This window comes from Serinus canaria, chromosome 27 (assembly GCF_022539315.1).
Source record: "Serinus canaria isolate serCan28SL12 chromosome 27, serCan2020, whole genome shotgun sequence".
In the NCBI taxonomy this organism is placed as follows: domain Eukaryota; kingdom Metazoa; phylum Chordata; class Aves; order Passeriformes; family Fringillidae; genus Serinus; species Serinus canaria.
In genome coordinates, this window is record NC_066340.1 from 5,269,340 (window position 1) to 5,321,292 (window position 51,953).

The window sequence follows — 51,953 nt, forward strand, 5'->3', positions numbered from 1 at the left end:
GTGCATCTCTGTTCAAAGCTGCGTCCTGATGGAGTGTAGGAGTAAAAAGTTCTGAGATCACTGGGAAATTTATCCAGTAACTTCCTTCCTACTGTTATCTGACAAACTTTTCTAAAAATTCCTTATACCTACCTGTACTCTGCTGACAGCAAGTGGGATCCTTGAAGGCTGCTCTGAAATTCCTGCTTACAGCCAGAAATACAGTTACAACTCATTGATTCCTTCTCTCTCTGTGCCACAAAGGTACCAGCTGCCATGTCTGGTGTGAGGTGCAATTTTGGCAGCTTGGAAAGGAAATTGCAGCTGGAAGTGTTGCTCTGAGCTGCTTTTCAGAGGATGAAGGTGGAGAGGACCATAGTTCGGTGTGCAGCAGAGGAGTGTCAGGAAGGATATGACTACAGCGAGGATGAGCTTCTGGACATCCAGAAGCAGAGCTGAGCTAGCAGAGCACTTGGACTGCAAAACACAAGGGCTGCCTTTACAGAATGTGCTGAAGGGGATGTGCCCCAGACCTGAATTTGGGAGTGAGAAGAGAAACCCCAATTATTTCAGAGGAATGCTGGGCAGGAGAGGGGGAGTCGGAGGAGAAGGACAGTGCAACCACAGTTTATCTGTTCCTTATCTGATATCACCACCTTCTGTTCTAGCCTGACCTGGCAGAGCCCAGGGATGTTGCCATGGGTCCTCTAACAGGCCTGGAACTCAGTGGTGCATCAAGGGATGTCTAGGAAAACATTCCTGGCTGCAGTGGATTCTCCAGGAGGCTCTCCCTGGGAATTTGGTCCTGCTGGAGGGAAGGAAAAGAGGAGCATTGGTCTGCGATTTCAGTGAAAATGACAATGAGCAAATGACCATCAGGAAATGACAGAGGTTGTGGCTGCTCCATTCCTGAAAGTGGAAAAGGCCAGGTTGAATAGGGCTCAGAACAGCCTGGTCTGGTGGAAGATGTCCCTGCCCGTGGTAGAGGGTGGGACAGGATCTTTGGGGTCCTTTCCAACATAAACCATTTTGTGATTCTGTCACAGCAAAAGTTTTTTCTGGTAGCCAACATGGAAATACTGATGGCATTGTGATACCTGGCAATACAGTCCCTAGCAATGCATGGAGAAGGAGGAGGAAGTGCCCCATCAAGTGCTGTCAAAAAAGCACAGGAAAAATTAAACCAAAATGATCCCCTATAACCCCTAAAACACAAAGGTGGGGGATGGTACCATAGATTGGTTGCTACTGGTGTCCAATTCTGGCACTCTGAGGGGGTGAACTGCTCCCTTTGGATTTGGAGGTGTTTCTTAGGGCAGTGGTGTCCAGAAGAGCTGGGGGGTTCAGTAAGTCAGTCCCTTTATTAGGTGTAACAGCTCCCACAAGTCCTCCTCTCTCCACCCAAAGTCAAACTGAAATGCACTAATGAAATTTAAACCTCCTTGAACAATGTTCACTGCAAGTGGTCCTAATTAACGTTCCCTAAATGTCTGTAATTAGCTACCAGCTGACGGGATATTCACTCCAGGATTTTTTCTTTAAAAACACAACCCAACACAGACACAAACAACTATTTATTTAATTATTTATTTTACAAATTCCTGCCACTGATCGTGCTGAAAATGTGACTTACAGAGCAGGAGCTGAAACTGGAGTGGCTCTTGTACTGAAAAAAAAACAGATTAAAGCACAGGAAAAGCAGCTTGCACAAGCAGGCAGCACTTCCAGAGCCATTTGCTGCACCAACTTAACAAAGTATAATAAATTAGCAATTTTAAAGTAACACAATTTCCCCCATCACCTTGCAGGAGCAATTTTTCCACGATGCTCTGCCGGCTCCTCTCCACATCTCTTTTGCCAAACTAGTCGGCTTCCGTTTGGTCATAAATCGCTCGATGTCATGTAGTGAAGGGGAGGGGACAGAGCTCCCTCCGCGTTCCCAGCCCTGGCAAATCCTTTATCCAGCTTCAGGAACCTCCACTCCCATTGCTAATCCACGCCTGCCTCCCCTTGGACAGGCCTGGCCACTTCCTTTCCCAAAACTCCTCTCCTGCTTGTTTGCTTTTAGGAAAGCTGATTCAGCCTTGGAGCGAGCGGGTGCAACACCCGCAGCGCTTTGGGTCCTACCCCTGCTGTCTGCTATGAGCCGAATGAACTGCAGTGGAATTGGCTCCATTCCAGCTGGAACAAGCCCTATCTTTATGAATTTTGGGGGCTGTTTTCCCGATTGTGGTGGCAGTTTGGCCTTGGAAAGGCGAGAGTGTGTCTTGGGGGCTGCTGAGGCACCGGGTTGTGTCTCACAGATGATATACCTGTTGGATCAGCCCCGAACCAGGGGCCTGGCCCATTTCAGGTGTGTTTTCAGGGGGCAAGGATGGAGTGCGGATGAGTTGAGGGTGCTGAGGTGCTTTTGCACTCTTTACTCTGGGGAATAAGGGTGGTTTGGGAAGTGAGATTGCTCGTGGGTGTGTAAGATGGAGACTGGAGAGGAGGTGAAGAACTGGGGGGTGGGATGTCATCCCTGCACCCCCTCTCTGGAGCATCCTGGGACAGGGGGTAGGTCAACCTCTGCTCCCCTGGTGGTGGCATGTCCCTAGGCCTGCCCTGCCCCCAGGCCCTGGCTGGATCTGACACCCTCCTTGTGCCTGTCATGTCCCAGCACCCTCTGCCCCTTGACCCTTGCTGCCCCGCCACCTGTGATCACCCCCTACCCCCACCTTGCTGACCCTCAGCCCTGACCTCACCCCAAGGCTGGATCCAACGTCCGCGTTGTGCCTGCGCTCTCATCCCTCCATAACCCCATAGTCCATCTTGACATTCTGCTGCCCCTCAGCCCTGTCTGACCACCCTGCATACATCCTGTGCCCCCCAGACCTGCCCTGACCCCCCAGGCCCTTCTGACCCTGACTTGTGCCTACCACGCCAGTCCTCCTGACCTCACGGGACTCTGAACCTCTGCTTCCTCCCCACACGTGTATTACTCCCCAATGCCCCCCAGGCTGTCCTCATCCCAAAGCTAGATCTGAACTGCCCTTGAGCCTGCTGCCCCTTCAGCCCTCCTGAATCCCGTAACTCCATGGTCCATCCTGAGCCCTTGCTCCCCCAGACCTGTGTGACACCTGCCATGCCCCCTGCCCCCTCAGGCCTGTTCTGACCCGCAGGTCCAAATGACGGCCAAGCCCCACCCTGGATCCCGTAGAACTCTGATCCTCTGCTGCCCCCCTGCCCTGTGTGATCCCCCTCCCCCCACCATTCCCCCTCACCTGCCCTGACCCCAAGGTCCCACTGACCCCCCACCACCTGCCGCCTCCGCCCCTCCCTCCGCCCCCTCAGGCCCCACCCCATTCAAGCCACGCCCCCTCTGACCCCCCCCCCTCCCGCCGCGCAAGTCTCGCGAGACGCGGCGCGATTTCCCCAGCGCGTGTGCCCCCATCGGCCGGGCCGGGCCCAGCGCCGCGGGGCGGGAGGGACGAGGGGCCGCACCTGCCCCGGCCCCACCGCGCCCGTCGGCCCCGTGCACCCCCCGCCCCGCCCCGCCCCGCCCCGCCCCGCCCGCCCCACCTGGCCGCCGGGTCTTCCCGCGAGGCCTTTGTCCTGCCGTCGGCGGCCCGCGCGCACTCCGGCCCGGCCAGGCCCCTCACGCGAGGCCGGGGATCCGCGGCCTACCCCCAGCCCGGAGCCTTCCCTCTCCACCCCGCGCCACCCTTCCCCTCCGCCCTTCTCAGCCCCGGTGCCCGCGGTGGAAGCCGCGGAGCCGCCCCCGGCCTCCTCTTCCCGCCCGTGCCGCCGCCGCCGCCGCCGCAGCAGGTTCCCTCCCTCCTTCCTCCTGCTGCTGCTGCTGCTGCTCCTGCCCCCGGCGGTGGCGGGATCCGCGCGGTGCCCGGGGAACACTGGGCCGGGTGGCGGCGGCAGGAGTGGCAGCGCCAGGTGAGACCCCCAGGGGTGGCGGGGGCAGCGTGGGGACACCTCTCGCCTCGCGCCCGCCCGGCCCGAGAGTGGGTGGGGGCGGCCACGGGGAAGGCGGTGGCGGGGGCCGGTACCACGGGCCGGCCCGGGTCACGGTGAGAGGGCCGCGGCCTGAGACCTAGGGCGGAGGCAGCGCGGCCTGGGGCCCTCGCCGGGCAAGGAGCAGCGCAGGCCCTGCGGCCCGGCCCGGCCTGGCGGGCGGGGGTGAGAGCTGGGGGCAGCGCGGGGGCGGCGGAGGGGCCTGGCCTGCGAAGCCTCGGGATGAGGGTTGAGGCGGTGCTGGAGGGGAGGAGGAAGAAGCCGAGGCGGTGCAGCAGCTGGCAGCGGGGCAAGGTTGCTCGCTTGGCGGCTGGTGCCTCTGCGTCCCGAGTGGGTAGGAGAGGGGTGCTGGAAATCCCCTCCCAGGAGGACAGGAGGGAATGCCAGCCCTGCCTGGAGGGGTGCAACGGGTCCCGGAGCAGCCCCCGGCGGGGGCAACTTGTGTCAGCCCCTTCCCCAGAGCGGTGTCCCGCTGTGGGGATGCGATTCCCTGCGGATGGTCGCCCCATCCTGGATGAGAGCCCTGGGAGCGCTTGAACATCTTGGCGTTTGCGGCTTGTCTGTCATTTTCCTCGCTGCTCAGATTTCCTGTTTTGAAAACTGGGCTGAGAGCTTTGTTGGGCTTTTAGAGCCCGTGGCAGAAATATGGTTGTTTAATAACCACGTTTAGGATCCCATTAGTTTTTGAAGCCTGGGACTGATTTGGGAGAGCAGTTGAGAATGCCCCCGGATGGATTCACTTTGCCCCTGTGACTTGGAGCCGCAACGTTTGGAGGAAGCAGCAGGGACAAAATGGACAGTTCATAAAGGGAACAAATGTGCACTGCCTGTTCTAGAGGGCACTTGCTGCCCTTCAAGAACTTTCCTCATCGCATATGCTCTTTACACAGCAAATCTTTATCTTCTGTTTCTGGCCTTTTTATTTTTTTTTCTGCCTTAGTCTAGAAATTGAAACTGGAACAGACATTTCTGGAAATGAACTTGATTGGTGCAGTTGGGAAGATGCAATTCAGTTATAATGAACAGTGAATTTTGTCCCATTTTTTTCTCAGTTCAGGATTTGAATTATGTATTTTCTGATTTTTAACGTGTTTACACAGTTAGGCAGGGTAGATTTTTAACCGATCAGATAAGGCCATCCTTAGTGTTGGGTTGCCAAGAGGTACCCCAGGTACATCCAGGGTGTAAGAGCTGCTGTTATTTTAGAAGTATCTGATGCTTTACCTCGTAAATTAAAAGGTTTAACTGTGCATTATTTTCTTCTTATAATCCCATTCTGTGCTTGGAAGAAGCAAAGCTGTTATCAGTGAAATCTGGAGTTCATGGAGCTTGAGTATTTCCAGGATTGGCCAAAAATAAATTACAGGGTAAAGAATGTTGCTTTTTTTTCTTCTAGTCATGCAGCACAGATGAAAAGCTCTGAAGCTTTTAGTCATAACACTCTGGTCCCATGTTTTCATTTTAATAAAGCATCCAGTGGGAAAATGTGACATAATTTGTTTCTTGGATTTAGAGATCTTGAAATGGCTGGTACAACAGAGTAGAGGAAACTCCAGCAGGGTTATGGTTTAAATACTATAATATGGTGGCAAAACCATGTTGTTACTAACATGGTAATCTTGCATTTCTCTTGCAAGAAAATGCTCTCTATGTGGTTGTGCTGCAGAACGGGCACTTTTATGTCTTGTCAGTGGCATGGAATACTAAATGTCTCTCTCCTTTCCTTGCATTTCATAATCTGAGTATTATTCTTCCATAGCAGTAGAAATGATGGAAGAATTGCATAGCCTGGACCCACGCAGGCAGGAGCTCCTGGAGGCCAGGTTCACCGGGGTTGGGGTTGCCAAGGTGAGTGTGAGTACCTGTGGTGACAGGTATGACTGCTTAGCCATCCTGCCTTGGGTTTTGATTGGGTTTTTTGATTTCTACATGGATAATTTTTCTTTGCAAACAAATTCTGTGTTACTTGTTGTGTTTTGAACTCTAACATGTGAAGTATGTTAGAGAGGAGTGAAAATGGGATCTCTGAGCAGGTGTTTTGCTGTACAGAAGATTTTGGGCTCTAATTAAGTTCTTAGGAATTGTTCCATCTTAAGGCAGCTTATATGCCCGAAAAACTCCATGACAACTTTGTAGAAGTGAGGATCTCATGTGGCCCTTCCTTTCTCCAAGAATACCTTTGACAGCTGAATTTGGCTGCTGATGGGATACAGTTTCAAGTGTTGTGTATTGGATACAGCACATAACCAGACTGAAACATTGATTCCTATTCTTTGGGGTGCAGGACCTAAAATTTTCTACCCCATCAGATGGAACACACAAAAAAAAGTGTTTGCATGGCAGCTCTCCTGTGTCTGATCCACAACCTGCCAATAAAATCCCATCTTTATCCTCATGTACGGCTTCCACTTGGTCAGGCACTATCTAAAGCAAGGCACCTGAGTAACAGCCTTGTGTCGTTGCTTGGTGTCCTGGCATTAAGCTGTGAGTTCTCAAGGTGCTGGTAGTGTTCATGTCAGACTTTCTGAGCAATGAAATGGTGACAGAACTAATTTTAAACTAGGTCAGGGATAATGAGTTAATTTTTGAGGGAGATACTGAATTTTGAACATGAAGGTAAAGCAACACATTGTTAGATGATTTTCCAAAGCCACTTAAAATTATTTTGAGATAAAACCTTGTAAAAGCCGTGTTTCACAGAAAAACACAAAGTGATTCAAAACTTGAAAAGAGTTTTGTTTGAATTCTCACTTTTCTTTCTGCTCTGCCTCTCAGACAACGTTGAGTCTGGGAAGAGAGCAAAAGGAAGCCAGATTCTCAGCTGTAAGAAAGATTAACACTAGAAGTTAAGAGGTAACAATTTCAGTTGCTGAAGTAAGAGTGTGGGGATTTTTTATCTTTTCCCCTAATATTAAAACTTTTAACATACTAAGTTCTTTTTATTGCATGAAAATTGATGGCATTTACTGTACTGTGGTCTTGTTTCATACAATGTTACAACTTTTCATGTACTTTATCACCTGTTTCTTGCCTCTTTTCCCCAATTTTGTCACTTCAGAATCTTTAGCTGTACCAGTGCAGATAAACCCAAACATCTTACTAGAGCAGCTAAAAGCATAGACACTTGTATAGCTTTAAAGCAGTGCCAATGTACTTAGCTTTCACAAAGAATGTTAGGAACTCTTCCTTTTAAAGGAATAACCTTTGAGAGATACAGGAAAGCAAATCTTAATTATGTTTCCAATATGTTTAGAGCAGAAAGTACATGCCCTTTTCTGTAGGGGCGAATATTGAAAACTTGTTTTTAAAGCAGTCCAGGGAAAAAAGCCTCATTTGTTGGAGGCCTCACTTTGAGCAAAGCTGTTCTGTTACTGAGTTTTATTTTTACCTGTTGTTACATGGTTTTACATTGTCCTACCCAGTAAACTGTTAAAGTGCATTACGCTTACTGCAAACAGTATATTTATTTACTTGCATTCTTGCTAATTGCAGTAGATAGCCAACCATTGATATGAATTAGCATGACTCTACTATGTTGCAGCAAATCTTGGTTGCAATATTAATTTCAGCTACTACATTCCCTCCCAGGTTGGTGCTTCAAATTCCCTCCCTACCCCCCCAAGCCTCCGTCCGTCATGCTCCGCACTGGCATTGGTAGGTCACTGTCTTAAAGGGAATATATTGGGAAAGCTGTGATACAATTTTGTGTGATTCAGCTAAGATTTTTAGCTGGCTCCATTGAAATGTTTAATGAAAGAACTGTGGAGTAAGTGAGTGCCATCTAGTGGGACAGGGCATGGTCCATCCTCCTGGGATGGAAGGTATCTGGTGCTGTTTATTGCATAAAAGGAAGAAGTGTCATCTCAGATGTGATTGGATGAAGGCAGCAGGCAGTTGTACTGAGCTTCCTGCCTTTCTCCCACTGGGTGTATCTTGCTGTGCATGGTTTCTTTCTTTACTGTTTAGCAGCACAGTGTATATTTTGGACCTGTATAAAATGAAAGCATTCGTTTATACCTTAATACAACTTCAGCTTTAAGCCCACAGTTCCTCTGTGTTGTTAAAGAGCAGCTGTAAGTGTTTGGAGGTATGAATGAGAGCAAGCTGATCTAGAACAAGTTTTCAGGCTGGAAACTAGAAAAAAGCTTCTAGCCATCAGAGTCATGGGATTCTGGAAGAGCTTTCCAGTAACAGCAGTAGAGGACAGAAATCCTAAACTGTTTTGGAAACAGCTGTGTGCTTGTCACCTCCTGTGGTATCTGAAGGCGCATCCCAATGACCAAGGTCAATTGCAGCTCCAAAAGCCTCAAAATTCTGTTGCAAGTCTGTGATGAAGTTTCTTACTTAGTAGCTGAAGAATGTATCTCACTAGAAGCTTGGAGTTAATTAATTGAATCAAATTTATGAGCAAGGAATGTTTCTAGGCAACTGTTATACTCCTGTGCTTCACCCATGTCACTAGATAGCTTCATAAAGCTGGTGGTGCTTTAGATGTTTATTCTTGCCATACGGTGAAGTGCCATTCTTTCCTAAATTCCCAGAGCAAGTCCCTGAATTAACACATGTCGCTGACATTGACTGTTCCTGCTTATTTAGCTTCTGTTTATATTTACATACTGGGAAAACCTAAGTGTATATTCCTATGAGGCATTATGGTGACTAGACATCTTCCTTAGGTCAGGAGGCCCAGGAGACAAAATGTAAATTGTTTCTCTAGATAATATTGTTTAATTTAGTCTGTTCTCATCTTCTTCCTCCCTTCCTCCTATTTGGGTGCTGCCTTTAAGATATCAGGTGGGTTAACTTGAAGGAATTTGTGTCGTTTCCACAGACTTTTCCAGGGTAAGAATTTGAATCAGTACTTGTTATAGGTGAACCTGTATTTGCACACAGCCTGTCTCAGACTTAACCAGGGTGGATCCTCACAGCAGCACATGTATCTTCTACAGGTTTGGTTTTCAAAAGAAATCTGAACCAAGCTCTGTGTGCCACTTTTATAGTTAAACTAAAGTGGCTGAAGTAGTTCTAGGGAGCATAACTGGGCTGTAGGAATCTTGTAGATTTATCTGACTGACAGAATTTAAAAAGTCTTGGTCTTGGTAGCTAGTGCTCTCTTTCCTCCTGCTTTGAGGTAATGATGCAGGATGTATGCTTAAAAAAAAATGTTCATACATATTCTCTGTAACTTTTGAAGTCTTGATCACTTCAGCAACTCCAGTTCTGTGATGTACTCAGCAATAGTTTTAGCAGCAAGGTTACCATGTGAAGAATTCGTGTTTGAGGATAATCGTATCTTCCTTGGAGGGAAGTGGTGCTGCCCAGTGGTGGTCCCCAACAGGTGTCATAGGCCATGAGAAGAACCAGTTAATAAGAGTTGTAAAACTTAGAACTGAATTTTGTAGCTCCCGCAGAATATGCCAGGACTTTATGCCAGTTACTTAAAAATTGTCTGGATGCTTCTGTGTGCAACATTACTTCAAATGTGTTGTCTGGCTGCTAGAGCCCAGAAATAGTTGTCAGATCTCAGTCCTATTTCTGCTCCTGAGCTGAGGGTTAGGCTGAGTCGTGTGACCCTTCTGTCCAGTTTGCCATCAGTAAAGTAAAAATATGGTATTTCCAATCATAGAGAACTCTCAAAGCATAATGGAAGCCAAGCAAATCCTGCTGAAAATCTGCTTGCCCATCTGATAGAGTGGGGGTTACCTGTGAACATCCTAGAGTAGATTAACTTCTCGTGGCAAAAAGACCTCAGTGATTTGGGGATTTCATTATCAGCACTAATACTGAGCTTTTCTAAAAGTCCAGTGAAGAAGTAGGTTGTAATTCTCATACTTATGTGATGCTTGAAATAAGAATATGTTAATTAAACCTGACATAGTAGCACTACACCAGAGTAACTGTAGAACCATTTGACCATTTCACTTTGGCGTAAACCTGTGTGGAGTCAGCACTAACCTTTAGTGGAACAAAGGATTGACTCTTTGCATTTGAAATCCATTGATCTGCTACAGAATTCTGAGGAATTTGGGTTATCCTGGCTTGAGGTAATGAAGCATGTCTATCTCCATGTCTCCTTCATTTAGACAGCAAGAGAATTTTGCAGTGCATTTTGTAAGCCTGTATTGGAGACTCTGGCTAGGCAGCTGGAATTCCTAGCGCTCCCTTTCAGTATGAGGAATGGAGAGCACAAAATGGAGACTGCCCAGCTTGAGTTGTGGAGTGATGGATCATTTCTGGGAACTTGGGGAGGCTGTGGAAATGTACAAGTCATGGGAGGCAGAGATGGTACGGGGCGGGGGGGGGGGGGGGGGGTGCTGAGTCAGCTTGGTGTTGTTCTAGATGATCTGGTGGGAGCTGTTAGCAGGATAAGTTGCTTCTTTAGAAGTCTCAGCCATTGAAGCCTCACTGTGGGCTTTCCAGGGGCTCTGGCAAAGGGAGTAATGACTAACCAGCTCCTGTGAGTGGCCAGATTTTAGATTCTTGCCTCTTGAGTACGAGTCTTCAAAGTGCCTGCTGCTGTTGCATCCAGTTCTCAACATGGAGGCTTTATTCTGCATAGGTGGGTCACAGACTTTGAAGCAGCAGTTGATAGGTGAATCACCAGGGAAAAAAGCATTCCAGCTTATCTTGGAGAGAAATTCCTTGTGGAGGAGGAAGTGTGTGCTGTTCTTGTGCTTGTCATTTGGGTAAACACTATAGGAACTATAACTTGTTTCAGATGACCCACGTATTTTGAATTTTTGCTGAGCCCCATCACCAATTGCCCTGACCAGGCACAGCGGATGAGTGGGCTGGAAGTGAGAGCAGAGAAGTGCAGTATTATCCCAAAGTGGTTTATGCTAGAAAAATCAGATAACTTCTGGAATCAAATCAATAAGCCATATCTGTATAAACTATTGCATGTATATTATGCACTAATATGCACCCTGCTACTTCCCTGGCAATGTACTCGTGTTAATGTTCTTTGCTTACTTCAGGTTTTTTTTCCAAAATTCACGTTCATTCCTTTAATTCTTTTTGTGTCATGTCCACTTAAAAATGGTATACTAAATTAAGTACTGAACATTTATCCCAAGTCAGTTGCTGAGTTAAACAGTCAGGAATGATAAATTATAAATTCAAAGTATTTTTTATAGACACACTAACTGACTGTTAGCTGAAGGGACATACTTGGATATGTGGTTTCTCACATCCATGCCTAAACTTGTTGCTATAAGCAGCTGATACCTAATTTCACACATAATCCCACGTTATTTGGATAATCAGAAAAACTTGCTTTTCCTTTCTCTTGACATACTACATGAGAAGAGGTGCAGCTGAGCATGAGGTCATGTTCCTGAAACATCCTAGATATTGCATCTTTGTTGCTTTGAGTACAGCACATTTTAGTGAACAATTTGGCTTTCCATTGCCATAATACCTCAAAACAAGATTTTTTGCCAACTTTGCCAAGTTCAGCTCTTGTCTATAAAGGTCTTATCCTTTAGAGTAAGAAAAGTGTCAATGGAAGGTCCTGTTAAATGTAAGCAGGGGAAAGGGAAAGTGATGCATTTGCTCCATTGCATGGGTCAAAACATGTCTACAAAGAATTAATTTTGCATTTGTTCATGAATCAATACATGTGACAGTGAAATTGCTGGATACTTGTAGACAACGACAAGCTGTTCTGTTCCAGTTCCATGATGAAGAAGTTGGTTCCTCTTCACCCTTTCTACTACTGCACTGAGTTGAATTTTACCACATCATCAGTGTAGGTTCTAGAGGAAGATTTAAAAGAAAGGAAAAAAAAAAAAAAAAAGGGGGGGGGGTGTTTCTGGTCAAGAATCTGACCAGCATCAAACTTCTCTTTTCTTGATGTGAGACATGGTTTTGATTCCAGCTGGTAGAGTTAAAAATTTCCCATGCAGGGTAGTCAGTGCATGTACTCGTAGTACTGGAAGTAAGAAAAACGTTGTGGATTTTGTATTAGGCATTTTTCCAGCTGCTTGCATCTCAGAACTTTACATTCAGGTACAAACTGAGTGGATTTCTTGTACTGGACAAGATAAACTTGTATTTCTGCAAAAAGTGTTTGTATAATTTCTAGCTATAAGTGTCCCCATCAGTTTATTTTCCAGGTGATCCCAGAATACAGGGGCCTTGCAGAAGAATTGTCCTGTATATGCCACTGATGTTCCCCTTCAGTAATAATGCTCATGGAAAGTTCAAATGTGGTGGTTTTGAAACAGCTGCTCCTGTCATTTGCTATCCATCTGCAAAATGGAGGCAGTGAGATTTAAGCAAATGTGGAAACAACTTTCATCTTTATCATGTCAGAACCCCAGTGTGAGCCCAGCAAACACTCATTTGGAGAGATGCTCCTATATCTCACAAAGTTCTCAGCTGGCACAGAAGGTTGATTGGTGCCTCGTATGTGCTGTTGGGGTTGGAGTTCCTGAGAGGACAGATTTTGGAGGGCAGCATTTGTGCAGTTTATAAACAAGTTTTTTTTCATGGGTGAAAGGATTTAATTTCTGTTGCCACTTGCCATAAGATTTGACAATTTTTTTAGCAGTGAGACTTTTATGTGGATGTAGCTAAGCTTAGTGTTGGCACTTCTGTTAAGTCCTGTTGGCCCAGGAGTAAATTCCTGGAATAACTAAGAGTTGTACCTATAACATTTGTGAACCATCACATTGGGTGGTAAGGAGCTTGTTGCTTTGCTTAAAAGAAACTGTTGCTGAAGAGATTAAGTGAAACATTTTTTCTGGTCCTGAGCTATTTGTGTGATCCCTTGAAAGGATAATAGTATGGCTTAAAGAATGTAAACCTGCAATTTTTCCTTAAGGGAATCCTAAATGTTCAGCTTCTTGAGCTATTAAGGTGTTGGGTTTTCTTTTTTTTTTTTTAAGCAACTGAGCATGTTGTTTTTAGGAGAACTGAATTTGATATTTAACACTCGCAGTGAACACAGAAGGTAAACTTCTACTTTCGGCACGTGCCTGCTTGGGAATTTGGGTTAGTAATAGCTAGGTTATGTCACAATTTGATAGTGGTGGTTGTCCCTTAAGCAGGGGAGAGAGAACTGATCTATTCAAACATTATCTAATGTGGGGTTTCTCTGTGGTGTTAAGGCTTCTCCCCCACTCCAGCACTTGAGTCTTCTGCTCAAGAAGTGGCTTTGCTTTGAGGAAAGATTGATTGGTGGGAAGTGGTTACTGCAGAGTTAAAAATGCTAAAATAAAATGCATCTTGGGAAAAGATGCTTGCAAGTTATTAATGGAGAACTGGCTTTATCATGTAATTCTTCCTGTTAATGCATTCCATCATTAATTGTGAATCTTGTTTTTACATCTTTGTCAAATTTGTCTTAATTTCTTAAGTTAGATCTGTAGGAGGATACTTTTGTGTCAGGATAAAACATGGTGACAAGGCATGATTCACTTTTTCCTTTAAAAACCAGTTTTATTAGAGATCTTAAATAATTTTCAAACTACTTGGATATGTAAAAATGCAGATGTGTATCCAGCAGAGCCTGCAAAGATGCAACAGGCTCTTGAGGTACCTGGTTACAATTTTGGTAAATCTTTCCTTGTCTCTTGAGTTTCTGCTTTGGCCTGGTGGGAGCAGCTGCTCTGTGGGCAGGTCACACGTGGGTCCATAAAATAGCCAAGTGAGAGAGGTCGTATTATGGGTACCAGTTGTACTGCTCTTAACACAAGTTTCACTTGTTCACTTTCCTAGTGTTGAAAAAAGCAGAAAATGACACATTTAAATCAATGGTACGGCCAGCATCTGATAACAGTAATAGCTGGCTTGCCAGGTGAGGATGCATCTAAATGCTTAGCTCAAGGTCAAGCAGATGCTTGCCTGGAGAGCTGAGCTTGGAACTCCTGCTACTCAACAAATTAGGTTTTCTTCCTCAAGCCTTAGGCTTTTATAAATACTACCTTGGCTATTTTGTGGATGTGGGTAAATAGACCAGTTAGGAAATGAACTGATGCAGAAATACTCCAAAGGCTGGATTGTTGAACAATCCAGCTGTCCTGTTGCAAATGGCTTCTGAAGCCTCTTAGTGCCCCATCCCCTGTCTGGGAATTTGACCCATGGTGCTGCTATAACTGTAGTTAGCCCAGAGACTGAGTGTTTTTTAGGATGCGTCTGCCTTGTAGGGAAGTTGTTTCTAACAGTCTTTACTTGCTTTTCACTAGGGTCCGTTAAATAGTGAGTCTTCCAACCAGAGCTTGTGCAGCGTGGGCTCTCTGAGTGATAAAGAATTGGAGGTAAGCAGGCACAACTGCTCGGGGTAGTTGGGTTTAAGATGAACATGATCCATCTCAAAGCATGGCAGAAATGGTGAGAGTCAGTGACAGTTGTTTTAGTTAGGAGAGTGAAAGGGACCAGGGAAGTATTTAGCTTGACCCTGCAGGCTTTCAATTTCTCTGTGAAGCTCCTCCTCAAAGCTTCCCACCATTCTAGGAAGGTTTTACCTAATCCCAAACACAGCATTCATAAAAGCTCAGCTTGGGAAACTGTTTTCAGCTCATTGGGATACATTTTTGGATACACATAAAAAGCCAGAGAGCATTAATGGTAAAGTTTGCCATATCTATCAAAAAATGTGAGTTTCCTTACACCCGTCCAAGGCAAGGCATTTTGTGCATTACTCTGTGGAAGTGTGGGGTGGTGAAAATTGATGCTTTGTCCATGGTAAGTCTCACTTCTTTAGGATTAACTATTTCAAAATGCTCATCAAAACAGCAAAATGAATTTTATTTGGATTTTTATTCTAAAATCTAAATCTAATTTTATTGTAAAATTCTGTATTAGTAAACCAAAACCTCAAATTTATGTGCATTTTCTTATGCATTTCTTATGAACTTCCCCCATAGTTATCAGGTAAGTTTTGAGTCATATTTCCCTCTTATTATGTGGCAGTACTAGTATGAAGGGCTTTTGGGAATGCAGTATCTTAAACTCCATAAAGTAAGTGTAGCTAATAGTGAAAATCTGAGTATTCATTCATTCTTTTAATTGTTTTTCTTTTTAATGTACTTCTGTGGAGAGCTATAAATTGACCAAGCTGACGTATTCAGATCTCCCATTCCTTGCTTTTTCAGTCTGTAACAGATAATGTTGTGTGTCATTTTTATTATGTAAGTACTTGAATGGAAAAACAACTTAAACTGATTCTCGTTAATATGCTCACAGCTCCATGGAGGCTGTAATGGAGCCTGTGGTGTTACAGTCACGCCAACGCTGTTCAGGAGCTGCTCTTCACTACACACTGAGGAGGCAATGTCTCTGACTTTCACACATAGAGGGGCTGGAGCAGCAAGTCTCTAGGTAGTTTTGGAGTTTTCAGTCCCCTCATTCTGAAAAAGTACCTCGTAGACACAATAACCACCTTTGTCTTAACATCCCCTCCATCCTCTTACCAAAACAACACTCTGTGATTGCCCAGTTGCTAACTTGGGGCTGTAGATGTCCAGGGATGTCCCACCCGCTGGGAGCACACAGCCAGGTTTAGATTCAACTTTATCCTTTTTATCCTACGAAAGGAAGGAGATTAATTTCTGTGCTCAATATGAGTAAGTCTTTTGGTAGAGATCTTTAAAGAGGGTACTTGAGATTTGGGTTTCCAAAGAGCGTGAAACTTAGGTTTACCACAGACTTCTCTGGCCATGGCTTTCCCTCCTCCAGCACTGTGTTTTGCACAGTGTTTTTCTCCCGGCCCCCAGTTCAGTGGTGGCTGCAGTGATTGGAGAACATGCAGCTTGGGAATTATTTGGGGCAATTTAAAATGACAGTGGTAATGAGAATGACATCTCTTTCCAGCAACTTCAGTGAGCTGCTTCCAGCAGTGCTTCCCAATGTCTTCAGCAGGTTTGGCCACAGATGTGACCCTGGTGATGGGGAAAGCACCAGGGTCTCCTCCATTCTCATGTTTAGGCTTGCTAGCCTCATACAGACATATAGGCGTGACACTTCTGGAGCCCTCAGGCCTGTCAGCTGTGCTCTATGTTGTGCCTGTGCATAAATAAATTGATTGTGCATAAATCCACTGATCAGCTGCCCATGTGGTCTTTGGGTGCTCACAGAAATGGCACACGCAACTGACCCATGACTTTAATGAAAGCTGGTGAGGAGCAAATAGAAGTCTAGGTGAATTGCTGCATCTGTAACAGCTTTGTCTTGCCTGCTGTCCTGGAATAGTTCTTGCAGCCATCTGCAGTGGGCTTTGAGAAGAAGCATTACCTGCAGGCAAAGTGAATTGGCTTAAGAGACTGTGATTGGACTGCAGATTTGGATGTCAGTACTTAAACCTCTCATCATTATTCTCCTTGTACCAGTACTGTGATCACCTTGAAGGGGTTTACATACATTTTTATAAATGTTGGGCTTGCTCTGCTAACCCTGTAAGGTCACTGGCTTGCAGCAGCTAAAATAGAAAAAAATAAAATGCGCTCTCTCTCTCTCCTGCAGCACATCTATGAGAAGGAAGCAACTCTTTGAGAGCAGTTGTTTCTTGAAGTACCAGCAATATAAAGAAATTAACCAGAGAAATGAAATGGCCACTGGGGATAGGGAACAGATCATTGTGTTTGGACATTTTCTTTAAATCTTGGAATAACTGCAGTAACGTTAATTTTGAAGTATTGTTTAACAGACTCCCGAGAAAAAGCAGAATGACCAGCGAAATAGGAAGAGGAAAGCAGAAGCCTATGAGACCAGTCAAGGTAATCCATGCTCCAACCCTGCCATAGGATTGCCGCTTGCTTGGTTAACTTGGGCACAATGTGCACAGGCAGAGTCCTAGGAAACTAATGCCTCTTCTCAAGGGTGTGTCAGGCAGTTGAATATAAACTACTCCATGATGCTGTATTCTCTTCTGGGAGCCCTGTTACCCTTATTGGCAGGAAAATACTTGGTTTATTTGCACAAACTTTTGCATTTTTATGGAACAGGCTGCCCAGAGGTTTCGTATCCTGTTCTGAAATGCTGTTTTGGTCCTGTGTCACTATGTATACAGCAGCCAGACTTCAGAATACAGTCTGTATTGCTTTCCAAGACATGCCTGCGTTGTTGGAACAAGTTTTCACCATGACAAATCAGGAACAAGCTGTGCCCAAGCAGGCAGTGCTGTCCTGAGTGGAAAACCTGGTGTGTTCAATCCAAGTTCACATTTTCTAACAAATAGGCAGAGGGGCAGATTTTGGGTTCTTTCATTCCTCAACAAGAAAGTAATGAGAATTGTGTTGACAGGACTCCTTTGATAACATGATAGTAAGAAAAAAGGACTAGGTTTTAATGAGCTGATGTTAAGCCACTGCTAATTTTTTCTCAAACTCTTACAGGAATGCTTGTGAGAGGTCTAATATGCTGTAATTTACCTGAAGGCAGAGGAGTAAAAGTAGCCTTTGCTCTCTCCATATCTTGAAGGAAATTTTGGAGAACCTATGCAACAGTCAAGACCTTTAGTGTTTTCTAAGTACTTCAGCAAATGCAAATACTGTTTGATTAGGTCTGACATGTTTGGAATTGGGAGTTAATTAAATAGTCAACTGTAGAGCCTCCCAAAAACAGCACAACAGCTCTAACCCTGGGGTGGGCTTTTGTTGTGCAGAAGCTTTGTTGTGATAGGTGTTGCACTGAACAGGAAAAGGAGTGTCAAAATGTAGGAGGAGATTTTTAGGATGACATGGTAACTTCTCTTCTTTAAAGTACAACTCTTATTTTAGTCCTTTGCTTTCCTTTTTTAGGGAAAGGCACTCCTAGAGGACATAAAATTAGTGATTATTTTGAGGTAAGAATCTTTTCATTGACAAATCTGCCTTAATTCACATTTTGCAAAATCTGTGGATAGAAGTTTGTGATGTGACATGTTACTGATCTGTCACTGGGATCATGGATTGATAATGTCAACCTGATATCCTCTGCCTAATCATATCTAAGCATATGAAGAAATTTATTTTTAAATTAACAGTTAGTTGAACAGTTGTTAGAGCATTTTTTTCATTTAAGTGTAGGTTTGAGGTTGATTTCCATTGGAACCTGTATCTCAGTTAAGGATATCTCTAGGTTTGCAAGCAATTTTGATAAGGATCCAGTGTTGCAAAAGAGCCCACCTGCATGATCATGCTGATTGGAGTGGGAAGTTGTTTACAGGGTTCCCTCTTAAGAAAACCTTCCCATGGGAAGCTGGTGCCATAGGGGCCAAACCCCTCCCCAAAACAGTGATGGACATTGTAAAATCAGTATGCTTTTTGCACTGCATAATAGCTGAAGTTTTTCTAGGTCTGCACAATCCAGAGCTGTAGCTTTTCTCTTAAGTTTGTTCTTTTTTTTTTATGGAGTAACTTGGAGTCAGAAATAAAGTGCTTATAAGTGCTTACTTCTTTCCCAGGTAAATTTTTTTATGAGCAGTACACTGTAGGGGTTTCTGTACCAACTGGAGCAGTTCCCCATCTCCTTACCTGTCCTGCCTCTTAACAGTGACTGGCATGGGTGCTTCAGGGGTGATGAACATTACCTGCCACTCCTGTGGTGCACATCAGGCATGTCTCCTCACAGGGAATGGGCTTCCTAATTCCAGAGAGTAAATAACTGATCTATGGCCAAGCATGCAGGTTCATATCTTTTTGTGTTACAAAGGAAAATGTACTCAGTGAAAATACAAGTGTTTGTCTTAGGTACTTCCGTTATTTTGGAAACTCTGTGAACTGTTTAGGTTTTCCTCTTAATTTATCTTCAGTTTATATAAATTATTCCCTGAAGCCTATACAGCTTTTTTTTTTTTTAAGGTGAATGTGTTTCTTCTGTCTGTGTTTAATTTGGTTAAATGTAGTATCTCTGTGGAAATCCTGATGATCAAATCTGTTTGTGTGCCCAGTTTGCTGGGGGCAGTGGCCCAGGAACCAGTCCCGGTAGAAGCGTGCCGCCCGTCGCCAGATCCTCTCCACAGCATTCCCTGTCCAACCCCTTGCCGGTGAGTGTTCTTGGGGACACAGTTGGCATCAGTTACCTTGGTGGCCATGCTTCAGACAAGTAATACAAGGTTCTGTCTCTTGGTGAGTGATTTGGCTTGTTCTCCATTTTAAATCTGAAACTGGGTTCTGAGAGCGAAGCCATGTCTAGGACTCTGAGACAGCAGCTAGTCCAGCCGCAGCTGTCATGAATATCTGAGCTTAAATTGTACAGGATGAATGTTTCTAACGTGCTGACTGAGTGCAGAGGGATGCTGATCCTTAGTAAAGGTGGAACTGACCTGTTAATTACCCTTTATTCTATTGTAGCTCATGAACTCTATAGAGTCGGGAGTATGTTGTGTCTTTGTGCAGCACTATCAGGGCTATTCTGATTTTGATTGGACCCCTTGGGTATCTTGAACAATGTGCCCACCATAATTATTTTGGGAAGATCTTTTAACTTCTGTTTGTGTGCACATGACTTGCAAGGGGCATTAGCAAAAGTTTCCAGAGATGTGTGTACATGCCCAGCTGGTGCTGGTTTTTGGCATGTAATTCCACTTTACTTGCAGCATTTCTGTGAGGTTTGGATGTGAAGAAGTAACACTTGTTTTTAAACCATTTTAGGACAGAGCAGCTAAAAAAAATTTTTGCAACTAGCAAAGCTGTATTCAGAGGCTCTGTTGCCTGGGCTTTAGTATTGGCCATTGGCTGGGCCCCTGTTTAAAAATTTTCAGCATTTATTGAGTGTCACAGAAGACTAGGGACATTGTGGGAAAGGTTGGTATTCCCAAAGCCAAATGCAAAGTCTTTAGTAATTACATTTTTCTGCAGAGACGTTTGCTGAAGGTACTGTACTAAACCCCAACACTAAACACTGCTCAGAATTCCATGCGTTGATAGATTTCAGAAGCTTTGTAATGCTGCTTGAAGGTAGAGCTTCACATACGCTTCTAGATACTTTTTAATGTTTCTAAAAATTAAAATAGATCTTATTAATTGAATGGGCTTTCATGCTATCATGTATCATTCACTAATACATCTCTTTAAAGAGAAGTTAATGAAAAAATAGCATCTCTGAATGTTGCAGATGTGTTAGGGGTTAGGGTCAATTCTTTATTCCGGCAGATTAGATAACCCACAATGGAACAAGTGGATTCTTCCTTTGGTTTTCTTCTATGCTTGTATATGTTAAGTAGGTAAAAGTTGAACAGTGTTTCTGATGAATATTGATGTCGCAGTTAGTTTCAGCCAGGCCAGTTTGTCTCTCTCCTTACACAGGTGCTTATCTGCTGTTCTTTGCTCTTGCAGCTAAACCTGTGATGTTTGCTTATTCATAAAAAACTATTCTGGGCCTTTGCAGGATCTGTCCTCTTCTTACTGAATGTCAGTGCTTTGATCTAATCCCCCAAAAAATTGGGGGATGGTGTGAAATGGGAGGACACTGGATCTTACCCATCACAGGTGTTAGTAATGATCTTGGAAGGAAGCAGAGTGTTAAAATGTCTTTCACATGATACAAACCTCCTCCTGATCTGAATTTATCTGTACTGTACTGGAAAATTTCTGCAATCAGAACTTGCAGAGGAATTGTAACGGCCTCAGGATGTAACTACTTCTCTTCAAATCTCTCGACTGATTTGAATTGCCTGACTTCTCATTTGATTAGAATGATCTGCATGTCTTGAGACTCTTGTGAGGCCACTCTCAGGCACAAGCATTCTTTTGGGGAAGGAAGCACACTCTTGGAATTGGTAATATTAACCAGAAAACAGGTTGCAATTTAGGTTTTTAAGAAAAACTGAAGCCTGACTTGACTCTTTGCTTTCTCAGAGGCATTTGCCTGGCCTGGAGTTACAGCTTGGAAGGACTTGCATGATTATTACCCGGATTGCCAAGTTTTAGCAGTGATGGTGTGGCTTTGGAAGCCAGGGCATTGAGATGCTGTGTGCTGTGATCAGTGTAGCTCAAATGATTCTTCTTGTTAAACTCAGTTCCTCTACCACAGTTGGAAACCTAATCTACTACAGGACAAAGGAGCTGGCCTTTAAGAGATGTAATGGACCTTTAAAGGATTTTGGTAATGCAAGAGATTGGCCCCAGCTGTAATGACAGAAGTGGGCATACCCTGATGTCTGGGTCCTAGACATGGTTAGGTTGCTGCCATTTAGCACTTCTGACTCAGTTTACTTTGCCAGAATAGCAGCGTTTCATGAAATTGGCTGTTTGAAAATGAGTCCTTAAGAAACATAAAAAGTTATAATTGTGAATGCATTGGCCAAAATCCCAATGTCGATTTTTGGACCTTTAATCTGTTTTGCTCCACTGACTCTGAAGCACATGTATTTGCAAAGGAAGAGGATGTGTTAACTGACAAGGAAATCTGTCCTGTGTGTTCATTTGTTAGGGTTTTTTTCAATTGTTGACTTCATTTCCTTGTTGGTGTCTGCCGTTGGAACAATGACTGCAGGAGTCCTGTGTGAGTTATCAGATCCTCACCATGCTGCCTGCTCATTCCCGAGCTGCTGCTTCACTGACAACAGTTTTGGCAGAGTCAGAGAATCGCTTCTTTTAATAACAAAAAAAAAAAAAAAAAAAAAAAAAAAAGGAGTTCATTGTCTGTTTTTTGACTGTGTTGCAGCGGCGAGTGGAGCAGCCGCTGTATGGGGTAGACGGCAGCGCAGCCAAGGAGCCGCAGGAGGAACACTCTGCTCTGCCAACGCTGATGTCGGTGATGCTGGCGAAGCAGCGGCTAGAGAATGAGCAGCTGGCACAGAGGGGAGGTGGCCTGTGTTTTACTTTTGTCTCGGTGAGCAGCGCTTAAAAGATTTGACTCCTAAGGCATGTGTCTAGTTAAGGGATGGGGAATTTGAAGCTTTTCTGCCCATGTGCAGCCTCGTTTTTGCTGACCCAGTCTGTCACCTTCTGGTAAATTCATCTTCCTTGTGAAGAGTTCTAGGTCCCAGGCTTTGTTTATTTAATAAAATGGCATGAGTTTTAAGTTAACAGCTCAAAATCTTGCCTAGATCAAAGTGATGTCATCCAATGGGATGATGTGATAGATGCAGAAAAGCAAAAGATTGAAGTATAGTCTTGTTGCGAGAAGTATTTGGATTAGCCTTGCTTAATCTCAGCTGCTGTGAATTGTATCAGGCCTTTAAAAACTTTATCTTCAGCAGGTTGGACCAGGCTTCTTGGAAGAAACTGACTCTGCTTTTATTGAGCAGAGTATCTCTAAAGCATCCTTAAACCTGAGTATGAAAGTGTGGTGCAGGCCATACTGCAGCTCCAGTGTGGAGATTAATGTATCTGCACGGGCACTGGTGGTCATGCCGAGGGACATGTAACAATACACAATTTCTTTTACAGGCCCAGCAAGGCAGCCCATCTTCTACCGGATCAGGGAACACTGAGCATTCCTGCACCTCCCAAAAACAGATTTCCATCCAGCACAAACAGTCACAGGTATAGCTCACTAGACAACATAGCTCTTGGATGTGAGGTTGAAGCTTGATGCAGCTTGTCTTCTGTGCTAGAGGGTGCTGCTGGTAGTGGACATGATGTTTCCAGTGAGAAGAGGCAGTATTCCCAACTCCATCTGTAACTACTGAATGAAGCTAATTGCTCTGAGCTTTGTTCCTCATCCTGGAAAGAAGGTTTTCAGTTGCTGCTGCTGGAGTTTGTCCAATCTGCTACCGAGGCTTTTCTTTGTCAGTGCTGTGAGCCGTTTGTCCACTGTGTGTGATTGTGCTTGGGAGAGGAGCACCTCAGCTCTGTCTGTTTCTGCTTTGTTGTATCCTCAGTGTTCTTCCTCTCTCTCTGGAAGTGAAGGTGAGAAGGAAACCTGAGTGATAGTTGTGAATGTGTCTGTTCAGGCACTGGGTCATGGGTGCCTCACATTGCTTACAGTACAGATCGCCCCAGTCTTGCTGGCAGCTCTTTGACCTCTGCAGAGTCCACGCATGGAATAGTTGTCCTGTCAAGGTAGAACATGGTGTATTCCTGAAAGTGCTTCCCAACAACTTCACTGATGTGGAGTTCAGAAGAGGAGTAGCTCTTCTGACTGCACTGCTATCTTTTTGGTACCTTTTGAATTACTGAGATTCTTTTAGCTGTGTTGTCTTCTGTTGCTTACCAGGGTGCCCCGCTTTATCTGCAATGCACCTGGTTTATCTCTTCTCCAAGCCTGCTTTTAGTCTTCTTTGGATTTTCATCTCAGATCTCTCTGTGTCTTCCCTTGAGCAATTTTTAAACTATCATTTCCTCACACCAGTCTCTGTCAGATTATTTTGTTGCTGGGAAGGTCCGTTCTCCATTAACCTTGCAGGTGGTACAAGTTCTCTGTTCAAGGACTTGAACAAGCAATCTCCCTTCTGGGGGTACTCACTTGCTCAAGTCTGGACTCTTATTTTGCCACTAGGGTCACATTTGTTGTCTGTATTGTTAAAATGTTGGTTTGGGAAGATCCCTGTTTCCTGACAGTGTGTGAGAATGATGCCACAACTCAAGAACCTGCCGGAAATTATGTCAATCTTTGCTGTCCCAACACCCGTGTTTAAAACAGTGGTCCCACCTGGAGGAAAAAAAACCAAAATGTTTTTATGTTCTTCTGTGCTTAACGCACCCACAAGGTCTGTGTTCTTAGCAAGACATTATCTGAACAAGCTTTCTGCCAGTGTTCAGCTTAATGATATTCCCCAGAGGTCTAGGTGGGGCATATATGTGCAGGAAAGAATCTAGAAAGATGTTTGGTGGTGTGATGAGGTCCTGTACACGTTCTTGGTTTTTCCCTCCCAAGCGTGTTAGGAGTTGATAGAGTTAAAAAATAGATACACTTCAATGATTCCCAGCTTGAATTGCTTGTGGCAGTGCCAGAAACAAATCAGCGTGATTTCCTCAGTGTTTTCAGTTGGTGCTAGGGCCTGAGTGCTCTGCGGTGACTTGGGGTGAAGTCACATGTAAGGGTATGTATCCTGACTTCATCTGACACGGGGCAGGTATGTCTCTGCCCTTGACTAGATGAAATAACAGTCAGTTACTGAAGAAACTTTCTGCTGTTTGGCCACCAGCTGTACCAGGTTCTCCACAGACATCTTGCAAGGTGCCTCCCATGGCAAATTTTTCCTGCAGGCGAGGAAGCGTGCACCAAGTTGAGTCAGAGGTGAGGTGATCTGCCCAGGCCACCTCTTTGTCTCTTGGGATTTTAGACCCATCTTGCTTGATGTGCCAAGCTGGCAGGAGCTCTGTTTGAGCTTTTCCGTACTTGGGCATATGTTGGGAAGCAACAGTCAGCCAGGTTTGTCTCTTACTCCATGGTGTTGGCTTCCAGGTAAGCTTGAAATTTGGAGAATAGTTAGATAACAACTCCACAGGTAATCCTCTGCAATCTCTACTCAGAAATGGAATAGGTGCCTTCCAACCACGACTGTGAAATCTATGTGTACAATCTTGGAGAATTTCCTCTGTGTTGACTTGGCTGTTTTAGATTGTGTTCAGGTACATACTGACTCCTTCCCCTTTGCTACCCTTTAATTAGAGTGCTGAATCTGAAATAGTCAAAGAATATAGTGTGTGTCTTCTGTTCTTAGGTATAACTTTCACTTTACTGCTTCACTGAAGGTATTTGAGATGTTTTGCATCCCATAAAACTTTCCAGATAGTTTTCACTCAGGAGCTATAAAGCTCCTGTCCCCAGTGGGTACTAATACATCAGTTTATCAGAAACAAAAGCTTGTGCCCAATGTTCTTGCTGTCAATCTGTTACAATATTTTAATATGAATACCTGTGTTTTCTGTCAGGACCACTTTAGAGCCTGCAGGTGTTGTCTTTGTCTGCTGGTGGTTTTGTGTGCTCATGAAGGATCATAAAGTTGATGCTCCCACTAAGGACTGGGATTTAGTGTGGGGTTTTTTTTTCTTAAGCCTTTTTTCTGTGTAAGCTCTCCTGCATAGAGACTGCCAAAGAGTATGCTAAATTCAGCTATAAATGTAAAATTCACAGGACACAGAGGATATTTTAGGCTGTTGAGAGTTACCAGTTTATGCTCTTCAGAGCCCTGTGCTGGCTGACCGCACCTCCTGTGCTGGAGGAGCCCACCATGCAACAACAAAGTGAATAATGGAGAACATTTTTGCCCTAAATGTCAGCATGCAGGGGATCAGTTCTTCTGAGACTCAGCAGGGGGTTACACTGGGACTTTAGTGCTGACTATTTGAAACATTATCCATTTGTCTTAAACATGGTTTATGGTGATTTTTCCCTGCAGTCTGACCTCACAATGGAAAAAATATCTGCACTAGAAAACAGTAAGAACTCCGACTTGGAGAAGAAGGAGGGGAGGATAGATGACTTACTAAGAGTAAGTATTTAAAGTGGGACAACTCTTCTGAATGCTGCTACTCAGAGGTACTTAGAATGTTTGTTCCAGCTAGGCTGCAGAGCAGGGGCTTGTATACCAGGTGTAGAACCAGCACCTGCAAGGTAAAACAAATCCAATGATCCCTTACCACCAGGATAATTGTCTGGCCTGTGGACACTGTTTGGGCCTGCTTGAACCTAAGCAGTATCTGGTTATACAATGCAGCTGTTGTAGCTCAGTGGTTTGTGTCCTCAGCAGTGCTGGCCTCCCTGTTGCACGCTTATGTATTTTGCTGGTTAACCTAACAGGTTTTTCTGCAGAATTCACAGAATCGTGGAATCATTAAGGTTGGAAAAGACTTTGAAGATCACCAAGTCCAACCATCAGTATAACACCACCACGTTCTCACAAAACCATGTCCTCAAAGTGCCACATCTGCATGTTTTTTGAACACTTCCAGGGATGGTGACTCCCTTTTCCCTCCACCCAGCTACTCCCTTCTTCTAAGTCCTGAGGAGCTGACTCTGCCTTCTGTTTGTCAGCATGTTCACTAGCCTCTCAGTAGCCTGGGAAGTCGTGTTCTGAAATGCTCATTGAGAAGAATCAGAGACATGTATAGAGATGAGAATATCTTTTGGCCAAACCAAAAAAATAAAATCCTTGACCCATTAGTATTTTTCAGTAAAAGATAAATACCTTCAAATCAAGGATCTTGTTTTAATGGAGGAGTTCTAATTGACTTAGCTTTCATCAGCTGGGAGAGGCAGCTCTTGTAAAGTGTTGAAAAGCATTAGAAAGCACATTAAAGGAAATAGAGGGAAGGCTTTGTGTGTGTCTGGTCTCAGCACCTGAAAGAGCTCAGTCAAGCTTATTGGAGACATGGGGCACATGGGCTTGTGGGAAACAATCCATGAGGCAGGAAATAGTTGGAGGGGGTTTCTTTTTAGTTATTATTTTTGCTTTTACGAGACTATTAGTTGGAAGGGAAATGGTTACATTTAACTCTGTTAATGGAAGTGGTTGCACATACAGTCCTACTGCATGCTGTGGTGGTGTGAACCAGCAGCTGCCGCTGGGAGCAGTCTGTGTAGAAGGGCTGATGGAAAGTGACTCAAACAAGAATTTATGTGAAAATACAGAGTTCCCCCATCCTTTTACTCTGCCAATATTGTGTCTAAAGTGGGAGGATAGTCCAGCAATGACTAAGCTATTTTGAGGCTTTGTAGCTGTGGCAAGGTCTTAAATGCTTAATGAAAAAGAAAATCAAAATACTTTTGCTTATCTTTAGTCTCTTTGTACTTCAGTTCCTTATGTGTAAACCAGGATAACAGAACTTCTAGAGGGGTGTTAAGGTGTGAGTGAGTTAAAAACTTAAAGAGTTTGTCTTGGATGTTTTGCTAAACAAAACCTGTTCTTTTATCCTGCTGGTTTGCTGCCTTTAATCTGATCCCCGTGGCTCACTGGAGAAACTTCATCCTATATGATGCATAGTTTGGCTCTTCTGAGTGGTTTGAAGTCACAGGCTTTGTTCTCTGTTCACTTTTAGGCCAACTGTGATTTGAGACGGCAGATAGACGAACAGCAAAAGATGCTGGAGAAGTACAAGGAGCGGTTGAATCGATGTGTAACGATGAGCAAGAAGCTTCTTATAGAAAAGGTGAGCAGAGGACATCTCTGCAGCCACAGTTCATGTCCTTGAAAACATCTGTCTTCTTAGCAGTAAAAACCTGCTTCTGTTGCTTCAATCATAAAAGATAACTGGAATTCTGTCTTGAATTACTTCTTTGCAAACAGGAATGTAATCCAAAACCTGAAGTGGTTCACAAATGTTCAGATTTGGTCACTTTCCACAGTGGCAGTGTGATCTCTTGCTGAAATGAAAGAGCTCTAAATGCAGCAGGCATTGCTTGATTTGGAAACCCATACACTTGAAAAGCAACGTTGTGCAGCTCTGGGAATGCAGGAGCAGCGTCCCATTGTGCAGTGGAATTGCAAATAAGCTCTGGGACATGGGCAGGTGATTTAGACCTTTCAAATGGCAAAGTTGGAGGATGTTGCTTACTGTAACACTGAAAACAACACACTGGGAACAGTGTCAGCTTCACCAACATGCAGCCTGGTTCATTACGGAAAGATTTCCAGCTTTCCTGATGGTTAAACAGTGTGGGGGTTTGTTTGCTCTTTCACCTGTTGGCCAGTTATACCTATTGTTTGTGGGTACTGGATGGGCAAAACTACTCGGGTGCTGGCTGGGACATGCCGTCTGTTTGAATTGATTTTGCCACAGAGCTGATTGTTCTTGGCTGAGCAGGGCTCCCCTCTCCAGAGTGGTGACCTAGCTGAGATTGTGTCACTTCTGGACATGTACAAGACAAGGACTGAGCTGGCTGATCACTGTATTTTAGTCTTTATAGTGATTCTAGGTACATTTTGTTTCTTCATCTCCTGAATAAGGGCCTGGTGAGAGCTGGGCCTGCAGTCTATCTTGGCTACTGATACAAAGAGACAGTTTTAATCCTACTGCCAGGCTGATCTCAGCTGATCATAGGATGGGTGAGCTGCCCAGGCAGTCATCAGGAGGGAAGAGTGAGGCTGAAATGTCATGATGGAGGTGAACAAATGCCTGCCAGACCAGTGTGAAGCACCAGCAGTAATTTGGTCAGTGATATTCAGCTGGGTTTCAGATAATCAGAAGAAATAATAGAAAGTGGAAAGAATTGGTGGTGATTTAAAATGCAGCACAGCTCTTAGCTAGTAATTTATTGCTTGTATTTTTACATGGCTTTTTTTTTTGCTTTCAGTCAAAGCAGGAGAAGATGGCATGCCGAGATAAGAGCATGCAGGATCGATTGAGGCTGGGGCACTTCACCACAGTGCGGCACGGCGCATCCTTCACCGAGCAGTGGACAGATGGCTATGCCTTCCAGAACCTCATCAAGTGAGGACAAACACATTGTCTTTAACTTCAGAGGCAGAAATGGAAAAAAACCCTAGCAGTTGTGTGTGGTGTCTTGCACGTCAGAATGTGAGAATGGTGTGACTGATGCACAGAAGGATCAGATAGGAACTCCTGACAATGGGGAACATTGTCACACTGAAGTGAGAAATCCATTTCCACTGAAACTTAGAGAGACTTGAACTGGAATGAAATGGTTTGAGTTGGCTTCTGGGCCAACTGTTATTACCTGTCAGGAATCCTCAGTGCACCCACCTGGCTGTGTAGTGCTTGGGGTGGAGGGGTGGACCAAAATCTCACCTATATTGTGAGGCAGTCAATTTGATTTGCATCTTTGCATAAATTAGTCAAAGAAGACTAATTAGCTTGCACTTTTTTCTTTTTTTTCCCTTAAGTAGAAAGCATAGAAGCTTGAAAGAGAAAATCCGTACTATTTAACTTGTTTTGCCTTCTGGTAACAGTGATCAAAGGGCTGCAGAAACCTGGAAATGAAGATCAGAGACCATTTATGCAGGATGTTAATGGAAATATCCAGTTAATTCCCACCTAGACCTTTAAGTAGGACTTGGCAAATTAATTGCACTAGAGAGTTACGTGCGATCCTTTACAATCACACCACTTCTCTGTAGTCTGATAGGGAGGTGCAGCTCTTGTTAGGCACAGATTAAGGACTTTATAATTCTTCCTTTGTTTATGCTGGAAATCATGGAAAAAGTACTTCTGGAATACTTACCTGCAGTCTCAGTCCCTTTTTAAAAGGAAATAGGTAAGCAAATGCTTATGTCATTTAGACTTGAAATTTCAAGAGTGCTTTTGTCTCTGTAAAATGTTTGAGATAGTCTTTTCATCATGGAGGAGTGACAGTTCCTTAGTGAAATCGGGAATGATGTTGGTTATATTCCAGAGAATTTAGGATAGCTTAACTGTACTTTTGAAGTGTAAGGATACTTTCTCAGACTTCAGGAATAGTTTTAACAGGAGATTTTGAGCAGAGGCTTTTAGGAAAAAGTGTGCGGAAAGTTAGTGACTTGCCATGGATCCTAGGTTTCCATGGGATTCGCAAGTCCTTTGGATGTCCTCTGCACGAATTAAACCTTTCACTTACTGGAAGATTTCTGTGAGCCAGGAAATGAATCCCATTTTACTTAAAAATACCTTTAAAACTCTGACTCATCGTATTTGGCACATTCCCCTTTTCTGTACAAAAATATTTTGTTACAAATCTTACAAGTGCAACTGATTTGAAATTCATGGGTTGAGTCTGGTAAGAACAGATGCTGAAGACAACCAAGTGTACACCCTTAGTTATCTGTCCTGTTTTTTCTCCTCTCTGCTTTTCAGGCAACAGGAAAGGATAAATTCCCAGCGGGAAGAAATAGAAAGACAACGAAAAATGTTAGCAAAGCGGAAGCCACCTGCGATGGGCCAGACCCCTCCAGCAAGCACCGAGCAGAAGCAGCGCAAGAGCAAGACCAACGGAGCAGAAAATGAAACGTAGGTTCTGTGGCCTTCTTGGTGCATGGCAAAGCCACATGCTTTGATTAGAGCACGAAATATCCCCTGGGAAATGGAATCTTGCCCTTGCTTCCAGGCCTCACTTCATCAATGAATGTTGTGGAATTAGCCTGGCATTCAGAAACATCTTGCTCCAGTTCTAAGTAGCTTTCATTGACGTAAAATAGGGATCATTGCTGAATCCAGACTTTGTATGAGCTTAACTTTATTTTTTTATGAGTCCAGTAATTTTTTCAGTGTTCTGTTGTGGTTAGGTTTGAAAAGTGGACTCTGATTTTAGTGCTGTAAGTTCAGAATCGATATCAGTATCAGGGTATGCATGGTGCGGTTTTTTTTTAAGGAAAACAAAATTGTACACATTTAGAAGCCTTGCTTTCTGTATATTTACTGTAGAGAATTAGGAGTTAAGAGTTTTGAAGCAATTCCTTTGGGATGCTGAAGCAATAAGATGCTCTCTATAGAGACAGTGCATTGAGCATTGGCCTGTTCTCCACAACAGTTCTTCACACATAGGCAACTCAGGGAAATGGTGGAAGTGCTACTCTTCTCATGTTTTGTTTTTTTGGGGGTTTTTTTCCCCTGCCTCTTTTGAAATTATTGATGCTCTAAGAGACTTGATAGTCTTCTAGAGTAAAGCTGGGGCTTGAAAGAATTTTAGAACATTATTTTTTCAGAAGCTTTTGTGAGTTGGAAATACATTCAGTCATAGACTTAGCCCTGCCTTCTCCTAGTTCCCTTTATAGATGTCCTTTTATTGCTGTAGGCTAATACCATAACCCTCCTTGACACTTTTCATTTTTCATTATTAAATCTCCTGGGCTTGACTTGATCTCAAAGTTCCAGAAGCCCTTTGAATTCTTGGTCTTAATCTTTAAAAGGACATGTGAAGCAAAAGCTCCCACTGTCTTCACAGTCTCAGCAGAGATGGCACAAGGCTGTGTGAATCCTTATATTCAGGGTGCCCTCAGCTCCAGGGCTGTGCTCCCAGACTGGGATACAGGTGCCTGCAGATCAGATGGGCTGTGTTGAAGAGAGCTGTGTGCTTTCTGCAAATAACTAAGTTGGTTGGAGACATTTCCCCCTCATTCTGGCCAAGGGAGCCTGAAAAGAACTAAATAAAACATTAAAGTCATCCTTCTTATTGCCAGGTTTGAACTGGGAGGAGCAAATGGAATGTCTGTTCATGGATATTTTGAAATATTGCTCTTCACTGTGGCTACCTTTCACTTCCAAAGGGCAGGATGAGCTTTCCCTGGTTTTGTGGGCTTCTTTTTCTCCAGCAGTCTGGTGCAGCTGTAGCGTGACTTATTCTGGAGACATGGCAGCACAGGTCCTGGTGAATCCTGGTCATGTCTGTGATGCTTCTGCTTGTGCTGTGAGCCTGCCTTGGCATAATCCAGCTTTTCCATGCTCTGCTAGGAAGCCTTTTGGGCTCCCAAGGCTTTTGCTCTGTTTCTTACTAGTTTATCATTCTTCACTGATATGTTTTAGGGTGATATTTTTCTGGTTTAGAAAAGCTTCTTGTCAGGTACTTGATAAAAACTGCTTGCCAGGGTATGGATATGGTTCATGGAGTGTTGTAGCTTATGAGAAAATACTGGTGTTTTTGCAAGTCAGCTGTAGCAACTGGACTGACTGATTACTTGCTTAATCATTAGTTATCCATTAAGTGCATTTGTTGGACCATTGTGTATCAGGAACAAAATTTTATCACCTCTGGTGGGAGGCTTTTCATTGTGGAACTCTTACAGAGGCTGATTTTTAAGCAATTTAAATATAAATGTTTCTAAAAGTTGAATGAGAAGCAGACAGCCAAGTTCTTTTTTGATTTTTGGTTCCTCTGTGGTTTATGGTTGTCTTAAAAAGGAGAGGAAGGTCCTGTGATGCAAATTTAAACACAAGCTCTCCCAAAATGAGTTTTCTAGCCTGTGAATGAGAAAAGAGTTTTCATTCAGGAAGATTATTCCACTGAGGCTGGTTGAGATTCATTAGGGCAGCCTTCAGCTGTGCTAGAGGTAGGTAGGGTGTTTCTAGCATGTTTCTGTGAAAGAGGGCAGTGTTTGTCTCAGAGATATCTTGAATTTTGTGATGGCTGCTGTGACAGACAATTATTTTGGGCATTGTTAGCCTGGTGGTGCTCGTTACATCTCTGCCCTAATGAGTTGGCTGATGGTGTTTGTTATTTGTGCACAAACATATGTGCAAACATTGTTGCTGGTTTATTCAGTTTACTCTGTATTCCTTACACAGCAACAGCAACCGAAGAATCACAGAATCACAAAGACCTAAACTCTTTGGATGGTCTTTCAGATCTTCTGAATCTAATTAAAATTCATTCTGTGTGTGTGAATTAGAATCATAGAATCAGAATATCCTGGGTTGGAGGGGACTCCCAAGGATCCTCAAGTCCAGCTCAGGGCTGTCAGCAGTTTTACAAGAAATAAGACAACATTGACCATCTTTGGTACTGGCTTTGTTTTTTATGTATCTTTAATTTGTAATAAGCCATTCCTTCTGCTCAAGATTCTTTTACAGGGAGCTTGGCTTATGAGTTTTTCAGGTAATAACTGCTTTAGGCCTTGTTTCAAGTACCTGAACTCTCTGCATTATCAACAGAGGGAAGTTGGGACTTTTCAAGATGAGCACTTGATGAGCTCAATGCTCTCACCTCTCAATTTTCTGAGTAAGGTCGCCCTGCACAGCCATAGGCCTCTGTCCCCCCTTGAAAGAAGTTGGTGTTGATGCTCTGGAGGTCTCCTGCACTAACCTTGTGTGAAAGTACTGTGTAGAGCATAATTGGTGTTGCAGAAATCCTCCTGGGATATGCTTTGAACTCAATTTAGGTTTAGAAGAAGATATTTTTATGCTGTCACATGCGGGTTTGTTTACAGAATGAACAGATGCAATTGATAAGCATGTCATAGCTTTATGTTCACATATGATGCTTTTACCAAATTCCTTGTTGGTAGTAATGAGATGGTTATTATAGTGATAAATTTTTCTAGTCCTAAAAACTCAGCTTGTCGTTGCATTTCACTAGTGATGGGTTCTGTCACTGTTTTGGTGTAAGGCTTTGCTTTGTCCTACATAGCATGCTTGGCATGGAAAAGAGGTGGAAAACATTGTGAAACTTCTTTTGACCTCCCTCCTAGAGCAGAAATTTTGCACATAATTTACTATCAATAAAATAGGGATTATTCCCCTGATCCCATTGCTTCTCCTAGCTACATGTGAGGTCGAAAATATGATAAAGTCAATTTCCAGAGGTTCCCCTGGAAGCCACTTGGCAGAACCTGAAACAGGAAAAAGTTCTGAATCCCAGGTCATTGCTCTGTTCGCAGTGGCTGTGTGGCCAGGTGTGCTTCTAGTCTCAGAGTGAATTGCTGGATTGAATTATCCAGCTTTTATTACAAAGAAAAATTTGAAAATGAATCAGTAAAGCAAACTTTACATGGAAATATAAGAAGTGGGATATTTGGGCGTCACTTTTCTATATTTAGATTATGGTTTAGCTGTCTTCTTTGAAAGTCAGTCAGTAGCCTATATAGGTGTTATTAGGGACTTGAATTTGAAACTAATGGATATTGTTGAGATTTAAGGTTTTGCTCTCCTTTAGACTGATTATTAAAAAATATAGGTTGAAGAATTTATCTAAAAATTTTTTTGCTGGCTGTTGATCTACTCTGTGGAGTTGTTACTTCCACTGGCAATGTGCATTCTGTGGATTGTTCACTTTTTGCCATTTGGAAGCCTGATATGTTGAGTCTTCCTTTTTCATGCAGGTTAACGTTAGCAGAATACCATGAACAGGAGGAAATCTTCAAACTCCGACTGGGTCATCTTAAAAAGGTAAGAACTAGTTGCAGCAAAGGCTTTTTGTGCAGTATTCTGTGAACAAGAACATTTCTCTGTAGAGGTCACTACTCATTTGATAATCAAGAGGGTTTTACACTTGAAAGGATTAGCCAGAATTTTGTAATAATTTTTTTGGGGCGGTGATTTTCACAGATGTTCTTTGCTTCAATAAATAGCTTTCTCTGTCCTGACAGTTAGGATTTCATGCAGAAATTCTACTTTTTTGATACATCTTCTGTCACTGTGACCTGTCTGGTGGTGGACTCTGAATGTATATAACATGAGGGAACAGTAAGGAATGGACCAAGGGAAGAAAATTATGAAAACACAACAAAAAAAATGCAAGTCATTGACTTGTTCAGTTCTTTGCAATATTGAGTAACCAGTGTTATCACTCCAATAGAATCTCTTGGGCTGTTGCAAATCAGTCCTGTTCAGGCAGCGGCCTTGCACATTTGTTCTTAAATACCTTGGCCTCGGTAGAAACTGTACCTGCAGGTGAGGTTATATTTAGATTAGCTGTTGGTTACCTTGAAAGTGATTGCAGTGACCTATAAATAAGTTTTCTGGAACACTTCAACAGATGAAAAAGTGGGGAAAAAAGTAGATGTCTTCTGCCATTTCCTGGTTAGGTGTGATCTTTGCTAAGGTCAAGGAGTTTTCTTTTGGAAATGAACCAAAGAAGTAAATGTCTTGCTGAAGTGCCTCTTCCTTTCTCAGGTGGTGCTCGAGCTCTGCATTTAGTTTTTTTTTCCCGTAACCTTGACACACAAGCTGAATTCAAGGCCTCATTAATGTGTCTGTACTCCTTGTTATTTTCTGTGGAAGGGAAAGTTACTGCACACCCAGAATCTGCTGGCGGTCTGTCTATTATGCTTTATTGACCTGTGAACAAAGAGAAGTGACACAGGCAAGAGAATGCTGCTGGCATGCTGGCTCTCTATTAAGGTCCCGTATTGCTTCAGGGGATTAACTGCAGGTCCATCTATGCTGGCATAACATTGCCACCCTGGAATGGAGGAATCCATTTGGAAATGGACCTTAATAGAAAATGAAGTAATGTGCTGGTATCATGGCATTGTCTGAAGCTGTGCTTATACTTCTCCACTTTTGGAAACTGGCTCATTCTTTATGTCTAAAAATAGAACCAGTTGGAAAGGGAAGGAGTGGGGTCACAAGACAGATGGGTAACAATGTCCCCTGAGTCACATACACAAATTGTACTGCTCAGAGAGCACGTTTGAATTGAGGTTTGCAGCCCTGGCCACAGTGATCTGTATTCTCATGTCATTTTTGAGGACACCAGAACTTCCAGCTAGACAAACACTATGTCAGAACTTCCACATGGCATTGAGGAACACTCTGACCTGTTTGAGCTGTTTCCACTAGTAGAATATAATGTCATTCTCTCACACTTCCCATTTTGTCCACATGCTGCCCTATCCCATATGTCATCATGACATCCCTGCTCTAACTGCTGAGGGCTGTCTTCTTTCTCTTGTCCCACCAGAACTGAAATTCCTTCAAAAACAGGTGCATGGCACTTATTTGGGGAAAGAGCAAGACCACAGCAACAAGACTTCTTAATTACAGAAAATGTTATCAACAAGGAGGTGTAAAGATGTCTCCTCCTGTCTGTGTAGGTGTGAACAGAACTGCCCAGTCAGTTTCCATTCCTGTTACTTGCCACATGACTGCAAATTGACTCTGACCATCTCTCTGATCTCCCAGACACGTTTTATGCCAATAACCTCTTCAAAAGTGGAATTGCATTTGTGTTTCCATAAGTCAGGTGGGAACACTGCCTACAGTACCTTACAGAGTGTTGTGTTTCCCTTTTGGTTTTTCCTTGTGCAGGAAGAAGCTGAGATCCAGGCAGAACTGGAACGACTAGAGAGGGTTAGAAATCTGCACATCAGGGAATTGAAAAGGATACACAATGAAGATAATTCACAGTAAGCACATGGGATTCAGGGATAAGAACTTAAAGTAATTTTTTATTTGCTCTTTTCATAACGAGAAACAATCTTTTCATAATCTCTTACTTAATCCTTTTTACATTGATTTTATAATTCAATAGTCACTTAATTGTGGGGTGGTACAGGTATAGCTTGAAGTTCATGTAAGACAGGCTTCTAGGTTCATCAAGGTACCCTTAAATAGTCTTTCATTAGTGCAGAGTGATCAAATAGCATCAAATTTGTCAGTCATTAACGCAATTATATTTCTTTGCCTGAAAGTGAAAACATCATTTCTTAGCTGTGCAGTAGCTGTAATTTATTATGCAGAGGAGGTCATTATTTCTGTCTTCTTAAACTGTGTCTTTCTTACCAGATTTAAAGACCATCCAACGCTAAATGATAGATATTTGTTGCTACATCTTCTGGGTAGAGGTGGCTTCAGTGAAGTATATAAGGTAACTTGGAAATGGCAATGTAGTGTAATCTGGATCTGCAGGAAGCAGAGTTTTTACACCTGTTTTCTCAATGCTGTACAAGTTAAGAAGGGAAGAAAGGAGTACAGAGCTCATTATGCATCTGGCTTGTATTAGACATCAGAGTTGAGATTTTCAGGTGTTCGCCTTGTCCTCAGGGTCAAATTTCCTTGAAACAAGTGTCAAAAAGTGTTGCACCAAGTCTTCAATTTTTGTTAGGACAGAGAAGCAAACCTCTTGTTTCTTCAAATGCTGCAGTGGCTAAGCCTTACTGAGATGGCACAGCAAGACTGAACATCTCTGTAAATAAGTGAAAATAGCTCCAATAATAAGAGCAAAGCCTGTGCTTCGTGGGGATATAAGGCTCTTGTGCCTCTTTTTCTTGGGCCTTCATTTTACCCTCTGAAATAGCAGACTGGGGACAGTGTGTGTGTGTGTGTTTGTGTAGTTTTGGGAATTCCTTGGAGCTGAGAATTCCTGGTGTCAGCACTCTTAACAGCCAAGACCTGGGATACTTTGGTGCTTGTTATTTGACTATTACCATTAGAGCTATTCCACTTCTCAGTATTCCCCATTTGTACTTAGAAGTTTGGAATTCATGTTGAATTTGGCTAGAATGGAAATAATTGTGCCAGTGCAAATATTGGAAACTTCATGGTGCTTTATTGCTTTGATGCGGCACAAAAATAGGAACCTAAACTAAGGGGACTAGACTGCTCAGATCGGGCGGGGTGGGGGGGGGAAGTGTGAGCTGTGCCTAAGTACTTTGAACTGCTTTGCTGACTAAGCAGGAAGTTTTGGCTCCACAGATAAAAGCAAAGAGGGCATGAGTGTTTCCTACGTGCCTGCTCTTAAGAGTTGTAACTGTTATTAGAACAAAGAAGTGCTTAGCCCTTCTTCTTGGCCAATCTATTAAGCATTAGGAATTAAATAGACAACTTTTGAGATGAACACACACTATGCCTGTTTGCTTACCACAGCATTTTGTCCTTACCTGGAAATCATTATATTATTGTTGCTGCTCTCAGGCAAGGTAGAAGATTTCTGCATTGCTCCTTGAGTGCATTTTCAGAGGTCCATTCTTTAAGGACTGTTTAAACAATAAAGAAGTGGAGGGAAGGATAAAGCACAGGATCACACAGCTCTGCTAAATTCTTGAATTCTCCAGCTTTTATATATGCTGAAACATTATGCTTTAAGTTGGAGAGCTGAGCTATCAGTGTGAAACAAAGCATTGAAAAATCTTCTGTATTTTGAGGGTTGTTTTTTAGTAACTCAAGTGTAGAAAATAAGTTTTGGACTTGGGGAAATAATAGTAGGGTCTTTCCCAGTGTAAAAACTGTCTATATTTTGATAATTTGGTCTTTCTGGTCCTTTTGTAACTCTGGTAGTAAAATGCCAAAATCAGTGCAGTGTGAGTTAGATTCCATGGGGAAGGTCAGATCAGAGTTGTTTTCAAAGTTTCAAATTTTTTTTCAGTTGTTTTCAAAGTTGCTTGAATTCATTAGTCCAACTTATCAAACCAAAATATGCTTTTCCCTCACTTTTTTAATGCTGATTTCCTGTGTGGGGATATTGGTTTGTTAGAGCTTGTCTGTTTTTGCAGTATTGAGCCTGTGATTTGTACTGATTTTCAGCTCTTCTCTCTGCAGGCATTTGATTTAACAGAACAGAGATATGTAGCTGTGAAAATACACCAGTTAAATAAAAACTGGAGGGATGAGAAGAAAGAAAACTATCACAAGTAAGTGAGTTTGTAAAGCAGCCAGCCATGTTCCCAGTTCCTCCTGCATTTGGTTATCCAGTGCCTGTGAACAGGCTGACAAATTTTTCCTATCTTTGCTACGTTTCAAAAGCCAATTTCTATTGCAGTAGCTTCCTGGAAAAGTTTTGGTCAGATTAAAAATGTTTTAAATGTGTGCATACGCACACAAAGTTTTGTATAAGCCTTGTGCCTCCTCTGCATTTTAAAGCATCAGTGATCTGTGAGAAAAGTGCTGAAGTGGCTTCTCTCTGCATGTTCAAGCAGTTCCGTAGGAAATAGTCTTTCCTCCCCATCTTTCAGGTACACATCTGCGTTGTGCTCTCTGGAGCCTTCCCTTTGTTTCCTAGAATAAGTGATCTGATTGTAATTGTCGCTTTCCACTACCTGAAGGGAGCCTGCAAGAAAGATGAAAAGAAACTTATTTACGAGGGCCTGGAGAGACAGGACAAGGGAGGAATGGCTTCAGCCTGAAAGAGAGCAGGGTTAAATTAAATTAATTTCTTCTTAGGAAGAAATACTTTACTGGAAGCCTTTTGCTGTTGGTAGCTCTTGCTCCCTAACGCCATGAGTTAGATAACTCTGCAGAGTGACAGCCAAGCCTTCTCCAAGATAAAGCTGTGTTCTTAATTCCCCAACAAGTCACTGGGACAAATTAAGCTGAATTTGAAGCCTGGAAATCAGGCTGCTACGCATCATTCTAGAACTTGCTGATTTTTGTATTCAGCTGTCTTGAATCTCTTAAGGATTTATGAGTCTATTCTATTTTGGCAAGCTGTACCATTAATCAAGATGAGTTATTTTTTGAGTTATGAGTTGCCAGGGTTGGAGCTGCACTGGAGTTTTGTGGTTCTCAAGTGCTGTTCTGTGCACTTCCTCCTTCACTTGATTTGTCTGAAGCTGTCTGAGGAACGGGCATGGGTTTGATTGAAGCTGAATGCTGTGTGGTGTGTCTGGATTCACTGTCTGGAGAAATTAGAATTAAGTCACCTGTATGACTAATGCTCAGACTTTGCTGTTTTCAGACATGCATGTAGAGAGTACAGAATTCACAAAGAACTGGATCACCCTCGAATAGTTAAACTATATGACTACTTCTCATTGGATACTGACTCGTAAGTTGTGTTGCTCTGTCCTTTCCCGTGGTTTGACCAATTCACTAAAGACAAAGTATTTAAAACTTTTCAAGAAAGTCCAGAATTTGTCCACACCAATGTTAGACTTTACTGCAGAGATAACCAAGGTATACTTCCAGCATACACTGGTTTTCTGGAGACTCCAGCTCACAGACTAATGTGGTGTATTCTGTCAGATGTGGTGCTTTTCTAAATCCTGCTCTTGACCCTGGGCAACTGCCACAGCTGATACTGCTTTCAGCCTCTGGGTCTTAAATGGGGAATCTCTGACCTTTGTACTGTTGAGCACTGAGGTCTGTGCTCCTGAAAGCTTACTTTTAGAAAGGGATTCATGAAGGACTCTTAATTTAATATATTGGCCAAATGCGTGAGTTACAGACAAGCAGTAACAAAGTGTTCTGGTTTCTATCACATGCCTTAATTGCAACAACTCCTGTTTTTCTCACAGGTTTTGTACAGTCTTAGAATACTGTGAGGGGAATGATCTGGACTTCTACCTGAAACAGCACAAGCTAATGTCGGAGAAAGAGGCACGATCCATTATCATGCAGATTGTGAATGCTTTAAAATACTTAAATGAAATCAAACCTCCCATCATACACTATGACCTTAAACCAGGTATGCTGTACTGGCATGCTTAAGGATGCTAAGGAAATGTAATGGGTTACAGGTAATATGAGGCAGTTTCCTTTGTTCAAACAGCAGAAAGAACACAGGGCTGTCTGGGAAAGCCAACTTGCAGCAAGAAAAAAATGTAAAATGCATAGAACCTTTGGAAAATGTGTAAAGGGTGTTTTCTGCCAGAATTGCAACAAGGAGGAGTAACATGTAAAATAAGGAAGAGTAACATTTTCAAGAATGAGACCTTGAACCACCAAGTGGCTATGTTAGTTTTCTTAATGTCCTGCTTGTATTCTGCTGTTGAGAGCTTGTTATTGCTTCATAAAGGCTCCCACAATTACTGGCGTGCTTCATGTTCCCATTCTTCTGACTTATTCTTTCTGTAATCATCTGGCTGAGAATTTGATGGCAGAATCTAATTTTGAAATGTTTGTTTTTTCATATTGTGTGTCAGCTCCCAAAGCTGAGGACACACAGTCAGATGGCTCAGGTTTGCCTTTGAGTTCATTCAGTTACATCTGCCGGGGAGAAGATCCTCCCCAAATGGTGTTGTATATTTTCCTTCTACTGCTGGGGCAGAGCCACAAGGGAGAAAATGGCAATGTTTCATTCTGGGATGATGCATACTGGCTGCATAGCTTTTTTCCTAATTCAGTAAGTTCATCCATCTCTTTGGGCAGTTATCCCTGGCTTGTCTCCCTGTACTGGTGGCACCTCATCAGCATTGTGTAACTGGTTTGTGATGTGGTTTGTTGCATCAGCATGAGGAATGTGTACAGGAGATGGTGCTATTGCACTGGTTGTAGTGACCCCATTTCCTCCCTGGCTGTTCCCAAGTTGTCTGAGTTCTGCCTGCAGCTGCCTAGAGCTGTGATTCATCTGCTGCCATCACACACAGTTTTGCTACTTTATTGTAGGCTTGGAGAAAAACAGTGATGATCTGACTTCTTGATGGGTTTATAAAAGACTCTTGCCTAAGCAGTAATTGTCCTTTTTGAGCTCAGAAAGTCACTGGGGAGCACTGTCAGGAAGGAGAGAGTTTCTGGCATGTTGAGAAGACAGGGCAAGTCAAAATTCTGGGCAGAATGAGTCATAACTGTGTATGTGTACTTCTCTCCTTAATCATCCTTTTTGAGCTGCCCTTCCAACAAGACCTTTGGGAGGAATCCTGGGCTTGAAGTTCATTTGGCTAACAGGGCTCAGGTTCTGGAGGCTCCAAGCAATATGAGGTCACTAGGTCATTCAAGATGAGCACATCAGTTCTAGCACTTGGTAGTCCCCAAGTTGTCTCTGAAGTTCAGGGTTTTGAGAGTTAAAACACCTGGTGCAGCTCACTGTAGGTCCCTTGTCCTTGTGCAGTGCTCACAGGGCTCAGTGCAATTTTATTCTTGCTAAATGTGTATCCTAAGGGCTGTTTCATTCCTCTTTCTAGGCAACATTCTTCTAGTCAACGGTACTGCATGTGGAGAGATAAAAATCACAGATTTTGGACTTTCCAAAATCATGGATGATGACAGCTACAACTCAGTTGATGGCATGGAGCTGACATCACAGGGAGCTGGTACTTACTGGTAAGCAATGCCTGGGGCACTTGCAAGTTAAGATCAAGAACAGTTTATAAATAGATTTTGGAAGTGTGTCAGCTCTGTGTGTGCTGCTATTAGCTTGACAAACTGGAGGTTTGAGACCCTGGTAACTGCTTTGGTTGTCACACAGCTCCTTTTGAGGCTGGCAGCTTTTTACTGTTCAACAAGTCAGTGTTTGAAAACCAGCTCATATTCAAAAGGCTGGTGAAAAGCTGCATATGCTGCTGAGATAGTGAGCTCTGGAGTGGGCTCAGCTGCTCTTTCACAATCCAGAGTGGCTCCATCTCGCATCTTAAGCAAGAACGAGGGAAATACTGTACCTATTTGGAAATTCAGGTGCATCAGAGAGATAAAAAGAGTATTCCTCTGAAATTAGGAGATGAAGATCCCTAGCTAGCTCTAGAAATATATGTAAATCTCATGGTGTTGTCTATAGCCAGAGCTTCACTTGAATGTCATGTTTTCAGCAATTCTTTATCTTCTGTGCCAAGTGTCACTGTATCACCCTTGGCTGAGACCCGACACTTGGCGAGTGCCACCGAGTGTGACACTTAGATGTCACCCAAGCTGCAAACTATCACCATGGGCAACAGAAAATTTGTTTGGCCATTCTGTGTTGTACAGCTTTGTTTTGTTCCTAAAAATTAAACTAGCTGTACCCTGAGTGAAGCTGAGGGTCTTTAACAGGGGCATGGCATCTGATTTGTATTTCTAGAAATATGTATTTTGGCTGTGTGCTTTTCATTGTGGAATTGTTGGCCAAGCTTTTTCAACAGCAAATACGAGTTCTGAAGGTAAAAAAGAATGGGCTTGTTTTACATGCTCTGGTGAAAAGAAACTGACTGTGCTGACTAGCTCAGAACACGAGCGTCTGGAGAGTCCTTGGGATCACTGTTCTCAGAAGGAGTAGGCATTGGTGATCTTGGCCCAGAGGTGCACAGGAATGAAATGGGACCCTTGAGTCCCAAGCCAGTATCTGATCATAGAACTTTCTGTTCCAAAGGAAATAATGGAAAATACTTGAAGCTGCTGCTCATAACTTCTTAACACTTCTTTCTAATCAGGTATTTGCCACCAGAATGTTTTGTGGTTGGGAAAGAACCTCCAAAGATTTCAAATAAAGTTGATGTCTGGTCAGTGGGAGTCATCTTCTATCAGTGTCTATATGGCAGAAAGGTAAGAAGGTGTTTAATTTCTTTTCTTAGTGGTGTTTCCCAAACCTTTTGGGAGGCAACACAGGCTTCTGCTTCCTTCTCCACAGACTTAGAATGTGCTCCCTTGTCTCCTTGCCATCAGTTCCAGGGCAGAGTGCATGCTAATGGAAGTGGGGAGCATAGACTAGGCTGTGTTGTGCTCTACCTTTAGCATTTCCTTCAGAAAAGACATTCTGCAGAACATCTCTTTCCATCAGTCATGTTCCCACTGAGGCTGCTTTGGGCAGGACAGGTGTGTCATTTGTCATCTGAGGTTTTTGGTCTGGTCTTGTGTCATCGTTTGAGCCTGGCACAATGCCAGTGCCCCCACGAGATCACCTCCTTCCCTGGCACCCACTGTGAGATGTGATCAGAGACAGAGCAAAGCAGGCTCCAACTTAAGGTTAAAAGGAAAAAAAACATTTATTAACCTACAACTACAAAGGAAGACACACAAAACACAATAGAACATAAGATGAAAACCTTCCAAATTCTTCCTCCTCCCCCCACCAAATTCCCAATTCCACTGCCACCCTTTAGATAATCGATTCTCAGTCCCTCGAGAAGAGAGGAGTCTCTCTTGCACCACATCCCTTCCATGTCCAGTGCTCTCACCACTGCACATGGATCAGAGCTGCTTCTAGGGTTTTTCTTTTTAAGGATACTTTGTCCCGTTCCAAAGGGAGCACAGTCCTTCTCCTTTTGGGACACTTGTCCCCCCCAAATTTCACCCCCTGGGGCCGAGGGGTCTCTTGAACAGAGATCGTCTTCTTCTTCTTCTTCTCCGAAGCGGAGGGCACCACCACCACCCTCCTCACCCATCGTCTCTGTTCACTCCTCCACATCACTGCACTCTCCTGGCTCTGAGCCATCGCCTCCCCCTAGAACGCAGTCTCTGTGTCACAGAAACACCAGTGGTTCTGCTGTGGCTACACAAGAAAAGTCCAGCCCAAAGCCACTCCATCATCTCCTCCCACCTAGAATTCTTCTCAACATCTCCTCAATCTCAACATCTCCTCAATCTCAACATCTTCTCAATCTCATCAACTTCAGGAAGACTCAGCTTTTGCAAGGTTCCCATCTTCCTCAGAGGGGATAAAGTCCCAGGCTCTCTGCCGGTTTACTTCATCAACTCCCACACCTGGCTGCCCTGCTGGGCACCCCCCCTTCTCCTTCACGCCGGGCCACTATCACCGGCACCGGCTCTGTCTCTCTCTCCCTCTCTCCGGGGGGGGGGGGGGGGGAATGGAGGATGGCTGCCCGAAGCCCTTGCAATGTTCTCCTCCACCCTTGGGCCCAGGCCTGGCCTACCTCTCTCCGGCCACATGGCTCCCCTCCCCCCCTGCCCAGCCAGATCTGGGCGGGCGGGGGTGTCTGCTCACTCTCAAGCGGGACTCAAAGAGGAAGGTCCCCTGGGAGATCACAGCTTTTAACCCCTGTGTTCTCAGAGGCGGATCCATGCCCTCAGTGGACAAACCAGGTGCCAATATTAAATCTGAACACTGATTGGCTTGCCCACACCATCACAAAAAACTTCATTTCCTCTTAAACCACGACATCTTGTCTGTGACACTTTCCATGCCCTGAGTTTTTGTTGGTCTTCATGGCTGCAAGTGCTATGGGGGAGGAGGAAAAGTAGACCCAGTTTAGGAGTTTTTAGGATGGCTTTTTTGGAAGGGAAAAGCGTGGATCAGGAAAAGGTGATTTGTCAGCTTTATGACAACAGGAAAGATAGGATGGAGAAAGGAGTCCATGGGCTCTTGTTTTCGGGAGTCCCTGGTTACTAAATGTTGTGAAAGCTGGGGCTGCCAGACATGTGCAGCTCAGTGCTGTCAGCCCAGCAGAGTTGAGTGGGTGAATCTCTGCTAGCTCAGGTGGATGACAAATGCTCCAGCAGTCCCACAAGGTCTGGAAGCAGGTGGAGATCTCTACTGGGCAAGCCAGGCTTGATCCCTTTTGTTCATTTGAGCATGGGAGCAATGTGTCCTGGTCCTCTGGTATCTGTAGCACCTTCCCAGCAGCTGAAGGCTGCTTGCCTGGAAAAATGGTGATGTCAGGTGACGATAAACAGTAGAGCTATGGGATTTTTATGGCTGTCACCAACCTTTAACAACTTTTTTCTTTCTTTTGGTAGCCCTTCGGTCACAACCAGTCACAACAGGATATTTTGCAGGAGAACACAATTCTGAAAGCTACTGAGGTGCAGTTCCCTCCAAAACCAGTAGTCACGCCAGAAGCAAAGGTAAATCTGCTTGAGGGTCAGGCAGCACAGGCAGTTCCAGCCTCCTGATTTTCATAAAGCCAGCAGGAGTCCTGTGTTTAATGCTTACCTATCACACAGTCATCAGTGGCTTTGCATGTTCCATCCTTGGAGGTGTTCAAGGCCAAGCTGGATGGAGCTCTGAGCAGCCTGATCTAGTGAAAGGTGTCTCTGCCCATGGCAGGGAGGTTGGAATGACACGAACTATAAGGTCCTTCCAATCCAAACCATTCTTTGATTCCATGATTACTGCAGCTGTCAGGCTGAGTGTTGAACACTGGGTGCCTCTGCCCATATTTCTCCTGGTCCAAGATGAGATTTAGCTGGGCTGTGTGTAGGGAAGGAATTTTGGCACTGGGGCTGTCACATTGGCCCAGCTCCCAAAGAATCAAAAGTTCCCTGTTTCTTTAATAGAAACTAATTCTTGCTTTGGCTTTGGGGTGCTGCAGGCGTTCATCAGGCGGTGTCTGGCCTATCGAAAGGAAGACCGGATAGATGTCCAGCAGCTGGCCTGTGACCCCTACTTGCTGCCTCACATCCGCAAATCTGTATCCACAAGCAGCCCAGCTGGAGCTGCAATTGCATCAACCTCTGGATCATCCAATAACAGCTCTTCAAACTGAGACAGAGTAATAGGCCAAAAACTGCTTGAGAAACCGGCAAAAAGACTTTAAGAAACACCTTTGGAACAGAAGAATCCGCAAGGGTCTCAAGAAACCTGTACCAGGTGCTTTTTTTCTCTTGCTTTTTTTCCATCCATAGAGCATGACAACATCAACTCTCATCAAGAAAGCCTTCAGCATCTAGGCCGAGCCGTGTGGATATGAGATGGCTTGAGGTTTATCCAGTCAGTGACCACAAAAGGGTGGCTGCTCTGAGCAAGGAGGGAAAACTCAAGAAAAAATACAAAAAGACATGGTTCCATGTACTGTGAACTTCTGAACATGCAGCCTTGGAGAATCCAGGATGCCGTGTGTGCTTCATATGAAGAATGTGGACTTTGGAAAAAAGACTGGGCTAGTCCAGTGTTGATATTTAAACATTGTTCTTTTTCTTTTAATAAAGTTTAGGTAACATCTCCATGAAAAGCTCGAAGCACCAAGGTTCAGCTGGGGATGGTATATGACTCTTTGCCCTTTGGAGGGGAAAAAAGTTGATCCTGCCTGTTCATGGCACTAGAGTTAGTGTTTTACCCCTAATTAATTTCAGTTTTTTTAAGATAACTGTTTTCTTCCAAAAAATTGTTTTCTGGTCTCAGTGAAACCCGTATTAGCAGGTATGTGGCTGTGTCCATTCTGCAGCTGGTGCAGCTTTGTGCTCCTTTGGGATGGCCTCTTAGGAATGATTCACCACCTCAGAAGGGTGGTGAAGCCCTGGGAGGACAGGCCTGCATCATTCTGTGGTCAGAGTGGATCACAGCTCAGGCTGCCACAAGGTCTCAGCTGCTGCTTCATTGTTCTCCCAATGGTTGCATCGTTTTAATGTGTTGAAGTGCTGCTGGTTTTGCAGATGCAGCCCATCATGCTCTTATTGCTCTCCACACTTGTGAGCCTGATCTTGGCTGGCAGGCAGAGAACAGGTGGGGATTGAAGCATGGCTCAGGTGTCACAGATGTGATCTGTGCCCACACAGCTCTCTATTGATCTTGTTCATGTCAGAGTTTTCTGAAGCTGAAGCCTTGTCTGCTCCTCTCTGTTGGGTGACTTGGCAGCAAAGCTTCCTCTCTCCCTCAACAGTTTTCAAACTTGCTGACTCATGAAACTTGCTGCCATCACTGCATCCAATTTCAGATGGCAGGGAATGAGATAATGTTCTTGAAAGGAGCAAACACCCTAATTATTGTCTCCCTCCTGTAATCTGCCTGGAGGGGTCCTGTAGCTTCAGCTGGATCTGTCTGCTGTGAAGTGGCAGCCTCCCACTCTGCTTCCTTTTCCCTCCCACATAGAAGGAAAACTGAAAACACAAAAAACGCAGCAATTGAACATGTGGCAGCCAGGTTCGAGTGCTCCTAACATGTGCCGGGAGTTCTTAGTCAGAAATATTTAAAGATGGAGTGTCGAGGAGCAGGGTTTGTCCCGGGCGGGGGTGGGGGGGATGAGCCCTGCACAATGCAATTCAGGATGCTGATTAAAAAACAAACCACCCTGTGCGCACTTCCCGCCCAGTCCATGGATCCTTTGTGGGACAGCTCCAGGATTGTACCCACGGCTGTGGCAGCCAGTGGGCTGTTTGGGTAGCTCTGTTACCCCACTGGCATCTCCTGGCAAGTGCTGTTCTCCATCATGCACTCGGAACTGCCACTTGTCTGCCTTATTGTAAGCCATCATCTGCAAATACTGTGCTTAAACCTGATCAGGAACTTGTTAACTGAGAAATGGAGCAGTCTGTTGTAATTAAGCAACAGGTCAGGGAAGTGGAGAACTCTGCTGCTTTGATTTTTCTTACTATTTTTGTAGTGACTCTTGGGCTTTTAATTGGATTTACTCCCTTGCAGCTGCATTTAGGGTGGTGTCTAAACTGCTGTAGTGTTTTATACAAAGAACAGAAATACTGCATCTTTAAATCCTCAGCCATTCTCAGCCCTTTCCATGCCTGCTGCTCTAAGCCAGGAAAGTTAATTGTCCAGCAAGGAGCTTCAACATGTTTATTAAGCCTCTGTCAGGAGAATCAGGGTTGGTGCTTCATCCCATTTGCCGAAACTGGTGGATTGGTATCTGTCCTCATTGGGGAGAATTCTAAAAGGGTTTTTTTTCTATCCTGGTCCCATTGTTTCTTGGCCAGCCAGTGTGTGCATCTCTGTGGGTATGATTAGTTTTGTGTCAAAAACATTTATTCTTGCTGTGCAACACCCATTCAGGGCCAGGGGACAGTGACATCTTTTTGGGACTGATAGCAGGGAAGAACTCTGGTAGAATTCTGGCTGCAACACTTCCCTTGTTAAGATGGGTTTCACTTCCAATAACAGACCCTATTGCCACACTGTTCATTTACTTAAAGTGTATGAAGAATTTGTAACTTAAACCAGGCCAGACTGTTTTGGCTCTACCCAACAGATGAGATATGGATATTAAAATAAGTTTTAAGAAACTGATTTGCTTGGCTTTTACTGTTTTTCTGCTCCTGGCATTGGCATGAGCTCTCTTGCAGTGGCTGCACAGAGATGAAACAAGACAGGATGAGGAAAGATGGAGGAAGCGTGTATTCTGTAGCTCAGAGCAGTGAGATCTCTGCATCAGAGGGGGAATTGCTGAAAATTACCGAGTCACTTAATTACTGGTATTGATCTTGTGCTGGAACATAAATTAGAAAGCTGAGGTGGATTTCTCCCTCATTTCCTGTAGAATAGTACCTGCCCTTTAGAAGGCGTATATGTTGAGGACATAAAAAAACCACCTTTTCTGTTTATGATAATGTGTGGGTCACAACCCTCCCATCTACTCCCCAGCCCATGGACACCCAAGTCTCCCTTCTTGGTCACGCATAATAACCTCCCTGAGCAGTGATGAAACGCAGCTCCTTTAATTTCTTAGGGCTGGGCTTTGTCAGCTTTACAAAAATACACAACATAAAATTAAAAAGGATGGTGGCAGCTGACGATGTTGAGTCTGTATCTGGAGTGACAAATGCTGGGGCCCAATTCACTCAGTTGCTCCTCGACAGGCATGTGCTGCCATCCCCAGGCATCCCCCAGGAGCCAGAGCTGCTTCCTCAGATGAACAGTCACCAGGCCCCAGGTTACTCTGCAAACCTGACCTGACCTTCACTGTGTCTGAAGTCAAACTCAGGAGGTATAAGTGAAACCAAACACTGAGTGAGCTTGTCTCCATCTCTGCTACTGCAATTGATTATTTCCAGCCCTCTGTTCCAGTTCAGATGATGTGACACAGATTTGGGCCAGGAGAGGCAGCAATGTTGCTTCAGTAGCATCAGCAGCAACATCATTGTCCTGCAGTGGGTAGGCATGTGCCCACACGTGCAGGGACATACCCTAGGATCAAAATTCACCAAGGGGCTACCTCGCTGGATGCTTTGTCTCCTACATTCGCAATTGGGAGTCATGCTATAAATGAGCTTCCCTCTATGAAATGGGCCAGTCCCAGTTTATTTTGTGACCTGGCAAGCCCACAGTGTGAGCTTTGCAACTGCTGCCACTGTCTGTCTGGTATCTGCTGCTGGAGGATGCTGTTTTATGGATGCTACACAAGCTTGGCTCAAGCAGCCTTAAACTAAACCTTCCTACTCACAGCTTGGAGGAGAACAGGAGACTGGAATTGTGTGGGAGCATAATTAGGCACAACCCTGACACCCAGAGAGCCTGGACCAAACCTTTGCTACCACATGCTGATGCATCTTTGCACCAAGACACTGATTTTCCACAGTTGCACATGCCTCTCCCTGTGGTCTCTGCTTCTCTCTGGCCCCAGTGCTGCCCTCAGGGGCAGCTGGGTGCCCCCTGGCCATCACCCTGGGTGGAGGCAAAAGGCCAAACAAACATAGAGCAGTTCGGCCTCCCCTCGCTACATTCACACCCAGGAGCAGGCTCTTGGCCACAAGGACACTATTGTCTGTTCTCTGAGTGGGCCTGAGACACAGCCCCATTCCATGCTTTAGCTGCATGGGGGTGTGAAGGCCAGGAGAAGCTGCTGGCATGTGCTGATGGTGAGGAGCTGCATAGCAGCTCTGTGTGCTCTTCCCTGCTCCTCTGTGCTCACAGCCTGCATCTCCTGGGATGGGTTACTGTAGTCTTTCTTCTCCCTCCACCTTCAGCTGCAGCTTGTGTTTCACTCACTCTGTTGCTACTCATTTCCCAACATATTCAGTGAAGGGGTGGCTGAAGTACTTTAAGCTAATTCAGGAAAGCCTGAAAATAGAGGTTATCCACCATCTGCCCTGCTAGTGTAGGATGAGCCTCACCAGCCCCCAGGCAGCCCTGGCCAGGAGCTACTTTCCCGTCCTCCCTGCTTGGGCTGCAGGGATGGTGCAGAGCAGTGCCATGGTCCAAATGGAGTTAAAAAACAACGATGGAGATAAAAACACAGGAACTAAGATAAAAATGCAGGGATGCTGTGAGCAGCAGCAAGATGAAGACAGTGAGATTCAGCCTCATGTTCAGGCCAGATCTCCCATTCCCCTCTGGGCTGCCCTGGGGAGCACCAGCAGCAAAGTTGCAAGGTGATTGGCTCTGCTTTGCATCCAGGGGAAGAAAAAAATCCAGAGCTCTGCTCAGCCCTGTCCTCTCCCGACTGAAAGCTCCAGCTGCGTAGGAACCACGAGCACGCGCTGCCCTGTCGGCAACCGCCTTTCTCTTGGCTCAGCTCCACATCAGGATCAGGACTCCAAACATGCTTTGTTCAGCATTGGCTCATCCCAGCTCCCACTAATCCTGAAAATCCACACATTCACACCCAAACCCAGGAGACTGGCTGGGATTGAAGCCAAAACCCCTCTAGGCTAAAGGAACTGGTGAGGGATGGAAGTGGAAGAGAATGTGCCCATGGATATGAGGTAAGGCAGTGGCAGAGGTGGAAATGAAGCACTCGAGGCCAACTGGACCATGCTGCTCTTGCTGGAAAGGGTCGGTGAACAGGGCGAGATCTCTGCTCTGTGGTCCTGTACCCACTTCTGGCAGGAGGAAGATGCTGTTCAGGATGTACTGTCCTCCACTACTCTCCAGCTGCTTTCCCTCCCCACTCTGCAGCCCAGTTCTGCCAATTTGCTCTTGAGTCATGCAGAACAAGTGTTTTTCTAAAAGGAAAATTTCTTGTAAATGGCTGGAATTCTCTCTCTGCCCCTTTCCAGGAGCCCTCCAGGGGAGGCCAGGCAGGAAGGAGAGGCAACAGGCTCAGAAGGCAGCACTTCTCTTTGGGCAGCCCCCAGCCTTTTCCCGCCCCTGCAGCAGAAGGCCAGGATCTCAGCACTAGTCTTCACAAGGCTGGAGCGACCTGAAATTCCTCATGGCAGTTCCAAGTAAGCACATCTGGTTTTAATAAATTATTTGCAGCTTGAACTTGTCTGACTTTTCAGGGCTGCAGAAGACAGAGCAGCAAAGAGCTCTGAGAGCTGCTGTGTGGGGCACCCACAAAGGGACCCTTTTTGCAGTGCAGGGAGACAGCAAATTTGGGAATGAGGTCAGGGGGTATGAAGCTGACCAAGCTCGTTAAGGGACCCTGGCAAAGCTCCATCTGCTCCTTGCAAGAGCCAAAGGGACGGTTGGGCTGGAGGCAGGGAAAGGGCCCTTCATTTTGGCCAGGATCCCTCTACTCACAGCTGAGTGTTGAGGGGGCTGATCCCAAACACCGTATTTCAGCTCCTGGGGGAGGAGCATGGGATGCAAACAGGAGGTGCCTCCTGACAATCCCTTCCTGGGAATGGAGCCTCAGCCACCAGCGCTGAGACCGCTGTTGCAATGTTGAACCATTGCAAACCCTCAGGAGCATCACTATGGGGCCCGGATGACAACCAACATGCCTGGGGCTGTGCAGGAGCTGAGCCCCTCCATGGTGCCCCCGGCTTCTCCGCAAAGGGAAGGGTGCAAATGCAGAGCTTGGGGATGAGTGCCTTGCTGTACCTCCATGGGATTTCCCACCAAACCTCACATCCCAGTGAGGATACCAACCATCCTTGCTGCCTGCTGTGCAAAGCCTGGAGCTCGGAGAAGGAGCTGGACTGGTTGTTCCTGCCTGTCTCCAACAGAGAGAGCAACGTGGCCATTCCCTGCTGCTGCTCCTGTCATAAGGGAGAAGGAGCTAGCAGATGTCAAGATAGCCTCTTCCCCAAGCAGTGACCTCAGTGAACAGTGCCTGCCAGGTGGGTGTTGATCTTGGCCCAACCAGTCCTATTTGGGGCCAGAATGAGGCCAAAGCGGTGCTGAGCTCTTGGCAGAACCTGGCAGGTGCTGCTGGACCCCTAAAAAGCAAAGCCCCTGACACCAGTCCCTCAACAGTGGCTGCCCCCAGGCAGGGCTTTGCTCTCCTGGAGCCCTCAGTCCCGCAGAGAACCATGGGCTGGGGGGAACACCCTTGGAAGAGTGCAACAGAGCAGGACATGCTGCCTCCCTGGTCTTATAATAAATAGACTCTTAGAACCTGCCAGTCCTCACGGGTGGCCAGACCCTTCCTTCAGAAAATTCTGAAGGCTATAGAGGCTGTCCACAGGTCCCCAAATAATTCATCTAATGCCTCTTGCATAAGCAAACACCAAACGTGCCCTATGACAGTCCCAAACTTAGTAAGTCATTTGGTGCCTCACTGACACTGAGCACCCCAGCTCCAAATCTGTTTCTACCCCACCACTATGGTTGGGTCCCACTCCATGTTGGTGACATATTTTGCAAACTTGCTGAGA

At 44.5% G+C, this 51,953-nt stretch overlaps 1 protein-coding gene across 13 annotated transcripts; it reads left to right on the plus strand.

Annotated features, from left to right (window-relative positions):
* The first annotated feature begins 3,565 nt into the window (after positions 1 to 3,565).
* Positions 3,566 to 47,700, plus strand: TLK2 (tousled like kinase 2). 13 transcript variants are annotated; one of them, XM_030231300.2, is made up of 24 exons: positions 3,566 to 3,906; positions 5,274 to 5,351; positions 5,744 to 5,832; positions 7,573 to 7,638; positions 14,175 to 14,246; positions 16,634 to 16,703; positions 17,727 to 17,770; positions 18,857 to 18,952; positions 21,574 to 21,741; positions 22,302 to 22,397; positions 25,199 to 25,291; positions 26,838 to 26,948; positions 28,093 to 28,229; positions 29,589 to 29,741; positions 33,545 to 33,611; positions 35,475 to 35,572; positions 35,952 to 36,033; positions 37,704 to 37,795; positions 38,839 to 38,928; positions 39,398 to 39,567; positions 41,003 to 41,141; positions 42,221 to 42,332; positions 44,484 to 44,591; positions 45,059 to 47,700. In XM_030231300.2, exons 3-24 carry the CDS (start codon positions 5,752 to 5,754, stop codon positions 45,230 to 45,232), a joined length of 2,319 nt encoding a protein of 772 aa, XP_030087160.1. In that variant the 5' UTR covers positions 3,566 to 3,906; positions 5,274 to 5,351; positions 5,744 to 5,751; the 3' UTR covers positions 45,233 to 47,700. The 13 variants fall into 13 exon arrangements, with proteins under 13 accessions (XP_030087160.1, XP_030087159.1, XP_050841542.1 ...); XM_030231299.2 differs by lacking the exon at positions 5,274 to 5,351; XM_050985585.1 differs by lacking the exon at positions 5,274 to 5,351 and having other exon boundaries at positions 5,747 to 5,832.
* Positions 47,701 to 51,953: the final 4,253 nt, after the last annotated feature.

Coding starts and splice junctions, on each gene's coding strand:
- TLK2 (XM_030231300.2), top strand. CDS start 5,752: ATGATGGAAGAATTGCATAGCCTGGACCCACGCAGGCAGGAGCTCCTG. Junction 21,742..22,301: donor TGTGTTTTACTTTTGTCTCG/GTGAGCAGCGCT, acceptor TTTCTTTTACAG/GCCCAGCAAGGCAGCCCATC. Junction 25,292..26,837: donor GGATAGATGACTTACTAAGA/GTAAGTATTTAA, acceptor GTTCACTTTTAG/GCCAACTGTGATTTGAGACG.